This window comes from Balaenoptera musculus, chromosome 3 (genome assembly GCF_009873245.2).
Source record: "Balaenoptera musculus isolate JJ_BM4_2016_0621 chromosome 3, mBalMus1.pri.v3, whole genome shotgun sequence".
Lineage (NCBI taxonomy): Eukaryota > Metazoa > Chordata > Mammalia > Artiodactyla > Balaenopteridae > Balaenoptera > Balaenoptera musculus.
This window is the reverse complement of record NC_045787.1, coordinates 112,370,343-112,441,735: the sequence shown is the minus strand read 5'-3', so window position 1 is coordinate 112,441,735 and position 71,393 is coordinate 112,370,343. Positions and strand designations below refer to the sequence as shown.

Below are 71,393 nucleotides of genomic sequence, written 5' to 3'. Positions count from 1 at the left end.
GGATACAAAAACAAGACCCATATATATGCTGTCTACAAGAGACCCACTTCAGACCTAGGGACACATACAGACTGGAAGTGAAGGGATGGAAAAAGATATTCCATGCAAATGGAAATCAAAAGAAAGCTGGAGTAGCAATTCTCATATCAGACAAAATAGACTTTAAAATAAAGACTATTACAAGAGACAAAGAAGGGCATTACATAATGATCAAGGGATCAATCCAAGAAGAAGATATAACAATTGTAAATATTTATGCGCCCAACATAAGAGCACTTCAATACATAAGGCAAATGCTAACAGCCATAAAAGGGGAAATTGACAGTAACACAATCATAGCAGGGGACTTTAACACCCCACTTTCAGCAATGGACAGATCTTCCAAAATGAAAATAAAGAAGGAACTACAAGCTTTAAATGACACAATAAACAAGATGGACTTAATTGATATTTATAGGACATTCCAACCAAAAACAACCAAATATACTTTCTTCTCAAGTGTTCATGGAACATTCTCCAGGATAGATCATGTCTTGGGTCACAAATCAAGTCTTGGTAAATTGAAGAAAATTGAAATTGTATCAAGTATCTTTTCTGACCACAACGCTATGAGACTAGATATCAATTACTGGAAAAAATCTGTAAAACATAAAAACACATGGAGGCTAAACAATACGTTACTAAATAACCAAGAGGACACTGAAGAAATCAAAGAGGAAATCAAACAATACCTAGAAACAAATGACAATGAAAACACGATGACCCAAAACCTATGGGATGCAGCAAAAGCAGTTCTAAGATGGAAGTTTATAGCAATACATTCTTACCTCAAGAAACAAGAAACATCTCAAATAAACAACCTAACCTTACATCTAAAGCAATTAGAGAAAGAAGAACAACAAAAAAAAAACCCCAAAGTTAGCAGAAGGAAAGAAATCATAAAGATCAGATAAGAAATGAAGGAAATGATAGTAAAGATCAATAAAACTAAAGGCTGGTTTTTTGAGAAGATAAACAAAATTGATAAACCCTTAGCCAGACTCACCAAGAAAAAAAGGGAAAAGACTCAAATCAATAGATTTAGAAATGAAAAAGGAGAAGTAACAACTGACACGGCAGAAATACAAAGGAACATGAGAGATTCCTACAAGCAACTATATGCCAATAAAATGGACAACCTGGAAGAAATGGACAAAATCTTAGAAAAGCATGACATTCCAAGACTCAACCAGGAAGAAATAGAAAATATAAACAGACCAATCACAAGCACTGAAATTGAAACTGTGATTAAAAATCTTCCAACAAACAAAAGCCCAGGACCAGATGGTTTCACAGGTGAATTCTATCAAACATTTTGAGAAGAGCTAACACCTATCCTTCTCAAACTCTTCCAAAATATAGCAGAGGGAGGAACACTCCCAAACTCATTCTACGAGGCCACCATCACCCTGATACCAAAACCAGACAAACATGTCACAAAGAAAGAAAACTACAGGCCAATATCACTGATGAACATAGATGCAAAGATCCTCAACAAAATCCTAGCAAACAGAATCCAACAGCACATTAAAAGGATCATACACCATGATCAAGTGGGGTTTATCCCAGGAATGCAAGGATTCTTCAATATACGCAAATCAATCAATGTGATACACCATATTAACAAATTGAAGGATAAAAACCATATGATAATCTCAATAGATGTAGAAAAAGCTTTTGACAAAATTCAACACCCATTTATGATAAAAACTCTCCAGAAAGTAGGCATAGAGGGAACTTACCTCAACATAATAAAGGTCATATGTGACAAACCCACAGCCAACATCATTCTCAATGGTGAAAAACTGAAACCATTTCCTCTACGATCAGGAACAAGACAAGGTTGCCCACTCTCACCACTATTATTCAACATAGTTTTGGAAGTGTTAGCCACAGCAATCAGAGAAGAAAAAGAAATAAAAGGAATCAAAATTGGAAAAGAATTAAAACTGTCACTGTTTGCACATGACATGACACTATACATAGAGAATCCTAAAGATGCCACCAGGAAACTACTAGAGATAATCAGTGAATTTGGTAAAGTTGCAGGATACAAAATTAATGCACAGAAGTCTCTTGCATTCCTATACACTAATGATGAAAAATCTGAAAGACAAATTAAGGAAACACTCCCATTTACCATTGCAACAAAAAGACTAAAATACCTAGGAATAAACCTACCTAAGGAGACAAAAGACCTGTATGCAGAAAACTATAAGACACTGATGAAAGAAATTAAAGATGATAAAGATGGAGAGATATACCATGTTCTTGGATTGGAAGAATCAACATTGTGAAAATGACTATACCACCCAAAGCAATCTACAGATTCAATGCAACCCCTATCAAACTACCAATGGCATTTTTCACAGAACTAGAACAAAAAATTTCACAATTTGTATGGAAACACAAAAGACCCCGAATAGCCAAAGCAATCTTGAGAAACAAAAACGGAGCTGGAGGAATCAGGCTCCCGGACTTCAGACTATATTACAAAGCTACAGTGATCAAGACAGTATGCTACTGGCACAAAAACAGAAATATAGATCAATGGAACAGGATAGAAAGCCCAGAGACAAATCCACGTACATATGGTCACCTTACCTTTGATAAAGGAGGCAAGAATATACAATGGAGAAAAGACAGCCTCTTTAGCAAGTGGTGCTGGGAAAACTGGACAGCCACATGTAAAATAATGAAATTAGAACACTCCCTAACACAATACACAAAAATAAACTCAAAATTAAAGATTAGGATTAATGACCTAAATGTAAGGCCAGACACTATAAAACTCTTAGAGGAAAACATTGGTAGAACGCTCTATGACATAAATCACAGCAAAATCCTTTTTGACCCACCTCCTAGAGAAAGGGAAATAAAAACAAAAATAAACAAATGGGACCTAATGAAACTTAAAAGGTTTTGCACAGCAAAGGAAACCATAAAAAAGACGAAAAGACAACCCTCAGAATGGGAAAAAATATTTGCAAATGAAGCAAATGACAAAGGATTAATCTCCAAAATACACAAGCAGCTCATGCAGCTCAATATCAAAAAAACAAACAACCCAATCCAAAAATGGGCAGAAGACCTAAATAGACATTTCTCCAAAGAAGATATACAGATTGCCAACAAACACATGAAAGGATGCTCAACATCACTAATCATCAGAGAAATGCAAATCAAAACTACAATGAGGTATCACCTCACACCAGTCAGAATGGCCATCATCAAAAAGTCTACAAACAATAAATGCTGGAGAGGGTGTGGAGAAAGGGAACTCTCCTGCACTGTTGGTGGGAATGTAAATTGATACAGCCACTATGGAGAACAGTATGGAGGTTCCTTAAAAAACTAAAAATAGAACTACCATACGACCCAGCAGTCCCACTACTGGGCATATACACTGAGAAAACCATAATTCAAAAAGAGTCATGTACCCCAATGTTCATTGCAACACTGTTTACAATAGCCAGGACATGGAAGCAACCTAAGTGCCCATCGACAGATGAATGGATAAAGAAGATGTGGCACATATATACAATGGAATATTACTCAGCCATAAAAAAGAAATGAAACTGAGTTATTTGTAGTGAGGTGGATGGACCTAGAGTCTGTCATACAGAGTGAAGTAAGTCAGAAAGAGAAAAACAAATACCATATGCTAACACATATATATGGAATCTAAAAAAAAAAAAGGTTCTGAAGAACCTAGGGGCAGGACAGGAATAAAGATGCAGACGTAGAGACTGGACTTGAGGACATGGGGAGGGGGAAGGGTAAGCTGGGAGAAAGTGAGAGAGTGGCATGGACTTACATATACTACAAAATATAAAATAGATAGCTAGTGGGAAGCAGCTGCATAGTACAGGGAGATCAGCTCGGTGCTTTGTGACCACCTGGAGGGGTGGGATAGGGAGGGTGGGAGGGAGATGCAAGAGGGAGGGGATATGGGGGTATATGTATACGTATAGCTGATTCACTCTGTTATTCAGCAGAAACTAACACACCATTGTAAAGCAATTATACTCCAATAAATATGTTAAAGAAAAAGAAAGTAATTTTGAAGTTCTACTTGAAATAAAAACAAAAAAAACCCTCTGCATCATAAGGTTATTGGGGTGATTAAATGAGATAAAACATGTAAAAAGCACTTAAATACTGCCTAGTACACAGCAAATTCTCAATATAAACTTTATTATTATAGTCTCCGTGAGGTGCCAGATGTTGAATAAATACATCTCACAAATTGTCACGGTATGGTTGAGATAAATGCCACAAAGTGTAAAGTGTAATGAGAAATTATAATAGGATAACATAACCAACCCTGCCTGGGTGGTCATATAAAACTTGCTGGAGGAAGTGAATGTAAAACTGAAACCTAAAGGGTAAGAAGAATCCTTCAAATAGGAGAAGGTCAGCACTAATCAAATACACTCTTCAAAAACCAACTACATTAGCATTTCCTTGAGTATTTAAGTATTACCGCTTTAAATAAAAACTACAAATGTAAAAAGCAAACAATTATATGTCGTTACTGTCTTGTATTTGTGTATCTTTAATAAATAAGTTAAATATGTCTTCAAATATTTATCAGATATTTGCGTCTTTCTTTAATGATTTTATTTATGTTCTTTGCCCAAGTTTCTTTGGCGGGGGCATCTGTATTTTTATTTACTTTTGAAAGCTCTTTATATATTAAATATATTAACCCTCTATCATAGTTATCATAGACAGCTTTCAAAATTTGTAATTCACCTCAATTTTGTGATGCTCTTTAAACTTAAAAAAATTTATAAATCCAAACTCACTGATAGCTTGATAAATATATTTGTTATTGTTGATGTTGTTCATCCATTTAGAGAGCTCTTGCCCCTCCTAACTTCAGATGAACATTCACCTATATTTTCTTCTTTTATGGTTTTGTTTTTGATTCACATCCTTATAGTTAAAAAAAAAAATCTGCAATGTTTCAATTATGTTTTATTGGTTCTACACCCACTTATTTTGATTCTTACTTAGGATAGCCTACTCTTCTTGGAATTAGTCTCTATTATTTATCCTCCAAGTAGATCATTTCCTTTCTCTTAATCTTTATTGCTTTTCCCCATTTCCTCTGCATTTTGCAGACTGCTAGAGTTTATCCTTCATGTCAGAGATTCAATTTTCTGGTCATTTAGTTTTTTATTGCCTCCAATTCAGATGATTTTAATCTTACCATTAATATAGTACTTTCCTTGCCCTCCTTCTAGCCCTTTCATCTTGTTTTCTTCTTATGGTTTTCTACTCCTGTTTCATAGAAGCTTTGTTTATTGAAGGTGCCAAACAGTTTTCTAAAATTTTCTTCTGGGATTTGCTGAAAGTCATTTTTATTGTTACATTCTTCCACTGAATTTTTAAGATGTTATTTCTGTTCCTGTGACTCTTCATGAGGGTTTTAGCTGTCCCTTGTCAGGCTTCCCCTTCCCCACTTGGTTCTGCACAAAGAGAGAACTAACTACAGGGGCAGATGAGTGGGTGGATTGCCCAGCTCCACTTTTCATCAGTAGATGAAAAGCAGTAGAGTAGGTGGCTGTAATAGCTCATGATCCAATTTCCAGTGTCCAGTAGGAATACCTGTCATGATTTTCAGCAGAACTTTTTCTTCATGTAAGATCTTACTTGGAACTCTGACATAAAAAAATCTATAAAATCATAAAAGCTTGATTTAAGTGAGGGATAAGGGCTCTGAATATCACTTGTCATATGCTTCTTGTCCTAAGGGAGATTTTCTCTTACTTCTCAGTTCCTGGCTCTCTGATGGGTTCAACTGATGGAATAAATGAGAATTGCAAACCCTCATCAGGTGCCGCTGTGAAGATTTCTTTGCTCTTCCTTTTTGTCAAAGCATTGACCTTGGGACCTCAGTCCTCTAAAATTCCCCATACCATCTCTCTCTCTCTTGCCCACCCCCAAACTCCCTGCCCTCCTTTCTGCGATTTGCAGTCTTTGGATGGATGTAGAACGTACGGTGTTGAGGGGTGTGGGAAATCGTAGTCCTCAGTCTCCTCAAAATACGGCCCCCCAGGGTTCTGAAATGTCTATCTGATAGCATGGGTGTTGCAGAACTCCTAAAGGGTAGAAAACGGAGGTTGCTGAAGATTCTTTCTGCCTTCGTTTTAGGAAACAGGGATACTCTATTTCATGGATGAAGCAAGATTTGTCACCATTTTTTTCCCTCTGTCTTACTCTATTAGTCCTAAATTTGGTGAAAATTCTTCCCAAATTCAGTTTAAGGTTATCCTTCAGGCAATGTAAGCTGTGGAAATTTTCTGTACCTTCACAAATACTTTGGTGGAATATTGGGGGTAGGGGTTGGTATGAGGTTGCTTGCTTGTATTTAAAGCTGCAAGTTCCAGGGATCATTTCATGATTCATCTGGGGACCGTAGGATTGACTGCTCCTGACCTATCTATCGAGTGGTCTTGTATTTACACTTAAATTTTTCTTTATTTTAAAATTTCATCCTTTAAAATGTTGACTTCTTTTCGTTTATAAGATATTCAATAGTGTATCGTTATGATTTATATTGGGAGTATATGTTCAGACATTTTTACCAATAGAGGTAGTTGCGATCAAAACATCATGGGGAAAAAAAAACACGGAGACCACCAGTCTCTAAGATACTCTGGCACACCTGGCCCTGGAAGTTTAAATGTCCCCCTCTGTCCCTTCTTCATCACTCCGTAGGGGCTCAGGTCCAGGAGAAGGCGAAGAGGCCTCCTGGGCAGCAAGTCTCCCCCACTAGACTCCCAGCCCGGCTCCTTCCCCACGCAGGACTCAGACGCAGGCGTGAGGGTCCCCTTTCTTTCCAGTTTGCTACACCCATGACCTTGCTTTAGGATATTTTGTTCTGTTCCAGAGCCCAACAAAGTCAGCATTTAGCTAATGAGCACCATATTATTGAGAATGTAAACGACCCCATTGTTTCTCCCACTTTATGGAGGAAGGTGGCTTCCTGAGGTACATTAATTTGCGGAAGGAGTCATAATAACCAATTGCTTTACAATAAGCAACGCTTTATGCCAGTCATGCATAGGATGGGGTGCGGGGAAAATATTACACAGTATATTTTTCTTCAACTTAAGTCTTTTATGGAAAAAAAAAGTGTCTTAAAGCTTTAAAGTATTCAAGCTATGAACTCTAAACAGTTCTAAAATGCTCCCCTGCATTCTTCCTCATCTTCTTTGAATATCTTTGGAAGAGATGCAAGTGTGAGGGAACTGGAAAAAGGAAAACAGTCCCATCAGGATGGTTAAATATGGCTCTTTGCCCTGCTAGGGTAGATAGTTCAGAGGAGATCACAGAAGAATCTGGCAGTGAAAAAAGGGCAAGGATTCCAAAGAGTCGGCAGCCACTAACTAGGAAGGGAGACTTAGAAAACCCTGGCAGCGTGAGGGTAAAAATTCAAACAGCACAGAAGGGAAGAAGTGATCTATGTTCCATAACTGTCAAACTCAGATATATGTACAAATATTCATATGTAATGTTTATCTTCAAATCAGGTCTTTCATAAAAAAATGGCGGAAAATGCTTCTATATAAGGTGTTCAAACTATCAACTCTAAACAGTTTTCAAAAGGTACCCTGAATCCTCCTTTTCTTATCTTCTTTGAATACTTTTAGAAAAGAAGCCATTTTTTAAGTAAAACACAACTAGGTAAGGCAACTGATGAAATTTTTAAAAACTAGGACAATGAAAGCCTGTCACATAGACATTTCATAAATATTTATTTAGATACCGATTTGCAAAATAAAACTACAGTGCTCTTTTTGCAGTTTGATTTTTTTCTCTCAACAGTATACTTTGGGCATCTTTCCATATTAGTTCCTGGAAATTGATAGCATTACTGTTAATTGCTACATTGTGTTAGATTGTAGGGATGCACTGTAATTTGTTTGACCCAACCAATGGATGTTTTAGTGTTTCCATTTGGTTTTCTATCACAGTCAAAGCTGCAACAAACGTCATTTTGTGTCTTTGCACACAAGTGGGAGTACTTCTGTAAGATAAACTTGTAGGAGTGAAAACACTGGGTCAAAAGGCATACAGAGGGTGGGATTTCAGGATAAAGTCTTAATACTTCTCCAGCAGCTCTAAGAGAAAAGCTGGAAAAGGATCAGGACTCCTCAGCCCTGTCCCTTCATTCCAGATACTCTTGAACCCATTCCAAACAGGGCTTCACCAACGGTCTGGGTTTGTGTAACCCCGAGAGCAGACCCTAAGACAAGTATTTAAGTGCAAGTAGTTTATTTGAGAGGTGATCTCAGGAAATACAAGCAGGGGAATGGGTAAGGGAGACAGGAAATAAAGGCTGTGTTATCAAACCATTTCCCACTATGGGCAGCTGGGGTTCAATCTTGCTGGGAAACACTAGGAAAGAGTATGGAATACATCCCAGAGATACCCCAACCATGGAACATGGAAGCTGGTGTACTTATGCATTATGGCCATGCCCTGTCTTTGGTTGAGAAGTGAATCAAGGGGCATTAAGTATCTGGATCTTCCAACCTGTCCTGGGTAGAGGTCAAGTGCATCCCTGTAGCTGGCAGAGAGCTGCAGATGTTTGGAGTAATCAGGTGCTGTGTAGAGATGAGTGCCAAGAGGGTGCAGGCAAGGCAATGACAGCATCTGCTTCATCATTTCTGAGAAAGTGTCACGATTCCCAAACAGAACTAAAAACTCCTACTTAGTGGAAGAAATCAGAAACCCACTGATGTTTGCTAAGATGGACACATGCCCTATTTGGCTTGGCAGCATCTAAAACCCCTTTCTTTTGGGAGAGACTCCTTTATGCTACAGTTCCCGGAGGGAGGCTGAGCCCCCTTTCCACCATAAAAGCCCAAATGGGGAATGTTTATACCCTGCCTGCTGTGTTTGCAACAAATGAGTGGTGCAAAGATTCAGGGACAGTCAGGAACGATTCACAGTGGCAGTAGCTAGGTTAAGAATCCAGCAGCATGATGAGTCTTCAGGAGAGCAGAGCTGGCAAAGTGTAGTAACCAGACTTTTCCCAGTTTCATTCCCAGCCATCCTACCTCCATTGGTTTCTCCCAATTTTCCAAGCCTACTTCTCTAATGCATCCATCAATTCTTGGAGCTCCCCAATTGCTTTTGAATAACACAACAGAAACAGAGTTTATGTTGTTAGCAATAAAGAAGCTTAACAACTGTCTGTAATCATTTCTCCCCCGCTCCCACCATCTTCTCACAGAACTATCCATGCAAACAGACAAATAACTATTTTGAATATTGCACACCAGACTACTGGGCTATGGTCATAGACATCAGGAGGACTCTCCATAAATGGTAAATTGGCTAAAGCCCAATAGCTGATTGCTGGAGTCACGGGTAGGGGAAAAAAAAAAAAAAAAGATAATGGGGGATATCTAACTGCTCTTAGGGTGGTCCACTGCTTGTTAGATGTCACCTTCCCTAACTAAAGACAGAAGCCACCCCGTCACCAGCCTCAGCATAGGTGCAGCTTTCTAGGCACTCAGGTGAAATAAAACTGGTGTCCTACAAAGGAATGAAAATCAGGCTTGTATCAGAATTTTCCTCAACAATACAATACAGCAGAAGACAGTGGAGTGAAACTGTCGATGTTCTGAGGAAAGAAAGCTCACAGCCATTTAAAGGAGAGAAGCCAAGTCCCCAGCAGGTACTGATGTACCTATGGAAGAAGTTCCAATGGAAAAAGGACAAGAAATCTCTAACACTGAAAACTGTAAAGAAGATATAACCTGAAGACTGCAAAAATTTTTTTTTAATTAACCAAGAAACTGGAAAAGACACCAGTTACTGCTGAGAATGGAATTGGTGTTCTGGAAAATCAAATGAGGGAAGCAGCACACATACCCAGAGACCAAAAACAAAACAAAACAAAAAAACCCCACATAAATGCAAATCATGGGTACAAGATAAAGGGTAGCTCTGGGAGATCTGGTGTGCATACCACAGGAGATCCTTAAGGCAAAAGGCATAGAAGGAGAAAAATAATAATTAAGGAAATAATGAAAGAAAACACTCAGCTATAGAAAAACTTGCAATTTTAGAACTAAAGGGCTCATCAACTTTCAGCTTGCACAAAGAACTCCAAACTCATCATACCCTGGTGAAGTTTCTCAGATTTGAAGTTAAAGAGAAAATCCAACATGTTTCCAGGCACATAGAAATCTTACCTACAAAGGAAAATGACCAGACTGGTATTAAACTTCTCATCTGCAACAGTGGAAACTAGAAGACAGTAAAACAGTGATCCTAGATTTTGAAAGAAAAGGACTACATTCCAAGAATCCTACAACTTGTCATTTATGTGTAAAGACTATTTTTTCTGGATATGCGAGGACTCAGAAATACACTCGTGTTTTCTGGGAGAAAGGACTAAGGAAAGTACTCTAGGTTAAATTTAAATCAGAAATAAAGATTGTAAGCTGTGGTAAGATGAAAAGTACAAAAACATTTGGGAACAAGAGCACTGTAACCTTTATGGCTGAATCTAAAATCAAATGATGAGAATGTGACTGGGGCTTTTGGTATCAGTGTTAAATGTTAAGAAAGATGGGAAGGAGTGAAAGCTTTGGATTGAGGTTTACATAGAGGAGTGTCAACAAGAGTTTCATTTGGGATATCTCTGATTAGAGGAATAGAGGTTTAAGTTTCTTTGGAAAAAAATTAAACGTTAATGCCATTGGAGTTAAATTCTCCTACCAAATGACTACAAAAAAAAAAAAAAAAAGAGGAAAACGAGGCCAATAAAATGTGTGTATCTCTATGTGCATAAGTGTGTATATGATTGATGGGATAAACAGCAAAATATTAACAATTGATGGTAGGTTTATGGGTAACATTTCTTTTTTAATTTATAAAAATAATGGAACAATTAAACTCTATGTGTGGAGGCAGGACAAGTTTTGCACCCCTTAAGTACTAGGGATCTGTTTTCATTTGCCAGGACACTTTTGAGGACTACACCTCTCCAGTTCCATACTCCTACGCCCTGAGCCACATGGTTGGGTGCAACTGATCCTGGGCAATCAGATGGCTCTGTCCTCCTGGCAGTTGGTTCAGGGATAGGTGTAAGATCCATAAGGATGTGACTTTATGACTCAGAATGCACATAACAATCTAGCTCTTTTATCTGAAGTAGCATGATGTCATCGTTGCCTATTTTAGAATGAAGCCACATCAGAGTAAATCAGTGAGGAGAGAGAAGGAAAGAGAGAACAGAGGGAGCTAAGAAGACCAAAAGGGACAGACAATGACAAGCTTGAATCTCTCTACCCTGCCAGTTTACTCCTTAGACTTCCCAGTTGTTTAAATCCATACCTTTTCTTTTTTTTAACTTAAGCTAATTAGTGTTGGTTTCTGTCACTGTTAACTAAAAGAATCCTGACTAAGGCAATGTCCCAGCCCCAAAAAGTTCAGGATATGTTACTAACTTGACCTGTCTGGGTTTATTTTAATCAAGAATGCTTTTCCTTGCCAGCATGATATGATTTTAGCCCAAGATAATTTTTTTTTTAATGAAAGCAAAGGCCATCCTCATTCTCCTTATGTATAAAAAATCTGAGGGGGCTCCTCCTCTTATCATTATCTTTGTTCTGCCAAAGGGTGTTGTTTTGGGACGGTTCCACTGCCCTCCTCAGGCCCTAAATCCTCATCTGCATTTCCTAAATAGAGACTCTTGTTCATAGAAAATCTGCCCCCACTCTCACTGTTCCACCTCATAATCCCCTCTCACTTTCTCCCCTGCTCACTAAACTCCAGATACGATGTGGGTTTTTTTGGGGTTTTTTGGGGTTTTTTTCTATCATGATCTCAAAAGTGCCAAACTTTTACCCGACCCCAGAGCCTTCGTCCTTGCTGTTCCCCCTGCCTGGAACTTTCTCTCTTCTGAGATCCTCTCCTTCCTGCACTTGGCTGCCTCTTCATGTGTCAGCTTGAATATTACTCGTGATATTCCTTCTTCCTACTTCCAGGACAATCTAATCTAAGATCTGACATCAACTTTCATTTTACTTTTTACTTTTCTTTCACATCATTGATCACAAAGCATAATTACATGGTTAGCTGTATTTCTGCTATCATGTGTCTAATATCTCTTCCTTTCCCTAGACAACAAGTCCCATGATGGCAGTGGCAGGGTCTGTTTCATTCAGGGCTCTATCCCCAGTATCTAGAACAGTGCTTGACCCATGGTTGGCGCTCCCTAGATGGTTGGTGAATGGATGAGTGCAGGCTAATGACCAGCCATTAATACACTGGATAGTTCCTGGAACACAGTCACAAGGAGGCCTGCTTTCAGGAACAGGGCATCTCTTATAAGGCTTGCCAATGAGACGCTGCATAGATTAATGGCCTTTACACTGACTTCAGTCGAACAATAAAAAAAGAATCAGGGGCTTCCCTGGTGGCGCAGTGGTTGAGAATCTGCCTGCCAATGCAGGGGACACGGGTTCGAGCCCTGGTCTGGGAAGATCCCACATGCCGCGGAGCAACTAGGCCCGTGAGCCACAATTACTGAGCCTGCGCGTCTGGAGCCTGTGCTCCTCAACAAGAGAGGCCGCGATAGTGAGAGGCCCGCGCACCGCGATGAAGAGGGGCCCCCACTTGCCACAACTAGAGAAAGCCCTCGCACGGAAACGAAGACCCAACACAGCCATAAATAAATAAATAAATAAATAAAATTAAAAATCTTTAAAAAAAAAAGAATCAGGAAGGAGGGTTTCCAGGAACAGCCTAGAGTCTGGAGAGCAAATAGATGGCATGGACCTGGGGAAGGCTCCGTCTTCCCATTTGTCTCTTGTAGACTTTGGCCAGGACTCACTTGCATCCTCTGTACAGCGTGTTTCAGGGCCACTGTTCAACCAGATTAACTGGGAAATTCCTGGCACAAACTTGTTTTCATACCAGGAGAGGGTAGCCAACAAATTCTGAGGAGGTATTAGAAACATCTAAGCAGCAAAGTTGGAGAAACTTCCTAACGAAGGTGTTAGACCCTCAGATCAGAAGGGAAGGGAGTGCTTTTAATATTAGAACCAAGGTTTTCCATTTTATGAGCATTTACAAATTATTTCTCAAATATAGACTAATGCCAGAGCAAGGGATTTAAAGTCAGCAAGGTCTGGGTTTGAATCGAGACCTGCCAATTACTAACTATGTGACCCAAAGCAAGTTACTTAACCTCTCTGGGCCTTGGGGTTTTTGTCTTTTTCCTTCCAAAATGGAGGAAGGAATAATATAATATCAGGAATAATATCAGAACCTACCACGTAGGGTTAAAGTTCATGAGTGGGCATTAAAACGTCATAATCAAAGCAAAGCACCTAGCATAATCCTGGCACCTAACGATCACCCAATACTGGTTAGCTATTGTTATCTCATTGTTATTGCTGTTCTTGTAAAAGTAGGTAAAGCATCTAGAATGGTGGTTATCTGGCACATAGCAAATAGCAGTTGACTACTGTGATTCTCTGGGGTTCATCACAGGTGGTATTCAAATAGTTAACTACTCTGGCACCAGCCAATCAGAGGGAGGCTAAGCATTTACCTTTTGGTGGCTGGATTTGTGGGAGGCGAGGCGTACCATGGGTCAGGGGAGGGCAGGGATGGCTGTGGTGGTGGGGGTCATTTTAGAGGATCTGGGCAGTGGCTATTTACCAAACAGTTCAGAAATATTTCTGCATTTAACCCCCAGGGTGGCAAATCAGCTCACAGTCAGCCCTGGAGCTGGGACTGAGTTAGATCTCGCGGAGGATCTCAACCCAAAGGCACTGCTGACTCTCGCCCAGTTAGAAAATGACCTCTGAATACTCACTCCCACCTCTAGGGTCATCATCCGTCCAGCCTCTGGACCCTTCTTTGTTCACTACCCACATAGGAAACATCATCTCCCTCCACACCCAGCGACTTGCAGCCTCAGCAACACCACCACCATCGCACTTTGGCAGGGACTGGCCTCTCCCTGGAAACGCTTCCCAGTCCTCAAGGTTCCCTGCATGTTCCCCTCTCTCCCCGCCCCCCATACCAGGCCGAGGTGAACCAGCCCCTCCCCCATCTTCAACACAGCAGCCTTCTCACTGCCCTTGTCTGCCATCCCCTAAACCCAGCCTGAGGCCCTCAGGGGCCCTGAATGTTCGCCCCATTTCCCACTCTCCAGCAGGGCTGCCAGACCCTCCAATGGTCAGAGGCCTTAGGGCTGCCAGCTGACTCTCATTTGGGAAATGGCTGGTCTCTATTTTGAGCAGAGGGACGTGTCACACCTCGGGGCCAGGACATCTCCCCCCTTTTGCCAGAACACCACACTCCTAGAGTGCTTAGCCAAAGACCTTTCAGTTCCGGTCTGCAAAGGCTGTCAGGACCTTTCAAGTTGCTTAAAACCTCTGAGCCTCCAAAAAGTAAATCTTATTTTCTCTTTCTTCCCCACCGTTGGCTATATATAGCTCCACGTACAATAGCTAACCTTGGACGGCTGAACACTTGGACAGGCTTGGTCTATTGTCTTAACACCCGCCCACATGCAGCCACAAGCCACAGCCACCCAACTGGGACCTGCCTGCAGGGAGGGGTCCACAAAGAGAGCGAGGGAACCAGTCCAGCCATTTCAGGCCCCACAGGTCCTGGTCCTGCTGCTTCTTTGCTGGGTAATTTTGGAGAGCTGACTTGAGATCTCTGAGCCTCAGTTTTCTTTACCGTCAAAATATTGTAAATTTGCTGGGAGGGTCAAAAGGATTACTGTATATATTTGTCAAGAATCAAACTCAAGCCTGGCATTATGGCGGTTGCTAAATAAATACTTGCTGTTAGACTTGTGGATGCCAAGTGGTGGGGTGTGGAGGGATGGAGTGGGAGTTTGGGGTTAGCAGATGCAAACTATTATATATAGGATGGATAAACAATGAGGACCTACTGTATAGCACAGGGAACAATATTCAATATCCTGTGATAAACCATAATGGAAAAGAATATGAAAAAGAATATATATATATATGTATAACTGACTCACTTTGCTGTGCAGCAGAAATTAATATAACACTGTAAATCAACTATGCTTCAATAAAAAAAATACTTGCTCTAAGTTATGTTTATCTGGTAACTATTTGAAACCTCTGGCTGTTTGGGCAATTGAGAAAAATGTCTTTTTCTGTCACTCACAAACACAGCACACTCACAGATACATGGTTAGAACAGGCTATGTGCTCCTCATCTTTCTAAATGTTTCACTCTTATCTTTTGATGGCCTATCATTAAGCTCGTTCCTAACATTCGTGGGCCAAAAGGCAGAGTATTAAGGGAGGTCCGTATACCATGGGCCTATATACTAAACAGCTTTATTGAGGTATAATTGACACAATAAACTCCACAGGATAGGTTCTGACATATGCATACACCCATGGAACCACCATCACATAGTGAAAGCATCTAATACTCCCCAAAGATTTCCGCCCTTTATAGTTCCACCCTCCTATACCTCCCACTCCACCCCCCACCATTCTCAGGCAACCACTGTTCTGCTTTCTCTCAAAATGGATTAATTTGCCTTTTTTTTAAAGAGTTTTATATAAATGGAACTATATAGTATGTACCCCTTTTGTTTGGCTTCTCCAGCCAAACATAATTATTTTGAAGTTCATCCATGTTGATGCAGGTACCAATAATATTTCGTTCCCTTTTATGGCTGAGTAGTATTCTACTGTACGGATATAACAGATTGTTTATCCATTAAACTGTTTGTGAATATTTGAGTCGTTTCCTGTTTTGGGCTATTTCAAATGAAAGTTCCAGGAATATTCATGTATAAGATTTTGTTTCTATATATGCTTTCTTTTCTCTTGAGTAAATACCTAGTAGTGGAATGCCTGGATCATATGATTTGTATATGTTTAGCTTTTTTAAGAAACTGCCTAACTCTTTTCCTGCCAGAGTGGTCATACCATTTCACATCCCCATCAGCAGTGCATGAGTGTTCCATTTCCTTCCCATCCTTGCCAACACTTGGAATGGTCAGGCTTTTTCATTCTAGCCATTCTAACAAATGTGTAGTGATATCTTACTGTGGTTTTAATTGCATTTCCCTAAAGATTAATGATGTTGAGAATATTTTACCATGTGTTTGTTTGTCATCCACGTATCTTCTTTGGTGAGCTGTCCAAATCTTTGGCCTATTTAAAATAAAATGACCTTGTTTTCTTATTACTGAGTTTTAAGTGTTCTTTTATATTCTGTATACAAGCCCTTTATCGGGTACATGATTTGCAAAGATTTTACTTTCAGTCCATGGTGTGTTTTCTTATTCTCTTAACAGCATCTTTCAAAGAGAAGAGTTTTAAATCTTCATGAAGTTCAATTGATGATTTTTTTCTTTTATGAAGTATGCTTTTTGCTCTCTTATCTAAGAAACCTTTGCCGAATTCAAGGTCAAAAATATTTCCTCTTAAAAGTTTTATGGTTTTTAGATTTTACTATGATCCATCATTAGTTAGCTTTTAAAAATAATTCCATTTTGTATATGGTGAGAGGAGTGGCTCAAACTTTTTTTTTTTGGGGGGGTGCATATGGATAACCAGTTATTTCAGCCTCATTCATTGAGAAGACTACCACCTTCTCCACTGAACTTTGCAACTTCGTGGAGAATCAGTTGTCTTTATATGCATGGGTCTATTTTTGGAGTCTCTGTTCTGTTCCATTGACCTATTTGTCCATCTTGATGCCAATATCACGCTGTTTTAAATATTGCCGTCTTAAAGTCAGGTAGTGTTAGTGCTCTAGTTTTATTCTTCCTTTTTAAAGTTGTTTTGGCTAACCTAGGTCCTTTAATTTTGATATGAATTAAAAAAATCAGAGTGTCAACAAAAAATCCAGCTGGGATTTTGACTGGGAGAGTATTGACTCTACAGAACAATTTGGAGGGAATTGACAGCAACATCGAATCTTTTGAGCCATGAACAAGGCATGTTTCTCCATTTAGTTAGGTTTTCTTTAATTTGTCTCAGCACTGTTTTACAGTTTTCTGTCTATGGATCTTGCACATATTATATTCATCCCGAAGTATTTCATAAATTTTGCTGCTATTGTAAATGGTATTTTTGAAAATTTCAATTTCAGTCGTTTATTGCTGTAGATGAAAATACAATTGATTTTTGTATGCTGATCTTGTATCCTGTAACCTTGCTAAAATCACTTATTAGTTCTAGTAGCTTTTTGTATATTCCATCGGATTTTCTACATAGACAATTGTGTCATTGGCCAATAAGAACAGGTTCACTTCTTTCTGAATTGGTTAACTTATTTTTCTTGACTTATTGCATTGAGTAGAACCTTCAGTGTAATATTAAATAAAAGTGATAAGAGTGGACATTCCTGTTTGGTTCTTCATCTTAGAGGGGGAAAACCATTCAGTCTTTGACATTTAGGTATGATGTTGGATGTAGGTCTTTTATAGATCCCTACTATCAGGTTGAGGAAGTTCCCTGCTGTTCCTAGGTTGCTGAGTATTTTTTAAAAATCAGGAATGGATATTGGATTTTTGAATGCCTTTTCTGTATCCACTGCTATGATTTCATGTGTGTTTATGTTTCTGTGTGTGTGCATGTGTATGTGTGTGTGTGTGTGTGTGTGTATCTTTTTAGTTTGTTAATATAGTGAACTATATGCTAGTTAACCAACTATATGAAGGTTAAACAAACCTTCCATTTCTGGGATAAACCCTATTTAGTCATGATATTTTATCCCTTTTATAGATTGTTCGATTCTGCTAAGATTTTGTTTAGAATTTTTACATCTATCTATGTTCATGGGGTATGCCGGTCTGTTGTTTTCTAATAATGAGTTTTTCTGGTGTAGTATTAGAGTGATGCTAGCAACATAAAAATAAATTGGCTTCTCCTTGGGTGGGGTCTGTTCTTGGGAGGATAGCCTGAGAAAAAGGCCCACATAGACCCTGGAAGACCATCAGGGCCCTTCTGGCAGGTGATTTTGGTATTCCAGTCACCTAGAGTATGATCTAGAAGAGTCCTGGGGATGCATTTTCCCTTGGTTCCTCAACAATTCTTTCTTGCCTCGTGGAGAGCCTTGCAGGCAAGGCTCTTTAAAGCACTAGGCATAGGGCAGGGGCCCCTTTTGCCCAGGTCTAAGGCACACCACCTCCAAGAAGACTTCTGGAATCCTGACTAGCCATCATCTGGAACCTTTGCCCACTTTGAATCTCACCCCCCTCCCACTGTCCTCTGTGAATCATGCAGGTAAAGACACTCTCTGAGGAGTGTTCAACTTCTCCTTGCTACCGCCTCCTCCCCAACAGCATTGAGACACGCACAAGGCTCTCATCTGAAAGCCCAACAATAAAACAAAGCTCTCCTCACTCCTGAAGGCCCTCACCACCCTTGCTTCCTCTCTCCTTTCACAGCCCACCTTCCAGAAAGAACTTAACACCCTCACTCTGTCCACATAGCCTATTCACCTCTCAATAAACATGACTCTGACTCTCATCCTCATCACTCCTGCCAAGGTCACCAACGAACTCCTTGTTGCCAGTCACTTGGGAGCCCTTCTCTGCTTGACTCTTCAGGGCCTTTGGCGCTGTTAGCTACCTCTCCATCGTGATTCCTCTTCTGTTGATTTCTCTAACAGCCTGGTCTTCCTCCTGCCTCTCTGGTTCTTGCTTCTTCCACAGACTCCTACATACTGGTGCTCCCCTGAGATCTAGTCTCTCTTCTCAGACTGATCACCTAGTTCCAGATGACTTACCCCATCCCCATCAGGAGCTACATACATTTGCTCAGGTTGTACACTGCTCAGCTCCAGAGAGCACCATTCACATTGTGGTCATTCTGAAAGGCAATGCCCAGATTTGCAGTATGCACAACATGGCCATGTGACTTCCCTGCTTGTCCACAGTCCAGACATACCACTTGACATCCTACAGAACAATGGTCTATTACATCTCTTGGCTGTGAGGCTTTCAAAGGCTGAATTCACCTCTTAATCATGTCTGAGGGGCCTGGCACACAGTAGATGATTTTAAGGGTGTGTCCACCACCCAATCCCAGCCAGTGTAGATCTCTCCACTGAGAAGGGCCACCATGCCATAAGTGTGGAGCTGTACTTCCTTTAGACAATATGTCCTTTTGGACTAGAGGAAAAGATCATTTGCTAACCCTCTTCTCACCAGACACTCCCATTCTTTGAGCTGATACCAGCTGTGAATCCTACCCTGCCTCTCTGAGCGTCAGTTTGCTCATCCAGAAAATATGGTCTACCTTGTAGTCTAAGGCAAGGATTATTGAGGCAAAGGTGTCAAAACCACCCCTGCCTTTTGGCCCCTTCACTCTACCGCACAGCACCCAGGATGATAGCTCTGGCTAAAACCTACCCCAGGAAAATTGTTTCTTATTGATCATAAAGGGCATCTAGAAGAGAAACGGAGCCAAAACCCTGGGAAGTGTGTTCTGCCTTAGCCCTTGTTGGCTCTCAATGTCAATTCTATTCCTGTTTGTTAGTATTATTTAGTTATTCATTCATCCATTCATTCAACAAATGTTGAGTGCTTGCTACTGCCAGGTGCTGTTGGCAGGCGTTGGGAGACGGGGATCACATGTTAGACAGATATGGTCCATGTCCTCATGACACTGCACTCTGCCACACTTGGAAATGTCTGGGTTTATTTAGGCGTGAACTTGCTAGTGCAGGAAAAACACAGGCTGATTAGGCAAAGAATAAGGGGTGGGGAACGGGGATGTGGAGAGTAGAGAGATGGTTCTTTAGACAGTGTGTATACAGAAGGGCCCTCTGAAGAGGTGGCATATGAGCTGAGTATTAGAGATGAGCTTGTAGAGGTTGGGGAGATCTCTGAGAAAGAATGAAGGAGGTAGAAAGGGCATGCTTGAGGAACTAGAGAAGGCAATGCGGTTTTGCAACAAAACAAGGGAAGGGGAGAGTGGCACGAGGTACTATGAGACAGGCACGAAGGCACCAGAGCAACCAGCAAGATGAAGTCTGGGCGGGATTCTAAGAATGAGAGGAGGTCTATCAGGGTTCTGAGCGGGAATGATATCATCTGCTTTAGGGTTTACAAAGATGGGGGATTTCTTACTGTCCAGGGACATTTGCCCACCAGGGGGAGCGCCTGGAACGCAGCCGCTGAGTCCTCCCCTTTCTGCTGGCCAGTTCTCCTTCCTCAACCTGGCTCAGATTAGGGGCTGGGAATGGATAGAAGTGAACATTGGCAATTGCTTTGGTAAATGCTTACCGAGCCTACCACGTGCCTGGCCTGAATGAAGCGCATTATTACAGTGTATCTTCCCAGGCCTCCATCCTGTAAATACTATTAGTAGGCCATTTTTGGATGGCAACACGGCAATTACAATTTTAAATGTGTATGTTAGCCCAGCAATTCCGCTTCTGGGAATTTATCCTCAAGAAATATTTGCCTCTGTTCGTGAAGAGGCTTGGGCAAACATGTTCACTGGAACAGTATTTGTAAACTGGTGAAGAAAATAGAAACAACTTCAATGTCCAGTCCTGCAAGGAGAATGGCAAAATAAATCATAGTTCATGTACTCTTGGGGAACTATTATAAATAATGAGAGATCTCCAGATGCTGTTGTGGGAACATCTCCCAGACACACAGTGAAGTTTCCCACAAAGCTGGTGCAGTACAGTCCTATCACATAAAGCAAAACAGAGCCATAACCCAAACAAAGCTATGTGTTTTTATTTACTACTATATGTAAATTTACAGAAAGAGGACTAGAAGGAGGCACCACAAACTTTTTAGAAATAGCCGTCACCTCTGGGGAGGGGTGTGGATTGGTAGCCGGGAATATGTCAAGTATGGCTTTTATTGTCTGTAATGGTTTTAATTTTTCATGTGGTTTTTGTTTCATACAGCATGAATATAAAAAACAGTGCAGGGACTTCCCTGGTGGCACAGTGGTTAAGAATCCGCCTGCCAATGCAGGGGACACGGGTTCGAGCCCTGGTCCAGGAAGATCCCACATGCCACGGAGAAACTAAGCCCGTGCGCCACAACTGCTGAGCCTGCATTCTAGAGCCCGCGAGCCACAACTACTGAGCCCACGTGCCACAACTACTGAAGCCCACGCGCCTAGACCCCGTGCTCTGCAACAAGAGAAGCCACTGCAATGAGAAGCCCGCACACCACAACAAAGACCCAATGCAGCCAAAAATAAATAAATTTATAAAAAAACTAAAACAAAAGCAAAAAAACAAAACAGTGCAAAGTGTGAGTTTGAAGTCACATAGCTAGGAAGTAGGGGGAGCTGGGGTTCAACTCAGGCTGGTGGCAGCACAGTTTCTTACATAATGGGTTTCTACTGTCCTCACTCACTCTTTCACTCACCACATGTTTACTGAGTGTCTGCTGTGGACCTGGCACTGTGCTAGGTACAGGGAAACAGTAAAGAGCAAAATGATAGATCTGTCTAGTGGAGCATACTAATTATTTGAAATATTTTAAAAGACAGATTCTACAGGTAACTCTTCCCCTTTCCTGAGAGTCCAAACTTTGGTTCTGTTCTTGAATAATTCTGTCACGTTTTGTAATTTCTAATGTTTCAGTTATTTAACTCTGAGTCTCAGTTTATTCATGTGCAAAATGGGCCATCATTAACAACCTCACCGAGTTTTTCTGGCCATTAAATGAGGAAAATGCTTAAGCCAGAGCTTGGTACCTGGTGTGTGCTCAATAAACTGAGACATTGTTATCCTTGAGGTCTCAGCCCCTATGTTAGCAATTTATGGTAAGGTCTCCATCTAGCTTCCGAATTCTCCAAAAGAAAAGAAGTGGAGACACAGGGGTGGGGTGGGGGAACGGAGGAACGAGTCACGCTACTTTATCTTAGACATGAATTTTCTCCTGAGCTATGGGTCTTTAAACTCTTGGGCCTGTGGGCCCCATCTCGGCTTTCTCCTGGACTTCAAAACCCTGATTAATTCACTCACCTTCCATGCAAAAAGCACTTGCGGACCACAAATTCTGTGTCCCCAGGGCCCAGCGCAAGGCCTGACATGGAGCTAAAACAACCTGGCCTCAGCCCTTGGCAAGCTCAGAGACTGCTCATGGGTTATTTTATGGAAGGCCTTCAGCTCCCCACATCTGCTCAGGGACACCCTGAGGGGCTTCTAGGAGGAAAGAACTTCTCGGCAGCCTGCCCTGACCCAGGCCCACGATCTGCTCACCCACCCGCTCCGTTCTCCTGCCAGGGATTCCCGTCCCTTTGCATGGTGCCAATAGCAGGGCGGGCATGGGGGGCTGAGAGGCCTCCCGACACCTGGGACAAGCTCTCAGGCACGGAGCTGGGGGCAGGGAAGGACAGGGTGCCGCCAACAACTCGGGGGCGTGGCGCAGATGCAGCCCGGCCCCTCCCGGTCACTCCTTAAGCCTTTAGAGGTTAGGATCACTACTAGCTATCCCGGTCGGCTTTAGCTGACGCGGTTACTCCGTTCCGTCAGACTTTCTGATTCCTATATTGGGGTTTGAGACCCGTGGATGCTTTCTCACCCTTTTGTCTACTGAATTAAAATACTGAATTAAAAATCCTTTGATGGCTGGATGGAGCGCATGGAACGGGTCACTCTTGGGTTCCGAGTCAGTCTGGTCCTAGATGACCGACTGACCAACATCTACTGCAAGGTCGGATAGGCGTCGGCAAAAAAAAAAAAAAAAAAAAAAAAAAATGCACATGACTAGAGATTTACAGTCAAGGTCAGAGCCCCCGGACCTTGAGGCCGTGGTGTGGATTATGGATATCCTACATATACAAGTACAAACAGAATGCCTCTGCAACTTTAATACAATCACTGCCATTTATTTTATCCTTGCCGACTTTTTTTCTGTGTGTGCTGCGGTCAGTGGACCACATAGTGAGACCTCCCGTTCCTTACACCTCAGCTGGCCCTCCCTTGCAACTAACACAGTTGTACTCCCGTGGAGCGATGCCCGTGGAACGATCGGCTGCGCATCTCCCACCCAATTAAAAGATCTCTGCCCTTATCTTTCCTCCACCTGGTTTCCGTCATGATCTCCAGACATTGTACGTGACTTGGTTTAATGTGGGGTTAAGCCACACTCAGGTAGGACCTTCGACCTTCGTAGTATCTGCCCCATCTAGCACTTTGCAGGCCAGATTGAGCGCACAAACGTGCACGAATATATTTGAGATGAAATGCCTGGAAGTGGAGTTGCTTTCTTCAGGGCTTTAGATACGTGCTGCCTTCCGGAAAGGCCGGTTGGTATGAGGAGGGGCCTTGGTTCTTGGGGAAGGAAATCCCAGCGACCCCGGGGAGGAGGAGACGGCGTGCTGGGGGAAGGGGGCCAGGGGCGCGGAGAGGGTCTCCTGGAGGCACTCTCAGGCTACACTTCCGACTCTCCTCTCGGCTCTGAAGGATGGGGACCACGCACCAGCCGACCCTGCCTTCCACCCGCCTTGGATCACGCCACCATGTACCCCGCTTTCAAGTCTTTGCAGGGGCCGCTGCCCCCACCCCCTCGCCTCGCACTGCTCAGCCCGCAGGCTAGGTTCAGGCCTGGGGCTCCGAGCACCTCCCTTCAGCCTGTGGGTGACCCAGGCAGAGAGAATCCCTGGAACCGCGTGCCCTCGGGCGATGGGTGACCAAGCCTCGTGTGGTCCCCTGATGCGCCTCAAGCTGGTGGGTACAAAGGAAGCCGAGGCTCGTGCACCCCTTCTTCTCCCCACCCGATCAGCAGCAGGATCCTGAAAGAGGGCTGGGAGCAGCTGACAGCCCGAAAGCAAACACCCCTAATCTGGGGGAAAATAGTCATGGTGCAGAAAGAGGAGCTTCCCTCCCTCCTCCCATTCACCCACCCACCAACCACAGGGCCTTGAACCTTGCAAGGGAGAGAAACTGAGTGAGAGGGGAACTGTTGCTCTAGGTCCAGCTTGGAAGCTGAGCTATTAGCAGTGACGGGGGAGGGGGGAGGGATTAAACTGGACCTTATTCAATCCTTATTTTCTAATTTTACCTGAAGAACACAAATTACTTAACTAAACCAAAACAAACCAGCAAACCCTTACTGCTGTGCTTCAGAGGACTCACCCCCAACAGTCATCACAAGAGGATCTTGTTAAAACTTCACATTCCTGTGCTGCACCTCAGACAGCTGAATCAGGATCATTCAGTGGTGCTCTGGAATCTGCATTTATAAAGAACTCTAGGAGAATTATTTCATACCTCCTCCCCAACTGATGGCCCTGTCTTATATCTCATAAAATAAGTTCAGGTACACCCAGGAGAATTTCCTCGCTTTCCTGCCACCAGAGCCATGTCTCCCTGTTTCCTAGCATAGTTCTTGGCATGCAACAGGCATCCGATATATATCTATTGAAAGAATGAATGTTCAGAGGGATAATCCCACCCCCTCCTCTCAGGGAGGTGTTAACTTTCCCTATTTCCTCAGGCCAGGGAAATCCCTTTGCTTTCCAGAAGTGGATGTTTAGGCTCCAAAAGACTGATGCATTAAATTGAGAAAACAAACAAACTCTGTATTGCCTCTCCCTGGCAGGTGTTGGTGAACCACTACATAGACATCTCGAGAGAGGGCTGAGCCAGATCTCATTAAAATCATAAAGTCAATGGCTTTCCTTTAAGAATGTTGTTTTTTGTATATTTGCATGATGATACCAACACGGCTGGAAACTGGGGGATTCATGCTGGGTTCCAGATGAGGCTGGCAGGACCTTAGTCTGCTTCCTGATCAACCTGACCTGACCCCCTGGGGAAACAAAGCTTTGCCTTTGGAGCCCAAAGCAGAGAAGACTGAGAGAACCAGACACCACTTCTCTGCCAGCCCTGAGCTGCTGTCCCAGCAGGTGTGGCCATTTCTCTAACAGTGGTTCTCAAACTCTGTCCTGCATCAAAATCACCTGGGAGGCTTGTTCAAATTGCTGGCTGCATCCCCTGAGTTTCTAATCCAATAGGTCTGAGGTGGAGCCCCCCAGATTTTCATTTCTGACCAGTTCACAGGTGTTGCTGCTGTGACTACACTTCCCAGGACTACGATTTTAGAAACTTTCGTCTATGGCAGTTCTTCCAAATCTGATGGGACATTTGCCACTCAAAGTGTAACCCCCGGTCCAGTAGCATTAGTGTCACCTGGAAACTTATTTGAAATGCAGAATCTGAGCTTCCATCTTAGAACAATTAAATCAGAGTCTTCATTTTAACAAGTCTGAGAAGAACTGACCTGGGGTGTGTGTTAAATATGCTAATTCCTGGTCTTCTCCAGGACCAGCTGAAACAGAATCTCACAGGGTAAGGCGTGGAAATCTGCATCTGTAACAAGGTTCCCTAGGGGGTTCTTAGGCAGGGCAGTGGTAGAGAACCATTGCTCTGCACATTAAATCACCAGGGGAGGTCTTGAAACTACTGAGGCCCCGATTCCCTTAAAACCAACTAAACTCAGAATCTCTGACAATGAGGTCTAGCCTTTGGGATTTTAAAAAGTCCCTCAGGATTCTAACAGGCAGCAGGATTGAGAACCACTGGTCTTGGGTCCCTGCTGGCTGTATGGGTTCCCCTTGGCTACCCAAAGTAGTCGTTAGAAGAGCTTGGAGTCAGAGTTGGGTCGGAATCCAAGGGAATGTGTCCTAGCATTCAAATTATCATGGTTGCCATGGGGGGGGGGGCGTGTTGGTGGAGCTCCAGGGCCCTTTGTGATCCAATTTCCCTCTTACCAGCCAGCTCTGCAGCCACCCTTGGCTGCTATAGGATAGAAACCTGCAGACCGTTAAGAGTGTTAAAATGCAAATGTGGGCACTTGTTCCGAGAAGCCCCCGTGAACACGCACAGGCCCAGCTGATGGGAATCATCATTTGACAGTCAAGTGTAGTTCCACTGTGTGTGGGTGCCCTTGGGGTGACAGCTAGCCCACCAGGGGGGATGCCCAAGAACATGTGAGGAGGGGGTGTGGCCAACCCAAGGTAGTTCTATACCCCCAGCTCTCAGCAGGTCTCTTGTGGGTCTGGGACAGTTTTAGAGGCAGGGGATCACCCCACTTCCAGAGGAAGGGCCGTGACCTGCCCGGTGGGGCTTCACAGAGCCTGGTTCTGAAGCCCAGCCCCAGAGACCCCCATCTTGGTCCAGGACACAAGCTTTTCACGGAGCGAGGGCAATTCAGAGGCCCCCACAGTTGCTGAGTAAAGAAAATGAAACTAAACTCAGGCTTATCACCAAACGTGATTTTTCTAATGTTGAAAATACTGTTAGAAAGTTGATCAAAGGGTTTTTCTTTTTAATCGTTCACGCGTTTAAATGCCTATGTTAGTTTCCATTGCCCTGTAACAATTTACTGCAAACTTAGTGGCTTAAAACAACACCAACTATTTCGCGGTTCTATGAGAATTGCGGGTGGACTTGCCTGGATTCTCTGCTCAGGGTCCCATGGGCTGAAATGACAGTGTCGGCGGGCTCTTACCTGGAGGCTCTGGAGAAGAACTGGGTTCTATGCTCATTTAGGTGGCGCTGCTGAAGGTCTGAGGGCCCCATTTCCCTGCTGGCTGTCAGTGGGGCTGCTCCCTGCTCCTAGGAGACGCCTGTGTGCCTTCTCACTTGGTCCCCTCCATCCTCAAAGCAGTAACTCCGCACGGAGTACCCCTCACAATGCAAACCTCCGCCTGCCTCTTCTGCCACCAGCTGGAGAAAGTCTGCTTTTAAATAAGGGGCCTGTGATTACATTGGACCCACCTGGATAATCTCCCTTTGGCCATCAAGGGAGTGAGGAGGTCACGTAGGCCGTCTTATAATTTGGCCTACCACAATGCCTGTTTTATTTTGAAACTTATTAGTAATTTATTTGGGCACAATAAAGGAGGATTACAGTATGTGATGTATGCTCACATTTTCCTCAAAGACAAAATCTGGAAGAATCTGTGCCAATAAGTTGACAAAGACTATCACTGGTTGTTAGAGTTACAGGTCATCTTCACTTTTTCTTTCTGCTTCTCTATATTTTCTGAACCTTTTGCAAGGAGAAAGTGTTAATTTTACAAAAGGGAAAAAGTTATCTTCAAAAGCAAAGAAATCTGACTCTATTAGATGTTAAAAGATACTAAATTAACACAAATTTAAGTGGTGTGATACAGATACAAGCACAGATATGTGGATCAAAGGAACAGAAAAATGTGGTCGAGACATAAGCTGATACCAATAATCAAATGTATCTCCAAGAAGGAAAACAAAATGTTGGGGAAGGAAGGAACTGTTGGCTTCCTGGGGATGAGATAAAAATTTGGAGGTGAAATTCCCATCTTAGAGTAAAGCAAATTCAAATTGGATTGAAAAGTTAACAAGAAAATGATAGACACATTAGGAAATAAAACTAAATGTACAACTAAGATCTAAAGCTAAACATAAGGTTAGAAAGATGAAAAAGGGCTTTTGTTTTTAATCATCCACTGGTGTAAATTCCATAATCTCCAAAAAAGGTTGATAAATACCTTCAAAGATCTATTTTCTGTAGGGGGTATTCCTCCTAGTTGAATGTCTCAAGTATGTAAACTATAAACCACAAATAAAGGTGTTTCCACATTACTCAGGTACCCAGGGGTTCCCACCAGTGTGGATTCTCCCATGTTGCAAACTGTTTAGGTTCTGAGTAACGGTCTTCCCACACTCCTGACACCCGCAGGGTTTCTCACCAGTGTGCGTTTGCAGGTTTGCCCAGGTGGGCTGCTCTGTGAATGCTCTCTGAAGGCCTTTCCACATCACACTGGGTTACGACCTCTCTCCTCTCTTGCTGTCAAGCTGCCACTGTCCCATTGAGGGACAGCCACGATGCCCTGTTGTAGGCTCATAAACGGGTTGCGCTTTGATGGCCTACTCATTCTATATTTATTGACGACCTACTGTGTATCTAAGCTAGATGCTTTGGGGCAGAAGACTGGCTTGCCGCACCAAGAAGCGTGCAGTGCTGTGGAATTCAGGCCCGTACGAAAGTGTTTAGAATAGGACTCAAGGGGGAGTGGTCATTAAAACTGTGTTGTAGGTCCCTGTGCATTCCTCTGAGGAAAGGGTCCCCAGTTTTTGTCAGGAGTCCCTCGTTTATGGAAGATTAGGAATCCCTGCTCTAGGCTGGAAGTTACTAGGATCTGAATGAAGGTGTTTCTTCTCCGAGTTGGGCTGGGATTGGAAGCTGCATCTTGGCACTTCGGAGACTGTTCTTCCTTCGTTCTCAGGCATGTTTGGAGGAGTTGCCCCTGCATGACTGAAGAACTGAGGTCACAGGGTGCTTACACATCGGCCCTGTGTTGACTCCCCTCCCCCACCACGGTGGGACTGACCTTCTCCTCCGCTAGGGCACTTCACTCATTCTCCCGTCTGGGAGCCCAACTGAGAGCTGTCATCAGGGAAAGGGCCCTGCGTGCAGATGGCTTCCTTGAACTTGAATTATGTATGAGCTGTTGCCAAGAAGCCACAGGGACTCACTGGTCCCCCTGACAGTGGAGAGAGTAGTTTTCCATCTGTTCATTCAAAAACTCATTTCCCCCCAAATAAGGATATTTAAAGGCTATTTAATTCTCCTCTCTCTCTCTGCTGCTCCCAAATCTGACCTTCTTCCTTGTAACAGAACAGGAGGAAGAGGATCCTGGAAAGGGGGAGTAACTATCTAAGCATGGAACTTCCTCCCCAAAGTTGTTAGAAGGTCAGGTCACCTGCTTGAGATGAAGTGACTGGTCCTGCGGTGTGATTTTTTTTTTTTTTTTTTTTTGGCTGCACCGTGCGGTGTGGGATCTCAGTTCCGTGACTAGGGATCGAACCCGTGTGCCCTGCATTGGGAGCGGGGAGTCTCCTGTGGTGGGATTAAGTAGCCATATGTCTGTTCTCTGGACCCAGATGTTCTCCCTGACCTGGGGCCTGGTGACCCGTGGGTGTGCCCTCTCAGGGAGTCTTCTCAGCCAAAGGGGACTGAAGCGGCCTCGGGGACAGGCATGCCCACAAGGCCACCGTCTGCTTTTCTGGAAGAGACCAGAGGAGGATGCTGGATGCAGGCTTCCTCCAACCTACATCCATGAGAGCCCCCCAGAGGGTACCCCAACTATCTAGGAAGCCTCCTCTTCCTTTTCAGGGAGCAACAGGGGCCTGAGCCCGCCATGTTGAATGAAGGGGCCATTTGTGCTCTGGAAACCAGGCTCTGGGGTGACACCATTTGAATACTTACTGTGTGCCAGGCCCTGTGCTAGGTGCTGGGACCTGGGGCTGGGACAGAGTCCCTCCCTCACAGCAGATCACTCGCTAGCAGGGGAAGCCGAAAAGGAAGTGAGGGAATTACTCCAAATAAGTTATTAGGGCTGTGATAATGGATTCACAGGGAATGGAGGGAGGGGTTTCTGATCCAGGCATAAAGGATGAGGTTGAACAAATAGATTTTTTCCAGTTTTTCATTTACCTACAGGCTTATCAGTCCTTGAAAATGGCACCCATTCAAGCACTCAGACCAGAAAGTGCATCCTTCTCACCCCTCTTTCCCTCTTACTCCAGATTCAAGTCCTGTTGCCGAGGTTACTGATGACATTCATGTGGCCAAATCCAATGGGCACACCAGTGATTTAACATGCTTGATGCTCCCTCCTTCTTGAAAGGCTCTCCTCTGGTGACTTCCAGGCCTCCTCACATACCTTCTCAATCCCTTCTGCTGCTTTCTCTCCCTCTGCCAAACCTCTAAATGCTGGAGCAGCCCCAGGCTCTGTCCGAGGCACTGTCCTTTCTCTGTATTCTCTCGCTAGGTGATCTCACCCAGTCAGTGTTTTTGAATAGCACCTACAGTATTTGATGACACCCCAACACCCCATCTCAGGCCTGACCTCTTCCCTGAGCTCTAAAAGCCTTCCTGACATCCCGCCTGTATGTTTAACGACTTCTCCGATGTAAAATATCCAAAGCAGAACCCTTACTTTTCTTCTACTGGCAGCTTCTCCCCCATTCATTTCTGGGTATATACCCAAAAGAATTGAAAGCAGGGCTCAGATATTTGTACACCCACATTCATAGCAGCATTATTCACAGTAGCCAGAAGGTAGAAGCAATCCAACTGTCCACTGATGAATGAATGAATAAACAAAATGTGGTATATACACAATGGAATATTATTCAGCCTTAAAAATGAAGGGAACTCTGACACACGCTACTATGAGGCTAAAGCTTGAGGACATTATGCTGAGTGAAATAAGCCGGTCACAAAAGGAAAAAAGCTGTACGATTCTATTTCTATGAAGTACCTAGGGTAGTCAAGTTCATAAAGACAAAAAGTCGAACAGTGGTTACCAGGGGCTGGGGGAAAGGGAGAATGAGGAATTAGTGTCAATGGATATAGTTTCAGTTTTGAAAGATGGAAAGAATCCTGGAGATGGGTTGCACAACAGTGTGAATGTATTTAATGCCATTGGACTGTCCACTTAAAAATGGTTAAAATGGTAAACTCCATGCTATGTATATTTTACCACAATAAAGAAAATCTGATCATGGCACAGCTCTCCCACCTCTCTCCCCCAGCTAAAGCCCACTGTGACTCCTCACTGTCAGAAAGATAGTGTCTAAAATCCTTACCACAGCCCACAAGGCCAGGCATGGTCTGATCCCAGATATCTATCTCAGCAGAGGAATTTTCTCTCCTCTCCCCACTCTGGCCGCACAAATCTCTCCAGCACGTGCCTTGGAGACTTTATGCACTTCATGTGCTTTCAGCCCAAATTCTCTTCCCCAGCCCCTCACTTTTCAGGTCTCAGTGTCAACTCTACCGCCCCTGTCACGCAAGGAGCTCTGTGATGGCAGGGACCGTGCAGCTGCCTGGGGTACAGATGGTTCTGTGGAACCCGCCCCCAGCAGCCCAGAGCTGGAAGTTTCCTGTGGGGCAACCAGACCTCAGCTGCTGTCTTCCTCCCCACCCAGAGTCCTCCCCCAACCCAGGAGTAGGTGTGAAGTGCAAAGTATCTGTGCCTGAGGCTCCGTCTTGGGCCGCTCAGGACATTGGAGGGGTGTGTGTGTGTGTGTGTGTGTGTGTGTGTGTGCGCGCGTGTGTGTAGGGGGTTGTCCCAGACTCCCACGGCCACTCTGCTTATTCTCTGAACTGGTTCAATCTGGGATTTGAACAAAGGATCCCGTGGAGCGGGTGTGTTCCTTTCCTCGCCAGGCAGGGACAGCCAGGGAGGTGGCCCCATTTGACTTTTCAGGACAGGGCACTGCGCCCAACCCTCATTCCGTGGCCTTCTTTCCTGGCTTTAGAAAGATTTCTGAGCACAATATTCCGGGCAGCTCCTCTCAGACCATGACATTGAATTACGGTTTCAAGCACAGAGGTATTTTCCTCTGCATGAGAAATCCCTCTCCTCTCCCTTCTTTGCTGACATCCATGGGTCTGGGGTGCCCATGGCTGGTGCTGACTCCGCTCCTGGCTCCCCAGCAGCACGTAAACAAGTTACGGTCCAGGCTGTGCAAGCAGAGTTCAGGCCTGCCGGGGCTTCTCAGGAGGCCACCCTGGCACCCATGTCCTGCTTGCCTGGGGCTGCCGGGGCTCCTCCTCAATGGACATTGGGGCGGGTGGGACACAAGGGGTGGTTAAGAGTGTAGGGTTTGTGTGCCAGCCTCTTCCTATTCTGAGACCTGGCAGACTACCTTACCTCTTTAACCTTCCACTTCCACAGCAGTAAAATAGAGATTCTATGAGTACTTACCCATTTCACCGGAGGACTGATGTAAGAAATAGAAAAGATAACGCATTTAGGAGCACAGCCCAATGCAGTGGCCCCAGCCCCATCTCTGAGCTGGCCTGTGTGGGAAACACACGCCCCAACCTGGAAGGCCCTGGGGCCCCAGTGCTGAGGGTCTCTGTGGTCCTGTCTAGCCCAGAGGCCTGGGAGCCCAAGAGTGACAGCAGGGCGCGAAGGGAACCAAGCAGAGCCCCTTTCCCTTCTCCTTCGCCTTCCTTTACCTGGCTGGCGCTCAGCCGGCAGTGCTCGGAGAGGCCTGGGCAACCTCCTGGCTTGGGCCCCTCTTTGGCCTTCTGATGCAACATAGGGCAGCACACACCTCCCTCCAGCGATCACCCCTCCCTGGAAACATCCAGGGGCCGACCCCTTGGCCCTGGGTGTCCATCCTCAGATGGCAGCACCTAATGTTTAGCCTGAGTCTCCAGGAAAAACAGAGGTGGGGATGTTTAGGACCCCAAAAGGGAACTCAATCCTCTTTGGCTGGGAGGGGGAGGCAGGGCCATGACTGTGCGTGGTTCTCAGTCACAAGGAGGACTCTCCAGCTGAAAGAATGGATGGAGCCCCCCGTATTGGGGAGGCTGGGGTAGGGACAGGGCTGGGGTCACAGGGACAGATGGAGGGGCTTTGGCATTTTTAAGGAAATGTGTGGTGATTTTTGTTTTCAGTGAAAGGATCTTTAGAAGTTATACTGATCACCTCTTTGGGTTCTGATGGCATCCTGTAGCGTCCAGACGTGTGCAATTTTGGGTGCTCGAAGACCAGCACCCCCAGCAGGAGCAGGGCATCACAGGCAGCCCGAGCCTGTACGAGCCCCTGAGGGCAGTGAGCCGGGCAGAGTGGCGGGAAAGTGGCGGCAGCGTGCGGAAGGCTAAGCCTCACCTCTTGGGACGTCTCCCGAGCCCCCCGCAGCCTGACCTCCACCCCTCCAGGTCAGCTCCTTCAACTCCTCTTAGCTCCTCCCACATCCAGGAGCTCCTGGGTGTCCCTTCCTCCGGCCCCCACTTGCTCAGATTCCTTCCCGTCTGTCACAGAACCACAGTGCCGTCCTTCAGAGTCCACGTGGCTGGGCAGGTGGCACTGCCGTTAGCTGACGAATGAGTCTCTTCCCCATGAGAACAGGGCCATGTGTGCTCCCCAAGGCCTAACACTCACATCTGAGGAATGGATGGATGAACGATTGTATTGGATGCCGTGTTAACGGCTGTCTTTCCCCAGACTGGAAGCCACACCAGGGAGGGGCCGTGTCTGGTGCGCCACTGCTCTATTCCCGGCAGCACCATCTTTGGATAGTTGGTCGCCTAAGTGAAATGAGTTCTCAGGCAGCCTTGGCAGTGATGTGGGGGAAGGCAGGGCGTCCCAGTCTCCAGGAAAGTGGGCTGCCTGTGGGAAAGACACTAAAAAAAGGCTCTCAGCTGCACTGATCCTGAGCAGCTCCAGACAGCGTGATAAGAAAAAGGATACTTAATGCTGTGCCCAGTGCTTTACAAGAATCATGTCCCTTCATCCTCGCGATGGACCTATGAAGCTGATGCTATGGTCATCCCCACAGACCATCCCTCAGGGCTTGTCACCTAGCTGCTCCTGGTGGAATTTCCGTGGAAGGTGCATCACAGCCCCAAGAAACAGAAACCCAACCCTGTAAACACCCAAGCCAGCACACAGTTCCCATCCACAGCGGCACACATTTCTTTGGTTTTATTATTACAGACACACCATGTCTCTACCACAACCGGGGAATCCTGAGCTCTGCGTGCCCTACCTACCCTCTCTTTTCTACCTGGACAGGTCACACAGAAGGGTCCAAGCTACATGCAGGTGCAAGAAATGTTTGACAGAGCAGTTCAACTCATAGCTTATAAGGATGCCATTTCTATTTCTCCAACTGTGAAAGAGCTTTACAAAAACAGTGCCACGACACCCCCATGATGCTGGATTGCTTGATTCATGTTTTGTGAGCTTCAGAAACTTTGGCTCCCTTTTCCAGAGTAAGTAGCATAGGCAGGAAGTTCCACATTTGGGACAGGTCCTTCCTGGAAGTGAATGTCAGGCCGTGACATCCAGGTCTCTGCATGCAATGGGCTAACAGTCACGTTTAGGGGGAAAAAAATTAAAAGTCTCTCTCTCTCCCTCCTCCCCCCACCCTCCCAAGGCTCAGATCTCATTACGGTGTACATTATGGCCCAGGTACATTGGAGTGTGATATTTGGTTTCAGAAACATTCAGTCTCTTTGGCAAACTGAGAGAAATTGGTGGGAGCTGCTGAAATGCATTCCTCCTGCGGTCCTTCGCACTAATGCTTCATCCTCTCTAATAACCGCTGATAGACAGGGGCTGAAAGAGAGATATTTGAAAGGTGAAAAAGGTGCAGGCTTCCCATGTCTGTCTAGGATACTGTCAGAATCACGAGCACGAGGGCCAAGCAGCCTTCTTCTACCATCCTCTCCTGCACAGAGCAGATGCTTTTTGGTTTGTGAAACTTCATATCTTACTCAATGATGTTCTGAACTGGGATTTTCTACGTCTGCCAGCTTGGGACCACGACCTCATCATGGGTTCCTGCCAAGCCCCTGTGCAATATTCCCAGATTCTCAAACCTAAAAACTCATATCAACCCTAAAAAGGTTGGCACTCTTATTATCTCCATCTTAGGGAGAAGGAAACTAGGTGTTCTGTGTCTGACCCCAAAGGCCATGTTTTACTGAACCATGGTGTTCTTATCTATAGACAGCAGACGGCAGATTTGGGCCTGCTTGGGGGTAAGACCCAAACAAGTCTACAAGGACTTCAAACCCAGACCAGACTTACCTAGTTTCACAGAGCTCTGGGTAGCCTGAAAGAAAACACAAGGTGTTAAGTTTTCTAGTGGATGTAATACCTACACCTGCTCATGGCAGTGGCTTTGCCCATTGCCATCCTTACTCAGAAAAAAATGGTGGGGATGAGGAAGAGGAAGGGGAATGTGGAACTGCTGGGCCCCGGGGAGCCACTCAGTCAGTCGTGGCAGCCCCAAGTGATGACGTGCTAGCCCCAACCAAGGAGACTCTGAGGCGGACATTCCTGGGATGCCCCAAAGTCAGGCTTCCCCCCAGACTATCACCTGGAGCTTGCGGAGCTGGGATCGCACAGGGGGTGGCTCAGGAATAGGAACTCTGGGCCAAGAACCCTCCTCAAGGGGCGCGAAGGAGAGCCCTATGTCCAAAAGTAAAGGGACGTATTCCAGCTCCATACCTCTGGGTTAAAGACTACCTCCTGCAGGCTCTTCTGTGGAAATGCAAACCTTCTGTAACATGACCCGTATTCCCAAGGGGCTCCACCTGACCTGAAGGGAGCCTGAGTGGGACCCCTGGGCCCTGGGCAAGCTAGGGAACAGGAGGAGAAGCACAGAAAGTCCGAGAGGTTCTGAGAGGGAGGTGGGGCTGAGGCAAGGAAGGGAGGTTCCCCACACAGAGGGCCCTGGATCCAGCACCCACACCTCTGCCCAGCAGGGCCCCAGCACTGGCCACGGCGGGCTGCGTCACGGAAAACAGAAGAGTGACTCGGAGCCCAGGCTCAGGGCAGGCCAGTCTGCTGTAAGGAAAATTCAAGATGGGCCGCCCTTCTCGGTCAGCTGGATTCCACAGCTGTGTCTGTTCTTACGGCCTCCCCACGCACTGAGGCTCAGATGCCTCGCTTGGAAGGCCTCGGCTGTCGCCCACAAAGGAAGCAGGGCCTGCCTGGGTTCTTTTATCCAAACTCCACACAGGCCGGGGCTGAGGATGCCCCCATGGGAGTGGACAGAAATTACAGGAGAGCCCTGGGAGGACAGCCAAGGAAGACAGGAGAGTCCCCTCCATGAGCCCAAGCACAAGACCCAAGGCTGTTCAGGGCAGGGGCCAGCGTAGGCAGGCGTCTTACCCTGGAGAACGCGGACGCCTGTTTGAAGATATCAAGCGCAGAGTCTGCGAGTTCGTCCCCCCGTTCCTGAGGTCTGTTGGCTGCAGATAAAAGGAAAGGCAGCTTCAGTGAGAGAGAAATGATTAGCGTGTCATTCATAACCACCAGGACTGAGGGGGCACTGTTGGGTTTTCTGGCTCACATTCTCAGATGAAGTTTTCCTTTATAACTTTCCATAACTCGTGGTGGAATTCGGCCCGTGGGGAGAGAGCTCAAAGAAAGGTGAATGCACAGGTTGAGAGAGGCTAGGCTCCAGCTTTGCTGGAGGTAAAGAGAGCTCACCCAGGGCGGGATGCTGCAGGAGGGGTGCTTTGACCCATGTTCACAGCGTTCACATGTAACAAACAACTGGGCTCTGTTCGAACAGGGCTAGGATAGCCAGGCAATGCGGCAAAGAGAAATCTGTCCTTGAGTTGCCGGGTGTAGTGCATTTGAACCAAGAGTTCCTAAGTTACTTTTCAACCAGACCCAGCAATGCCGTCCAGAGATGCTCAGTCCACACGTCCCACATCATTCTCATCTTTGCTTACAGCAGGGTTTCTATCGGGCACCAACGGCTGTGTGTCGAGAAGGGCCAGCAGCAGGATGAGCGGGGGCGTGGTTCTTTAGGGCCTTACCCGGAGGTTGCAGGACACTGGAGATGACGTGGACCACGCCATTGGTGGCCATGATGTCAACTTCAGTAACAGGCTCCTTATTGACATTCACCACGTTGTTTTTCTGGGAGAAAAAGAGACAACAATTGTTGAACACCAAGCACGTTTACCTTATCCATTCTTAAACCTAGCAAATGTTTACTGAGCACTTCTGGATGCCAGATCCTGTGCTAAGTGCTGGGGATACTCTGGTGACTGGAACAAGACCCCTGTCAGCTACAGACCTTCGGTCTGGTAGACTCAATTTAATCCTTGTGTGGACCCACCACGTTGCAATTTACAAAGTGCTCTTTTGTGTGATTCCCTTATCCTCACAGCAGTGCGTGGTGAGGAGGTCGATATCATGGCCTCCTTTAAGCTGAGCAGGTGGGACAGCTGGGAACAGAAGCCAGGTGTCTGGCTCTGGTTGAAGGGCTCTTTCCGCTTTTCCTCCATGCCTGGCTTCAGAGTTTCTCACAGGGTAAATCTGTCTCAGGCTTTCCTGAACGACCCAAGGGGGAAGGGGGAACTGGAGCCTGAGACCGACAGGACCCTGACACCCCAGACTAGGAGCTGGGAGATTCTCAGGTGACCTGCAGAAGTCAAACAAGTCATGCCGTCCCTGCCTGCCTTCCTGTGCTCCCGGGAGAAGCTGATGAGCACAGGGATGGCTGGAGGCCAGGAGAGAGGTGCAGGAAGCAGAAGCTGAGCCAGCCACATGCTGCAAGGGTGGTCCCTCCACAGGGTGTCAGTGGCCTTGGCTGGTACAGCCAGGGAGGCCACAGGCAGCTTCGCAGAGCTGGGCTGCCTATCTGTTCCCTCTCTTCAAGGTAGGGACCCTCGGAGGCAGCTCCAAAGTGGAATGTGCAGAGTAAGGGAAGGTTCACAGAACAAGCGTCAGAAGAAAAAGCCTCCTGGGCTGGTCTGGTTCATGGTACAGCTCAGTGAACCCCTGGACTTGGGGGGGATAGAGTGGGAAGGGGATTGGGAATTGATCTTTCAAGACTTGTAAGTAACTATCATTTCCTTAAGGAAAGGGAGATTTAATAGCTTCTCCCAGATGCCAATCAGATGCTTTATTCCCCTGCAGATCTGGAAGTTCTTATTCCGGTCTAACCACAATCTCCCTTGATTTCCCTGAAGACTCTTTTTCTTTTCCTTTCCTTTTTTCTTTTCTTTCCTTCTTTCTTCTCTTTTCTTTCAAAATGCACTCAGAGATTCAAGATGCTTCTTAAACACGGAGTGTGTGTCTAATGCCATCCTAGGGACGAGATGTGCCCTAAACCCCAGTGGTAGGGCACGGCCAGCCTTTTAATTGTTAAACATACTCACCGAGCTGACTTCCAACTTGTCGCCTTGGAGAGACTTCAGCCGCACCAGGGCCCCGATGCCTCCGCTAACCAGGATTTCATCGCCAACGTGGTATTTCAGGATGTTGGCAAGCTCCTTGGCGTTGCCTGCAGGTTTGTGGGAAAAGAAAGCAGAGTTAATCCTAAGGCTGGTAACTGGTGTGGTCAGGGAGGGCCCAAAGGAGAAGATGTAAGCAGTCACCCCCGAGATGGAGAACCCCCTGCCCAGGTAATAAGCACTTATTGAGCACCTACTGTGTGCTCAGCCCTCCGACCCACCATGTGCATAATGGTCAGGGGAACAAGGCATATGACCGTGGCCATGACTCTACCTGTGCACTGGATGGGCTGCTGGGTTAAGTACACGCTTCCGTGATGCTGAGAAGGGAGTTAATCTATACTCCTCTGTCAGTATGACTCATGTTTCCATGACTAAATATTTGCTTGGAAAGCCAGGGGCCTTTCCAGCACTGGCATCTGAGACATTTCATCATCAGCATGGCTCCCAATAGTTATAACACAGTAGTGAAATATTTACACATTCTGCCCTCAAATGCATACTTTGAGACGGCTGTTTCCTAAGGGAGAACTTAAAAGAGTCGACAGCTGCGGTCTGGAGGAGCTATGGAGCCGATGAGGTCAGGGCCGAAGGGGGGATCCCTCCACAGCGTCCCTCCTCGTCACGTCTCAGCATTCCTTCCGGCCCACGTCAGCTCCTCCACCCACTGGGGAAAGCAGCCAATTGCTCATCAAGGTGCACAGGCAGTCCCCAGATTAAGTGTGGGAGGCAATCTTAAGGCTGCCAGCTGCCCTCTCCTCTGCATCGAGGCTGCCCCTGGTACTCATGTTACCAGCCAAATGGCCGGGTATCCCCAGGGCTTATGGACGGCTATTTCCAGCAACTTGAAACTGAGAACAGAGGAAGCTTTAAAGTATTTTGGGGAGTTCACTTGGTTATGGACGAATCCACATGAGTGCCACGGGATGGAGCTACCAGGTATAAAGGGATTTCCAAACATCCACAACTTGGAGCTGGCAAGAGTTTCCCTTCCACCAAAGTACGGCCTGGAGGTGCTGAGCCAAGCCAGCCCCCAGGATGGGAGGGGTCTCCTTCTTCTGAGATCTCTAACACCTGGATCGACCTCTAACACAGGGACTGGGATGGGCTCCATGCCCCAGGCGTGCTGGGTTCTAATCCTGCCCACAGGCCTGAGGGAGGGCGTGTTGGGGGAGCTTTGCCCAAGCCCTCCCTCAGCTCCCGCACAGCTGAAAATGAAAGGCAAGCCAAGTAGGCTTGGGACACCTGGGGAATATTCCCTTCCTCCTGAACAGAGAGAGAATGGAAAGTTTATGTCCAGAATGAATGTCTCCCCTCTCCTCAGGAACATATGTCAGCACCACAGACAAAGGCATTCATTTAGCAATAAAGAAAATTAAACAGGACACAAATTCAGTTCACAGCTGCCCGAGCTTTTTGTTCTGTACTCCAGAGCGGGAAGGGAGGTGTAGACGATTTGGGTCCCAAGGCTTAGCCAAGATCCTTCCTCCTCCTCCTCCTCCTCGGACTCACCTTTCTGCACTGGGTGGATGTGTCGTTCACAGGCATGCAGCAGAGTAAACACCGCAGGCCCATCCTACCTCTGCACCGTCATAGCCATTACCCCATTATCGATGGGGCACATGTGCCCAGCATTGTGGGCAATGCTCATTTAATCCTTATTAACACTCTGAGCAAGGCGCTCTTACCACCCCCATTTTACTAATGGGAAAACTGAGGCCCAGAAAGGTTAAGCAACCTGCAAGAGGTCACTCAGCTGGTAAATGCCAGAGCCAGGGTTTGGTCTGCTTTCAGGTAATCTGGGAGCCCAAGCTCTTCACCACTAGATTGTCTCTCAAACATACTCAACTTAATTGCTCAGGGCCTTGATGAGCTTCTCGGTAAAGCTTTCATCCCGAGGTACATGTGACACAGGTAAATGGCTTCATGAGCAGGTTCTCACAGGTCCTCAGGGGAAGGCATGCCTTGTTGACTGGGCTGGTTGTCATCTACCCTCAATTCCCTTCTACTCTTCTCTGCCTTGTTCACTGCCTGGGGAAGCTGACCACCGTGAAGTACATCATCCGGGCTCCCTCACCCTCCTGCGATCAGCTGCCAGGAGGCCGCTGAAGGAGGCCAAAGCACCTAGTGGCCTCCTTGCCATGGTTCTGACAGCAGCTGCATGTGGCTCTAGCCAGTGTGCTACATCCCTCCTCCTAGGGTCTCCCTGGACCGGCCCTCCCCCCACCATCCCCTGCCCCCAGCACCCCCTGCCCCCAGCGCCCCCAGGCCTGGAGTGGTAAACAGTGGGTATCATCACCCTTTGCTGGTTCCTTAACCCTGCCCACACCTTTGCAAATAGTCTTGTCATTAAATTCCTTTCAGTCAAACCCTTCATAATGTGCCAACTGTTTCCTGCTGAAACCCTGACCGATACAGTTACTTTAGAGAAGTTGAAAAATGTACTTAGGTTGGTCTTTACCCAAGAGTTTGTTCAGTTCTCCCGGTGGCAAGGCTTGGAAGGCTTCATTGGTAGGGGCGAAGACCGTGTAGACCCCTTCCCGGTTGAGGGCCTCGGTCAGCCCTGCAGACTGGATGGCGGCCACCAGCATGCTGCGGATACACACACGGAAAAGGTCACCTCCCTCTGTGTGTGTGAGGGGGGGTTGTCATTTGCCCAAATACCGCACCACGGTGGGTAGGTGGAGCCCAGAGCACTGGCATTCATACCCCTTGCTGGTTTTCGTACAGACAGGGAACGATTCCGGTCTGCATCTTCTCTCCATAAATGCTAAGTTCAGTTAAAAGCCAGAAGTCAGTGGTCAGAGGCGGAAGGAGGAAGGGAGAGGTCAGTGCCATGGCTGACCCAGAGACTGGCTGAGCTCCAGGGCCCGAGGGATGTGATTCCGGGGGGTGGGAGGTGGGGGCAGAGGGTGGGTGGTCTCCTAGGCTCTGGTGCAGATGGCTGAATTCAGTGACAAGAAATGCTCGATGTCACAGCACCCAGTGGTGAGTGAGCAAATCAGAAATGGAGAGAGCAAGGCAAGAAAACAAAGTGACATCAGGAGCCTGAGAAGGAAGGAAACTTCAGGGGTAATAAGCAGACACTACACGGAGTGAGACTCATCACGCGCGCAAAGCCAGGTGTTCTCAGCTTCCCTGGGACTTTAAAAGGGGAGCAGGATGTTTCCCTTGCCCTTCAGGAATACAAGTGCAGCCCCCTCCCTGTTCCCAAGGGTGTGAGGATTACACTCCCAGAAGCCACCCTTCTTCTCAACCTAAGTTTTCAAGGTGACCCTCGTCCTTTCCGAATCCCCGGCTTGGGAGATCACACGGACACACGGCCAGTGTTCACTGGAGCCCCGAGGAAGTGGGGAGCTCGACAGACAGCTGAGGCCACCGTCCTGCCCCAGCAGGGCCACTTGCAGAAGCACCGCCCCAGGATGGAGCCGGTTACCTGAAGCGACTGTCCCCCTTCAGCACGTCCATGACGGTGCCCACTGGGGGGGTCAGCACCCGGTCCATGGTGAACAGGGTCCCGTACCTGCCCCTCTTGTCGTGGGCGGCGATGCAGCTGTTCTCAATGCACAGGCTCTGCACGCAAGAGGGGCAGAGAGAGGCCACGTTACCCCCCAGCCCAAAGCAGGGGCCTCCTGGTTTGCTCAGGGCATGTGCTGATGGCTTCACCCGCAGAGATCAGTGAGTATATACGGGGCCGCAGCATTAAGGCTAGGATTAAAGGAGGTGTTTCCCCCAGGAAAAAAAAAATATAAATGGCGTTCCTTAAGGAAAGAACAGCTATAGAGGCCCCAATAAATGTACAGAGAGGGCCCATAATGAGATTATCACGTGACACGAGAGGGCCACTGACAATGATCAAATAAGGAGATGGAGTCTCTTCATTTATTTATTTAACAAATGACAACCGTCTTTAGCCAAATGGCACTGGCTGGTCCCGAGCAAGGGCTATGATGTGTTGTACTTCCTATTTGATATCCCAGGGTAACTGTTGGGTTTGAAGAGAGAGAAGAAACAGGAGAAGAGGGAAGAGAAGCTTCTGGACCAAGGAGGGCTCAGCGTCACTTCAGGCAAGGCTTCTCTTCACGGAAGCTAAGAAGGATCCAAAACCTGCATTCCTCCTCCCTTCGTTCATCACTCTGGGTTCAGGGTGGATGGCTGCTTACCCAGCCAGGCCAGACGGGTGTTTAGTTTATTCCCAAAGGCCTCCAGAAAAGGAGGCTTGACTCTTTTGGCAAGACCCCCATTTCGATCCTTTGATATCAGATATTCTTTCTAAAATTCCTTCCTTCCTTATTAGAAACCAGTTCTCAGGCAAGCTCCTGCTTATTGAACACTTTTTCTTTTTTTTTTTAACACTAATATAGCTTGCATTTCTTGGAGCTGAGACAAAGAAAGAGCGTGATTTAGGACCCAGAACTTACATTACGGTAAACAAAAACTCTCAGTTTTTTGCCGCCCAGAGTTTCTAGGATCTGTCCGTGGTACAGATACTTGGAGGCCAGCTGATCTTTAATCATGTGGTTCAGAAGCAAATTCTTCGTCCGGGCATCAATTGGAGGGGTTCCATCTGCAAGAGAAGGCGTGGTCAGGTCCAGACAGTGCAGCAGAAAGCCCATCCCTCCTTCCATTTGGAAATAGAAATTGAGAAATCAAGCAAGGCTGCCAATATTCCTTAACATCTGGCATCTTCTGAGAATTAAAAAAAAAAAATGTCTAGATAATCAAGGGTGTTTGGAATTTTGCCCTAAGAGGGAGGGGTAGGCACGGACACAACTTGGCCCTTCTCTGCCTTCCCCATGGCCATGGCTCAGCTGTATCCTCACTCTGACCTCCTGACTATCACACTGGCAATTGACCCCGCAAATAAAAAGACAAGGGAGTGCTTTGCTCTCCCAACAGATGCACACTCTTGAATTCTGAGGACAAGACTGCCACGTGCATCCTCTGCTCTACCAAACGAAATAGCAGTGTCTCTTCGCTTTCTCGTGAAGTCACTTCTGCTTTTGGCTGAGCTGGGTGGAAGCACGAATGGTCCACGGGGAGCTGTAAATTGGGGAGGGTGCTGTGGAGGTGACAGCGGTGGGGCAGCTGCCCCCAGAGACAAACGCACAGGGATGCCTTCCCCACGATACCTTTGAAGACAGAATTCATGGGGGCCAGGAGAGTCAATCGCTCAGTTCCAGAGAGATGGGTGCCGAGGCCAGCTTGTCTGAAAAGGTCAACAGCTGTGGAAACATCGGACTCTGCAGCCAACTCAAATAGCGTCTTGGCTATAAGGAAGGAGAAAGTGGGTTCAAAAGTTAAAAGTACTGTTTTCATGTATCATTCGTCCATCCCAGAGCATGACATACATCAGCAGGAATGTCATCTCTTGAGTCAACAACCCCTCTAAACACTGCTGGGGCACAGCGGGTTTGTGTCATCAGGGGAATGGTCACCCAGAAAACCACACCAGTTGGGGAAGTAAGGTGAGGCTCAGTTGGGCAGAGGGCCTCTGTCCCAGCCCTTGGTCAGGGTCCTGTCCAATGCTGGGGAGGAAGAAAGCATTTGTCTGTGTCATGGCTTCTGAAGAGTTGATAATGCCAGTGACCACACCCACAGAAAGTTTTCTTCTGGGTTTGTTTTTTCCTGTGAAATTCCCTCACTCATTAGCAGTAGAACTCCCTGGCAATCCAGGATGGGGAAAGGATGCTGAATGGGACCCAAGCCAAAGTCCATTCAGTCATTTTTCCCTGGGTCAGTGACCCTGGGATCCTTGGGCATGATAGAGAAAGCAAATGCTCTGAAGTCAGCAAATGGCCCTCTGTGCCCAACCAGCGCAGGCAGATCTTCTGAAAGGCCTCCGTGATTGAGTCGCTCCCTCCCCAGACACCTCCAGTGGCTCTCCCCTGCCCACAGGGTAACGCCCGGACTCCCAAGCCTGCAGCTCAAGACTCTTCATAATCTGGCTGCAACCTGCCAGGTGCCCAGGCTGTCTCTCCTGGGAGGCTGTGAGCTGGGTGCAGACAGGGAAGCGGCTCCCAAGATCCCCGAGTTCCCCCAGCCGCGCCACCATGGACGGCACAGGGCACAGCAGACCTGGCAGGCCCAAGGCCCCCGAGGCCTGGATCACCTGAGTCTGGAATGAGCAGCTCGTCGATGAAGTGGATCACACCGTTGGTGGCCAGGACGTCTTTGTTGGAGATGATGGGCTTCCCGTTGATGGTGAGCATGTCCCCGCTGCAGCCCACCTCCAGAGTGGTGCCCTCCAGGGTCTCCAAGGACAGCCCCGCCACGATGGCTTCGGCACACATGGCCGACTTCAGGATGTGGTTGTTTAGCAGGTCTGGGGGCCGAACAGGACACAGGTCAAGTCAGCGCCAGCCGGGCTGACCTGAGGCGCCAGTTCGCCGCCTGCCCCGGCTAGGAGGAATCCATTCTCTCCGAGGCTAACGATCAGACGAGCCTGGGGTACCATGTGGCCTGGATCCTCCTCTTCCTCTCCTCCTCCTAGCCTCTAAAACTAGTTGGGCTCTGTGCAGTCTACCTGAGTTTGAATCCCAGCTCGGCCACTTAGCAGCTGTGGGACCCTGGGCGAGTCACTGAGCCTCTTTGAGTCTCAACTTCCTCACCGGTCAAGTGGAGATAAGCACAGCATTCATCTCCTAGGGCTGATGTAAGGATGACATGAAACTCTGAATGTAAGCACCCAACACAGCGGCTGACGACAGAGTAAACGCCCAACAAGCGCTAGTGATTAGCTTCTTAATACCTGAACTTCAGGGTGAATTCTCTTATTTGTATCTGAACTTCCCAGATAGGGGAAAAACTCAAATGAGTTTACCTTGGGATTTTTTTAATCTACTGACCTTTATGAAAATGTAAAGTGTGGTAGGAAAAGATGAAAACTGTAGCAAATGAAAGTTCTGAATTATTTCTACATTTTATTTGTTTTTGTTCACTTTACCCCAAGGGTCTCCTTAGTTGCCAGGGCCTGTTAGAGGCTGGGGACGGTGAGCAGTAAGACATGGTCTCTGCAGCCCCATTCACCCCGCCCGTAAATCATAAACACAAGTGCTGCTTTAGGGACAGGGCAGGGGCTGGGGGTGCTGAGGCTGCAGGAGCAGCGGAGGGGACGTGCTCCAGCCCCAGCCAGGCAGAGCCGTTCCAGGACTGTTGCTCACCAAGGTCCCCGGGGCCCTTTGTCTTGCGTGCTCACCACAGAGGCGAGTTCCAATGTGTCCTGAGTGTGGGAACCAAAACCGCGCTGTCACAGACAGGAGGAAGCTCTGAGGCCCCGCAGAAGTGCTGAGGGCCTTGAAGGCCAGTGCTGACCCGCTTCAGCTGGTGGGGAAGACAGAGGACGGCAAGACCGCTGTGGGAATGAGGCCTTGGGGATTTAGTTTCTCAGGGAAGGAAGCTGAAGGCCGGGGGTGGGGAGGTGGGTGAACTGCCAGGGCCCCTCGGAGGGTGAGCCAGGCCAGGGCTGGAAGCCAGTCTGTGAACGGGCACTTCTCGTCCATCTGCCGACCCGCTAGCAACCAGGAGACTGTCAGGTGGACCGTGGCCGCCCCCCACCCCAGCCTGCAGTAGCAGCCCCACACAGAGGGCCCTCGCTTTGAGCAAACAGCTTAAAGTGGGAAAAGGCAGATGTGCAAAAGGGATAAACTTGGGGTGTTTTTTTCACTTTATAATAAGGTGTTCTGAGAGCTACAAAGATAAAAATGTGCTCCGTACAAAACATGTTTTAGGGGGAAAACAGCTCTAAATAAAAAGCTAAAATGCTGCGATGCACCCAAGTCTCATCTCCTCGGAAGCCTTCAGGACCCTCAGGCTGCGGATGCCCATCCCTGCCCTCATCCCCGTGACCTTGGGAGTATCTCTGAGTACAACGCTCAGCACATCAGATCCCCAATGACCTGTTTTTAATTAAGCCTGTTACACCAACTAGGTTTAAACTTCCTTGACTGTACCATGTTCACTTTTGTGGCCTGGGTTCCTGGCACCACAATATCTGGACATAATAGATCCCCATCTGTGCTTTCAGAAATGTGCCCCTTCCCATCCCTACATAGCTTCAAGGAGAACGTTTTACATTTATGGGGTGTCTGAAATGCATTAGGCATTTCGAAGGTGGGTTTAAATAGATTCAAAAGAAATGAAGTCATCCCTGGATTATATGTGGGAGGAGTAAGTGTGATTGGAGGGTTGGAGTGCACAGGGGACCTGGGGCCTACTCCCCTTTGAAGGGGACCCAGGGACCTGCAGGCAGCATCTCAGTGGTCCTGGAGTTGGGGAGCTGGGGTGGCAGAGCCTGGCCTCCCCTCCTAATCTCCCTCACATGCCCTCACATGGTTCTTCCCTCTCCTCCAGCAATAATCAACACTCCTAACTTATCAGCTCACTGAGAAGGTGAGGAAGGACTCAGCAATGAAGAGTCAAGAGTTGTCCGTTTTGGGTTTTTCATTGTAATTTTGGATTATCCCTGAGGCCCCCGGCCAGACACAGGAAAAGTTCAAGGGTCAACATGATGATTCCATTTCGAGGATGCCAGCACCTGCCACCCCCTCCCCACACCTCCAAGCTACCGCCCACTCCGGCAGCCTCACTCTAGCTTTGATCATTTGGGCCTTTAACTCTTCCAGACTCTGGCCACAGCTTGCTTTGGACCTCCAGCTCCACCTCCCTCCTCAGCCCAGCTGTGTCCCTAGAAAAAGGCTGCTGGATTCCTCACCCGCCCCTCTGACCAGGGTTCTGCTGTGGCCTCTGCAGAGACACAGCCAGCTGGGAGCAATGGGACAGGATGGCAGGCAGCGTGTCTGTCTTGGACAAGAGCAGGCCTTGGGCTTAGTCTGGCCACTCCAATGAGGCGGCAGCAGAAGCCCAGGGGTGCTCACCTCTCAGGGCCTCTGGGTCCCCCAGGATCCGGTTCAAGGTCTCAGCGGGGATTTTCTCGAAGGCCTCATTGGTCGGGGCCAAGAGTGTGTACTGGCCGTCCCCTTCGAGCAGGGTGTTGAGCCCCGATGCAGCCACGGCAGCCTGTGGGGGAGGGGAGAAGACGGAGCGTTCCCTGAAGGCTCTGGGCACACATGGTCTCGCCAGTGCCCCTCTGGAGGGCTCCAGACTTCTGTAGAAGCCCTGGATGGAAAGATAGGCTGAACCAAGGCTCACTTCTTCCCACGGCCTCCAGGAGCCTTGCCAGCCTGAGCTCCGCCCACTCTGACCACCTCTTAGCTGCTGCCCTGCCTTCCTCCTTTCCACCCCCGGGCTGTTGTCCTGCTGTTCCCTCTGCCCTTCCCCCCTTCTTTGCTTCTCTGACTCCTATTCCTTCCTCGGGCCTTGACGAAAATGTCGTTTCTCTAGGTAGTCAACTTGGCGTTGCCCCCCACCCCGCCCCCGCCCCCAGATGAAAATGAGTCTATTAGACACACATTCTCACGTTGTGCAATTCAATCGTTACTGGTGCTAATTATCTGTGTGGGCTCCGTGAGCATGAGGATGACATAACCCCTTCTCTACAGAGCAGGAAAAGGACCTTCTAAAAGCACCCCGCTGCTCCCAGGAGGAGACACACCCCTTGCCGGGTCTGCAAGGCCCCGCAGGATCTGGCCTCACCAGCCTGGCCACGCCCACCTCACCTGCTGGCTGCCTAGCGCTCTTCACTCAGCCCTGCAGGCCTCCTTCTTGCTCATCCTGCTTCTGAGCCTTACTCTCCATCTCCCTTCTGCCAGCTTAGCTCTTGCCCCTGTGTCTTGTGTAACTGGCCATTCCCGATATTCAGGCCTCAGCTGAAAGGTCATCTCTTCCAGACAGACCCTTCCCGGACCAGCCAGTCCCCAGGGGCTCCTCTGCTCACCACTTACTGCCCGACTTCACAGCACTTAGCATGATCTGTGACTGCCTTGTCTGTTTCTTGTCTTGTGTCCCCCGGAAGAATACCAGTGCCAGCGGGGACAGAACTTTGTCTTGTTCTCCTCTATTCCTCGGGCACATAGAGCACACCTGGGAAGTAGCAGGTGCTTAACGAGTATGTGTTAGCAGAAGGACAGATGGGCGTTAGAAAGAGCCAAAGGGAAGAAGAAAGGAAGGAATATGTGCCAACCCTGAACAGTAAGAGGAGGTTACTCGGTGCGGATCAGCTGCTATTAATCAAAAGATGTGCCATCAGCTTTGTGGGAACATCGTCCCCCTGCAGACCCCTGACCTTTGAGCGACCCAGAAGGAAAGCATGGGAAGAGCTTAGAGGGCAGGTTCCCTAGGGCCCTCCAGAGCCACTTCCTGAGGCCACCTGAGTGCCAGCCCAGCCCGGGGATGTTTGTCTCTCTGTGTTGGCGATCTCCAGGGAAACAACCATCCCACGCCCACTTGGTATCCTTTGTGGTCAGGAAGTTCTCCTTGAATCAGGGCAAAAACCCTGACAGGGCAGCCTGTGCTAACTTCCTCTGAGCAGCCGGTGCCAAGAGGAAGGCCCATGTGCCACCCCAGTAGTAAGATAAATGCCGGCTGGGCAGGGGGGCAGGAACAGCATTCTGGTGCCCCAGAGCAGGCAGAAGCCAGGCCAGAAGTCAAATCCCAGACTCCGTGTCTGTGTCTATACTTGTGTCCTCTCTGGTGGTCAGGGCTCCAAGGAAACAGGGGTATGGCTACATCAGAGGTCCCATGGTGGGGACGTGTGGTCCAGAAGATCATGCAGGCTGAAAGGCCATTTATCTAGTCCCACGTGAGAGAACCAGCAACTGGGAGGAAGGGCCCTCCCACCTCTGGAACCCACAGTGCAGGCCCGGGCAGCCGTCCTGCTGCAGCCACCGCCTCTGAGCTTCCCAGGGGAGTCAAGGAAAGGACAGTACACAGGAGAAGACCAGCGGGGGGAAGTTCCCAGCAGAGAATTACGATGTCTCCTTGGGGTCAAGCTGACAGCCTGATTAGTGGACTCGCCATGTTCATGGGCATTTCAAGGAACTTGCTCCATGTCACCTAAGCGCCCACGAACATGGAGACGTCCTCCACCCCTCCCGCAGAAGAAGGCCCTCTTGGGAGGTGGTGTGTCCACAGCTGGGCCTCCCCCGGGGCAGTCCCTCACCCGAAGGGTCTCGAAGGTGTCCTCGATCTCGATGATCTGCTGGATGTTGTTGGAGATGGTGGAGATGACCTTATCAATGAGGTGCACCACACCGTTGGTCGCATGGTGGTCGGCTTTCAGCAGCCGGGCACAGTTGACGGTCACAATCTGCCCAGAGAAGGAGCGAGCATGAGCAGCTAACACCTCGGAGGCACAGCCTCGAAGGCCCAGGCGGGGAGAACACAGCACAGCATGTGGCCTCCATGAGCGGGGGAGAAGCAGGTGCAGGGGGCAGAGGACTGTGCACAGCTGACCTCACCCGCGGGACACCACCCCAGGAGCCAGCCCCACACGCGGACCGGGCGTGGGCTCAGGGTGGGCACGGGGCAGAGCTGTGGAGGCGGGATTCCCTACCCCATTGGGATAGTGGTGGATTTGGATGTTGGAATTCTGGTACATGGAGGTGAGGGCCATGCCGTGTTTCAGCTCGTCCGTCAGGACCCGTCTGTCCACCATGTGGTAGCGGAGGGCATTGAGCAGCTCGATGTTAACGTTGCTCACCAGCGAGTCCAGCACTTCCTAGGAGGGGGGTCAGTGTGGCAGTGAGGGGGCTGCAGGCCCCACGTTCGACAGAGGGGTCCCTGCCACCCTGGGAAAGGTGCCCCGGGAACCCCCCTTCTGCCGAGGACCCCTACCCGTGAGCACCAAGGTCTGTCTGGCCACTTAAATGGATGGGGCATGGGAAGCCACCTGGGGAGGCGTATTTTAGCTCAAGTGCCATGGCTTTATCGGAGGGCTTAAGGGAGACATTTCCTGAGACGGTGGGAAATCACTACGGAGTCTCAGTAAGAGCGTCCCCAGTACGGGTCCCTGGGCAGAAGGAGGTCATCTCACAGCTGGCAAGGAAGCCCAGGCCTCGTTGCTGGGGGCGAAGATGGTGAAGCTGCCGGGCCCTTCCATCTCGGGCCTCAGCTTCTCTGTGCGGTCCGTGTACAGCTGAGTGGTGGTAGCACCAACGACTCCCAGGGTCTCGTACAAGTTGGAGAGCGGCAGGGCTGCAGGGGCAGAGGACAGAGAGGGGATGGCCTGTGGGATGCCCCCCCCAACCAGACCACACCCTTGTCTGAGATGGGATGGCACACCCGCTGGAGAAGGCCAGAGACAGCCTGCTGTCGGGGAGCCCAAAAGGCTGGTCACGTGCTTCTTAGAACAACTCCACAGGCCAAGTGCCTCCTTACTTGAACTCAACTGATTGGTCATTCTTAATCATTTTTAACTAAAGCAGAGCAAAGCTTTTGTTCATAGACATTTAGATAACACAGGTGGGAACATACACTGGAAACAGATATCCCAGTTACAAGCTAGCCTTACGGATTTATCTAGCTGTTTTTGAAACTGGTTCCTTAATGGCCTCCACCAGAATGAAACAGATCTTGGAAGTACTTTAGGTATTTATAAGTAATAAAATGTTATTTCCTACAAGTAGCTGGAAGCTCAGGAGGCCCTTCCCCTCACACAGGGAGCTTCGTGTTCCTTTTAAAGGGCCTGAAACTAAGGCCCAGAGGCTGGGTCCCACCTTCCAGGTCACCTCCTTCCCCATCCCACATTTCTCACCTGTCCTGCCACTTAAGTCAGGAAGGCCGCGGCTCCAGCCCATGCCAACCACACCCCCTTCGTGACCATGGCACCAACCAAATCACCCCCCCCCTTCCTTTTAAGTCTCAGTCTCACATTCTCAACTAATGAAACAGCGAAGTTTTCAAAGTTAAAACAAAAAAAAATCCTCCTCTGTACAGTCCCCAGGGGTGTGTGGGATTAAAGGAAAGGATCTAGTAAATTCACAGGTACCACGTCGTCTGTGGACCCGCATGGCCATCGTGGGACCCTTGGCTGATTCTGGGGAAGCCGGCCTGGCCTGCCGCTCCTGTGCCTACGAGCTCCATTGGGCCGGCTTCCGACAGTGAGGGGGGCGTGGCCCGGTGTTCCCAGCCCAGCCGGAGACCAGGCCCACGCCATCCACTCTCCAGCAGGGCTGATGAGAAATGCTGGATGTGTTTAGAATCACTCCCAGCCAGAGACAGCAAGGCCAGGAGCCTGTGCCTCGTGCAGAGGGCACAGGCAGGTCAGGATCGGAGTCTGTTCCCCCAGAGTGTTAAGCAGTCAGCTTGTACAGGAAGGAGCAGCGCAGGAAACCTGCTGTTTCCAGCTTCCATCCTCTGGCCCTGTCATGGAGTCTCATCCCTCGGACCCCCACTCAGACTCTGCTGCCCTTCACGTGGGTGCTCCTCTCTCCCTCCTTCCCTTCCATCCGTGCCAACAGGCAAGGCTTACTACTCACCTGCTGGACAGCCCTTCTCTCCCGGGACCTTCTCATATCCGGGACAGCACTCGTAGCTGATGACTCTGTAACGAGACACACACGTGTATTAGGCAGGACTTCCCTCCCCCTCCCGTGTCATCAGCCCTCGCTCCGGGAAGGGACACGATGGGGCATATAGCCTGCTCTCGGAGGAGACCACACACTCAGTCATCTTTGTGCCTTTCATTGGCAAGAAGCTTGTCACGCCTCTTCAGCTTTGTACAAGGTGCCCAGCAGTTGCCATCACCTATAGCAATGCAACCGGGATACAGTCAGAGGATGGCGGCAGCATATCCGCGGTGGCATTAGAAAACATCCTCACCAAGACGTTATCTCCAACATAATTCATGGGGAACCCAGTGGGCAGCGTTCCCGAGAGGCAGCAGGGAGGAGGAGAAGGAGCCCTGGACCTTTCTGGCTCTGAGTCTGCCAGTCCCGTCTCCTCTCTGGGCCTCAGTTTCCTCATCTGTAAGATGCATGCATGTATTGTGCAATGGTCATCGGATTAAACAGCCCATGGTCTTCTGGTTCTCTGACTTAATAACCAGGAAGGGTAGTGTATTGTATATATGATCAAGTTTTTCTCAATCTTCACGATCACACTTTAAAATAAAAACAGAGCTCTTTCTTATCAAGACGCTTGTTCTTCTGTTTCTTTAAATTAAAAACAAATTTTTCACCAATGAAAACATTATATAGTTTCAAAATCTACAAAGGATTCTATAGTAAAATGCTCCCCATCCACCCTCCTCCCTCAACCATCTCGTTGTCCTTCCAGGAGGCGACCGATACTGCCAGTTTGCGAGATTCTTTGTATTTGGATGAACAAGACTGGCAGTTTATGGTTTTAAACTTTGAAGTCATTTGACAGGAAAACTTAAAGCCTCCTCTTCTAACTCAGACTGGTCCACTGTGGAACACTCACCACCTTCTGGAGGTCTGAAACGCAAAGCTTCAGCTAACCCGGCATCCTGGTGAAACCCAGAAGACTGAGAATTTCCAAGAACATCACAAGGAAGGAAGTGTTCTAAGAAAGACTTGCTTCATATCAAATCCCCCTGTCCCGTCGAACGCCACCCCTGCACCAGCGGCGTGAGCACAGCCCCTCCTCGGAAGCCCTGGAACCAGAAGCCAACAGCCCTGTCCCGCCCCTTCCTTTCTTTCACATGGATGTGCCCTTCAGGACAGGAGAGAACTCAGCCTTGAACTGCAGCGGGTTTACCACAGAGCCGCTCACCGCGGCCACTCACAGGATGTTTAATGACATCACCAGGAGAGAAGCAGGCAGACCAGACAGAAGTCTGGGCTTTGGGAGGGGGGAGGGTGCTCTCAGTGAGCCCAGGACATTCTGCTCTTCCTAATTCCACTGCAGTTGTCTCAGGGAAGCCCGGGTGAGTCATGTGAAGATGAAGCCTGGTTCATCTGTTGTCCAGGCTTCATCTTCTGTTAACTAATCTTTCAGAGACAGATTAGTTAGGACGCTTAGGCTGCTAGGGAGCTATGGGTGTCACTGGGCCAGAAATGAGCCCCCAGGACATTTCTGAGGAGTGACACCATGCACATCCTTCTCTGCCCTGCTCTCTCCATCCTCCTGACTTCCTCTTCCCCTTTTCTCCCAGCCTTCCTCCCAGCCCTTTCCTTTCTAACCTTTCAGCCCTATTTAAAAGGGTTAAACAGGCTGGTGGTCTCAGGACTGATCTTGACTAACTCATGGTTTTCTCTTTGGAAACTAGTCATCTTCTGCAGCAAACGTGAGATCTGACTGACCCACAACCTTTCAAAGGCAACATGATGCAACTAAACAGTATTAGAATCAGGAGACTAGGCTTGTCATCCATCAGTAACTAGCAGGGTGGCCTTGAAAGTCCATTTCTCTCTCTGGGTCTCAGCTTCCTGATCTTTTGCAAAATAAGGTGAAGTTAAACTAGATGATCTCTAAGGTTACTTCCAATTTCACACTCACAATTCCAGCCAATGGGATTATTTCTAAGGGGTAGAGAAGCACTTTTTCAAAGTAGGATAGTGTCTGCTAGCTTCTCGTAGCTAAACCTAGGGAGAGCCGCAAGCCTTCAGCCCATAGGACCGGGAACACGCATGCGTGGAATCTCAGGCTTCCTCTGATAAATGCCAGGGCTCTGTGGCTGGGGTTGAGGAAGTGGGATTCGGTCAAGTCCCCCAAAGCTTAGCTTCTTTCTAAAAGTGCCTAGGTGACCTTCCCTGGAGTTGGAGAAGCACAGCTGGAGGAGGGGTCTTCTCCTCAAAGCCTTCATCATCTCTGGGGTCCCCCATGCACATGGTGCTGATACTCCATGCTTTGGAGCCCCCAGCCAAAGGCTTTTCTGGCCAAAGACCCTTCTCCCAGGGTGTCAGCGTCTGAGTTCCATCCTACAAAGCCACAAGAGAGCTCAAGAGCTCAGGGGACCTCACCAGGATTTCCTTGAGGACAACAGAGAGTCAGCCCCCCAGGTGTGAACTTACTGGTTCCTGTGGCCACGTGTGTGTGGAGGCGGGAAGAGATGGGGGGAATGACAGGAGAAATGGAGGCTGCCGGGCAGGGGAGCAGGGACAGACGTAAGCAGGGACGTCTCCGCATGGAGAAGGAAATGCAGGATGGAATCAGAAAGCTGAAAGGGCTCTGGGGGCAAAGGGGTTTCTTAGGATCACAGCTGGGGAGGGGCAGATCTAGGACTCTCCCCACATTTCATCAAGTCCAGACCCTTTTCCATCGCTCTTGACAGTGCACATATTTGGGGGAAAGTGGACTGATTTGGAAAGTCTGACATCAAAAGGACACAGGTGGTCTCTCCGATGTGATCAGAGCTAACCCCTGTCAGCACTCACTGCCCCTTCTCTCCAGGTGGGCTTTCTGTACCTGTGTCCCACAGAGGCTGGACGTGGGGGACACACCACCCCCTGCAGGGGCTCAGCTCCCTAGCCAAAGGCTTTTTCCTGGTTAGCTGAGTGTGGCTCCCTGCCAGGAAGCCTTCTCCTAATCCTCCCGCCCTGCTGGCCTCTCCCTCCTCTTCCCTCGTGCTACCCATATTCTGGCATCCCCGGCACTCTCTAGGTGCATGGGTGACCCACGCCTCTCACCCTCAGCCTGGTAGCCTTATGGGTTGAAACGTTTCCACGGCTGGCTGTTACCCTGCTCAGCTGTCCCAACAATACCAGGTCTTTTCAGAACCAGTCTGCCTGGCCCTGGAGAAGCCGAGGGCAGCTGTAAATTGCAGACCAAGAAGAAAGCCCATTGAGGTGATCCTGACCAAACCCTTCAGGAGTCACACGCCCTTTTCTCAGCCCCGTGTGCCACCTTCCTTGGGCTCTGGCCCTGGGGAGAACACACATGCTGTGGGGAGACGGGCCCCTGGGGCAATCACAGAGTTGTGGTTCTGATGGAGAGGTTCATCTCTCCAGGATGAACGCAGGAAAGGATGGAAACCACAGGGAGCCCCGCTCCGTGCCTCCCTGGTTCCCTGGCTTCCCTGCACAGGGAGAACCAATCTGCTGGTCTCCGAATCGAATCTTATCAGCAAAAGCTGCTCTGATGAAAGGCTCCTGGCTTCTCCTTGGCCTGACACAGTCCAATAAGCAAAAACCTCAGAAAAAGTATATCCTCTAGGGTAATGAGACACTAATTTTCTTATTCCAACTTCCCATGTCAGAAGAGCAATCTGAGGAAGAAAGTCAGAGAAGGTGCCTGACTTAGACGGGCGTTTGAAAGAGGCAGGGGGTGGGTGCAAAAGGCAGTGTCAATCCAAGGCCTAAAGAATTGAAATAGAGTCTCAAAGCTCTCCTCCATTCCCCTCCAAAGTTTTACTCACGACTGGATAAAGAGAGAAGCATTGGTTTTTCTCTCCCCAAAATAATTTTTCAAGGAGGTAATATAATAAGTTAAAGCAATCACTCTCTCCCAAGCACGCTTCACGATTTTGGCCGCTGTGACGGCTGTAAACACCTAGGGGTTAACCTGACTCTGAAGTAGTGCGGTAAGGGATGGAGCCTGAGAGCCAGCTTCCTGTGACCGAAGGTAAACCATCCAGCGTGTCATGATTTCCAAGGGAATCACTGAACAAACACAGACTGATGTTGTCTAGACATGTGCCTGCCTGGATGAGTTCATTTTCTGCACTCAGCTGAGCTCTCTTAAGCCTCCCAGGAGAAAATGAAAATCTTGAGTCCCCTGGTAAAAAAGGGCTTGTTTTAACCTACTGTCTACCACTAAAGACTCCATCACTATCCCATTCACCAGGGTCCAGCTTGGCGAGTGATGAGACGGAACCTTGGGAAAATACACTTACATTTTTTGGTGATGTCTGTTTGCACATGGTTTGTGAGGGTATTTGGGTGGTGGTGGGGGGGGTCTCCTGGATGCTGGCTGTGTCTCCTCAGTTCCCATGCTCTCCATCTGACTAGGGAGGGAGCCCCCTTGCAACAGGGGTTCTCAATGACCACCAGGCTGCGGGTAAGCAAAGGTTGGTGGCTCTGGGCCAAAGGGCCTCTGTTGACCCCGAGGAGGCCTTCTCCCTGGGACCTAGAGTCACAGGTTTTAGGGCTGAAGAAAGATCTGGGGCAGTTGACCCAGGCGCTCCAAGGCTGCTCACTTGGGCTCCCCCCCATGTCACCAAAACTAGCTGCTGGGCTTGGTTCTCCCCTGGGGGCAGCATGCAGAATAACTGGACCTCTCCCACTCACCAGTGGATGACTTTGAGCAGGTTGCTTAGGCTTTCTGAGCCTCAGTCTTCCCCTCTGTAAATGGGCTAATGATCACACTGGTCTTAAGGGATGATTGTGAGAACTGAACGAGCTAACCTATGAAAAGCACTTACCAGCTAATTGATATTTACTAAGCACTCAGTTGTGGAGCTTCTTCCTAAAAAATTCCAGGTATAAACTTTAAATTGAAGTTAGGTTAATAACTTCATTGAAAGCCATGTCCTGCAGGAGACCACTGATCAAATCACATGTAATAAATAAATTCCCCATAACACAGCTATAAAAGTTAATAGATAGGGCCCACTGTGGTTAGAACAGATCATCACAAATTTAGTGACTTAAAACCACAAAATTTATTATCTTACAATTCTGGATGTTAGAGTCAGAAGTTGGACTTACGAGGCTAAAACCAAAGGCTGTATTCCTTCCAGAGGTTCTAGGGGAGAACCTACTCCTTGTCTTCTCCAGCTTCTAGAGGCTGCCTGCATTTCTTGGCTTGTGGTCACATCACTCCAACTTCAGTTTTCATTGTCATATTTCCTTCTCTGACTCTGACCCTCCTGCTTTCCTCTTACAAGGACCCTTATGATTATATTAGACTCATCAGATAATTCAGGATAATCATTCCCCCCCCCCACCCCCGCCAAGATCCTTAACTTAATCATATCCGCAAAGTCTCTTTTCCTTTGTAAGGTAACATATTCACAGGTTCAGGGGTGAGGATGTAGACAGCTTTAGGGGGTCATTATTCTGCCTACCACAGGGCCTTACCCCAAATGGTACATGGGTTCCTATAAATACTCAACAGAACAAGATTCCCTGTCAGCTAAGCTGCCTCCTAGGAGTTTACAGAATGGGATAGAACCTTCAGGAAGCACTGCACAACAGAGGTGTTTGGCATATGTCAAATCTGAGTTATTTCAGAGCAGGTTAGCCACGCGGTCCCAGGGGGCTGCACAGGGACTATGAAACAGGGAAGGAGGTGCTGGTGTGGGTCTGAGGCTAGCTTGGCATCCCTAGATGGCTTCTCACCATCCTCTTCTTTTCCCTCTTGGGACCGAGGCTGTGGGATACAGGAGAGGGAGGAAAGGAAGGTTCTTCCTCAGCTTCACTGCAGATGTCCCTGGGTGCCCTGCCCAAATGAGATCTACAGGAAATAGCTTTGCCAAATGATGGAAAATCTCGACCATACACCAGCTGGCTTCGGTAGAAGTGAAATGTCTAAACTTGAAGGCAGTGCTGAAGAAGTATTAATATTTCAGCCCTTGGGCAAAGCAATGCTTGCTACTAGAGAAGGGGGAATGTCCTGCCAGCTCATCTTGGCTACTGTGTTTGTGAATTGCGTTGCTTGTGAAACAACGTCAAGCCTTTTGGAATGGACAGCTGCCACCCCTACCTGCTAGCTCCTGCGCTGGCCCTCCCTGTGCCTCACTGAGGATGCCTGAGCTCCTGCTGTGATTCATTACATCCCCACGATGTCAGCTCTGACTTGGCTGTTAAATGGGCCTCCCTCTTGCCAGGGCTTCTACAAAGAAGGCCTGTCCGAGGCAGCCAGGCTTCCTGAGCACAATTTCCTGCACCATTGCTTCAGCTGCTGTATGTAAAAGTGTTATGGTTACTGATCAGACCGAGGACTGAGATGACCCTCTTTGCTTGATTAGCTGTTGTATCACACTGGTGCTCTTTAGGATCTGAAATTAAATGAATTTCTAAGTAATAAAATTCACTCAAGTCACTAAATAGGGGCCCACTGGTAACTACTTCCTGTAATAAAAATCCATGCATCAGGCTTGACAAACAGCACCAAGACTCTTTTTGGAAATACAGAAAAGCTATCGTCTAAAGATGATGGATGCAGTGCCCTGATGGGAGTGCTGAGTGCTGAACGTGGCCATTCCCCTCCCTCCCTCTGTGGAGGTGGAGTCGGGGCCTCACTGCAGCAGACATTTGGCTCCAGGCTGCTGGGCCTCTGTGTGACCTGACCCGGCAAAGCCTTCATCCCTTGGTCCTGTACTTAGTGCCAATTATCTGCTTTCAAGTTCAAATTCTCCTGTGGGTCCTGGGCCCCCTGGTGACCTGTGCTACCCCCTTTCCCGTGACACTTTGCTCCCATGCACCCCAGTGCACACCTCTGCTCCAGCCTCTTCCCTGGAATCATGCTGGGAGGATCCCCACTGCCCAGGCGGACCCCACGCTGAGAAGGCCCTCTTTGCTCCAACCACAACCATGCTTGCCGTTTCCCAGTATGGTCATCTCCCAAATAAATGCACCAAGGGACCCACTGTCACCAGGATGACATCAACTCCAGCCAGCACAACCCTCTCCTCTCCCGACCAGCTATGGCACTGAATTCCTGGTGCCCAGATGGCAGCTCCTTCATGGGTCTTAATCCCGGGCACAAGCAAACTACAAGGCTGCTCCTTCTCAGCTCTCTCGGGGACAGTGGAGATGAATCCAACCACTTCCCCTTTCCCTGCCTGAGTTCTCTGGATTTCCCCCCAGTCAGCTTCACCTTCCTGACGCTGCACACAATGTTCCAGGAAGGGACCTTCTTATCCTGGATCGTGAAGTTTTTTTTTTACCAACTCATGATTTTCTGTCCCCATTTCCTCTTTTTTAAGCTGCCCAAAGCAACAGCACTTTGCAGAGTTGTAGGTGCCGGTCATCCCCTCTGGCTTTGTAAGACCAGCTCAATGGCTGGGACTGGGCCCTGGGCTCTGCTTGGCCCTGCTCTACACCTCCATTTCCCCACCCACACCTACCTGTCTATTCCTTCCCCCAGTGCCTGGGCTCCCCCTGTGCTCACTGGTGCTGCACCATCACATCTTAATGACCCCTTAACTAGAACATTTGGCCAACATACAGCTGTGCTGCCTGCACCCATCCTGGCACATCAGTGGAGAAGGGTGCAGGTACCAAGAGCCAATAAGCCAAGGCGACTCATCACCCACAGCAGCGTCAACCTGGGAACTGCTGGGGAATATTCCCAAGCTACTGTTAACTAGTCAGACAAATGCTTCAACAGGGGCCACCCTGAAATACCATGGCCAATGCCACCCTGTTGCCAGCTTGACATCATAAGTGGGTCCCATTTTTAGGGAAACCAGAAAGAACAAAAAGGTGGCATCTTGAAACCCAGGGCTCCGAGATGCTTGAAACCCAGGGCTCTGAGATGCTTGATACCTAGGGCTCTGGTCATCTTCCAAGAAGCAATTATGTGAGGCCTGGCTCTGTGTTTAATTAAGTAATTAATTGTTTATTTTAGTAGATAATATACACTCATGGGAAAAGTCAAAGAGTACTGAAGGTATTCTTTTTTTTTTTTTTTTTTTTAACTTGGGTTCCAGGTAAGGACATGTGTATATTATTTGCATAATCTCTTTTTGTCCACAGCAGCAAGAATTCTGGCTGGGGGTTTGTTTGTTCCCTAAACCTGGGAGGTGGGTCCTCTTAGCTCACTCAACTCTTGCCTTTGTGGCTGGGCTTGGTCAAGTGGGGAACCAATTGTCATGGCCCTGCCCTTGACAGGCTCCCAGGGAGCTACTGGTCTCTCCCCACCTCTGCCCTGATCTACAATTTCCCTGATCCACACTAGAGTTGATAACTGTGTTAGGACACAGTCAGGGTCACAAGTTGGGATATTTATTTCCATGTACATCTCAAGGAAAGAGCATTTTTCCCTTCCTTCAGTTAGAGGAGACATCTGCTCAAAAGCAAGTCACGAGCAATACACTTAAAAATCCCTAACGTGGGAAAGGCTTCAAGATCATGGCTTAGCATCTCTTAATCCTCTCATTACACAGATAAGAAGAAGGTCAGCCCCTCACAAGTGGCTCAAGGAGTTCTGCACGGCACATCTTCCTGTCCGTAGGAGACAGCCAGCTTTGAGATCTTTAGATGGCTGGTGCCAAAAGAGATTAGGTTTCCCCGGAATTCTGTTAGAACATGCAGGCCACACGGCAGTCGGGGTGAATGCCGCCTCCCTCCGTGCTGATCGTGTTGAGAGAGGCACCAACAAGCCCTCCTGTAACCACAGGGGTCCACGCTCCCTGGTGTCTCACTTCTGTTTGTGGGGCTGAGATTTGCAAATAACAGCAGGTGGCATTTACTGAGCACTTACTATGTGCCAGGTACCTAACTTAGCCTCTCCTGTGCATTATTTCATTCAATCCTCATAACAATCACATAAGGTAGTCCTATTGTTATTCCCACTTTACAGATGAGGCAATTGAGGATTCCAAAGGTGAAGCCACCTGCCCAGGTAAGTGGCAGAGCCAGCCCTTGAATCAGGGAGTCTGAGCCTGCGTTCTTAATATGTTACGCTGTCTTATTATATGCATATTTCTAGGCACTCTAAGTCTTTTGGGGGCATTTACCTTGGATTGCAGAGCAGGAACCGGGTATAAGTTCACTAATGGGCTTTCTTTCCCAGAGTCAGAGGCTGATGGCTTCTCCACTGAATATTTGTGTTTGTATCATTTAGTGAGGATTAGGAAGCACGCACACACACACACACCCACACCATGTTTCATGTTTCTTGTAATCCCAAGTCAGCCCTGAAAAATGTATCCAAGTATTGTCAGGAGCCTTAAAAATGAAAAACAAAATTGGCAAGCCTACAAAAAACACCACTCCCAAGCACACAGTTCCCTGACATGTTTGCACACGCATCTTCATGGCTCCAGAAGGCTGGCCCACGCCCAGGGGCACCTGCAGCCCGTGCACATCGAGGGCAGCCTCCCCAGTGGCTGGAGGGCTCAGGTGGTTCCAGATACTCACGTGGATTTGCCGCAGATCTTTCTCTGGTACCACTGCTTGCAGTTGGTGAAGTACTTCTTGTTGGTGCCAATGACCTTCTGCACAGCGCACACATTGGGGCTGAAAACAAAAGCTGCCGTGTTAGCAAGATGGTCAGCATGTCCACCCACCTCCACATCCTTCCCACCACGTGTGCCCTCCTGGGTCACCAGAACGTTCTAGATATGGAGAAGATACAGTCATTTCGGTCTTGGTTCCAGGGGCTGGCTTGGGGGTACATTCTGGCCCTCGTGACCTAGATTTCCAGCATCCCCCTGAAAATATCCCCCTCCGATTTGAAAATTGTCGAAGTATATCTCATACAGTGACGTAATTTCATTTAAGCATTCTTCTTTGACACAGACACTTGGTAAGTGTAAATACAAACATCTTAAAAATTTTAGACTCCATGTTATAGATGGAGAATATCAGCTAAGTAAAAGTGGTGTGCTTGCTAAGAACAGCAGCTTTGAGAGAGGCCCCCCAGCCTTTCTTTGCACCTCCACTCCACACTGAGCCCAAACACCCACAGGCTTTAACCTGGCCTCCCTGTGGGCATTGCTGGTCCTGTGGTCATGAGGTCCGGGCCCCAGCACCTCCCAGGCAGCTCCACACACAGACATCCTCTGCGTCCCTAGGCAGTTGCCTGGCTCCCAAACATGGCCTATCTGAAGTGCCCACCCTGGAAACTAGGGGGCACGGCCACCTGCTGTCAGGACCTTGGAAGGAGATGCTCGCTCACTGAACTCAGTCATTTATTACTTAGGCCCCGGATTGCATCCCACTCCCCGCAGAAAGCCCTCTTCCAGTGCCCCAGGTGACACTCTTCTGTCCACCTCTGACTGGTGATACAGCCCTTGTTTGATGCTGGCTACCAAACAGAACCCAAAACTGACCGGGCCATGTATGTCTTCTCTTCAACTACCCTCCAAAGAACCCTGAGGGCAGGTGTTCTGCCTTGTTCTTTCTTTCATGTTCTAGATGCGGCTGAGCACCAGGTCAGGTGCAGAGGGGCTTGGAATGACCTGCTCCCAGGACCACCCAGCTCAGAAGCCTCCTGAGCAACCCTGTGCAAACACCCAGGTTCTGCTGAGAAGTCTGCTTTCCCAGAGACGTGGGGTTTTGTTTTTGTGTATTTTACCCAGTGTACCAAGTTCTGACCCAAACCATGCTCAGGCCATGTGGTGGCAGGACATTTACTGGGAGCCCCTGGGGAAGGAGGCAGCTGTGGCTGTGCGGTGACAAGTGGGAGGCGGTCTTCCTGAGCCAGAGGCAGGCAGTTCACCTGGCTGAATCACAAGCCAGAGCAAAGCAAAGCGAAGAGACTAAGGGCTTTCACAAAACCTCTATGCCCAGAGAACCTCAGGTATCAATTCTAAATATCATTTCCTTTGATACTTTACAAATATAATCGATTGCCATCATTTGAGATGCATGGTATTTTTCGGGAAGACACTGATACTGCAGTGAGGGCAGCACCTGCCGTCCCCATCATATGGCTATGGGAACTTGGTCAATTCTCAAATACTCAGAGTCAGGTTATTGGGTGGGAGGGCACACTGACCCTTTACCTCTCTGCCCTGTCTCTTCTACCACCTGGATGTCACCTCTTGTCCAGTTTGTGGTTCAGCAGGCAAAGGTGAGAGGGCCAAGGAAGCCCAGTAAATATTAGTGAGTTACTGTTAAGAACCTGAGGGTGAGAGAAGCTGAGGCTAGAGAGGAAACCGCAGGTCAGCAGGGAGAACAGCCCTTATCCCCTTGCTCCTGGCTGGGTCTGACCAAATGCCCACAGCCTCCAGAGGATTTTTACAGAAGCCAACTTGTTTCTCAGTTTGCTGCACGTCATTCATAGGTTACAGCAGTCCCCAGATAACCCTGAGAGAGTCCCCGCTGGCCACACTCCAGCCATAGGTGCTGTTTATTGCTGTACAATTTCAGAAGTTCTTCTATCTGACCAAGCAGGAAACAATTACTGTTGATGAATTCCCTGCAACTTTCCGTAGGCGTTTGGCAAAATCTTCAGAGTCTCTTGTGGATGTGGCTCCAACATTCCTCTGTGGAGTGAGTTTCCACTGCTGCTGCCCTTTGAGACAGGAGCGGAGGCTGGGGGTCTCTGTGACGCACGCCCTCTCACATCAGGGTGGGAGGGGTGGGCTGTGTACACAGGAAATTTATGCTGAAGTTTAATCAAAATGAGCACCCCATTTCTGGGACTTCTGCCTCAATCACAACAGCTCTGCTGTTCAACTTGGATTTGAAAATCAAGTGCTTCAGAAAATTCAGTCCAGTTTTGGTTGTTGATATTTGGAAGTGTGACTGCATTTTTACTTCTCTTTCAGTACTGTTTTTTTCCTTCCTTATAGCAACACAGATAACAGCCGGGAGTCAAGAGACCATGTCATAGTCACTACTTTCCCAGCATCTTTCTGTGTTTGGACTAAGTCACTCCACCTCACTAAGCCACAGTTTCTCCATCTGTAAAATGGGAACGCACACTACAGAGCTCACTGTGTTGTCGTGCAGATGAAAGCAAAAGTGGTGACGGTGATAAAGGGTGAGCAGGGCCCGCTTATTATTTCTTCCTTCACGTCATGTGAAGCACACATACAACATTTCCTTTAAAAAAGAGCTTACCTTTCCCTTCCCACCAGATCTCACTTTAAAAGATGGCCAGAGTTTGAACAAGGTTATCCATTTTGCTCAGGGTGCCACCCCCAAGGGCAAAGTCAGGCAGCCCTGTGAGGTTTTCATAGATCAGAGTAAACGCGACTGTGTCTGCAACTGTTTGTCACAGTTCACCTGCCTGTGTGTCCACGCTTTATCGGGGGAGGGTGCACACCAGGGACTGCTTAGACCATCCTGTCCATCACAGCTCACTGTAGGCCTTTTCAACCGCACTGCAAGCGGCTAGTCAAGAGGATTAGCCTGCAGGGGTGGGGGGAGGGCGGGGAGGGAGGAAATTGATCTAATATCTGAACTTTATAATAAAGAGCATTTGCATTTAAAAAAAAAAAAAAAAGAAAACCTATTTTCCAGCTGGTCTGTGGCTTTTCTGGGCTTTGACAGGAAGGAGGCTTGCCGCAGAGGTGGCTCCTGCTGGAACCCTGTCAACACCACTGGGGAAGCTTCACTGTGGAGCGCACAGAGCCACCACTCCGGGTAACAGTGCCGCAGGGCATGCTATTGGGGCTTTTTCTTGACTTAGTGCCTAAGAAGATACAGCGGGAACAGAAACCTCCCAGGAGGACTGCAGCACCCAAACAGGACATGCTCCATTGGTAAGAAAGGCAGAGGGACAATGGTGAGCTGGGCAGAGACAATGAAAATGCCAGGTGCTCACAGTTTGACTTTATGCCTCGTCTCCCCCTCGTCTTTCTGCCCTGTCCCCTCACCCTACTGTACCCGGCCTAAGTCAAAGGTGCATCTTGCACTTCCCGAAAGACCCCGGGACATCCCCTGTGCTCTCCTCTCTCTTGCAGGGTGCTGAGGCTGCAGCATGGCCTGGATGGCTTTCACTCTGCAGAGGGGTCAGACTCACTCCCATCAGTCCCCTCCCCACAGCCCTGGGCACCTGAAAGGCCAAGTAAGGCCACAAGGCCACACACAGGTAGAGGGAACAAGGATGACTGCTCCCAAGGAGGGGGCGCTTCGAAGGGCAGGGAGCCAAGGCTTTGTAAAGCCCTATGAAGACAACTCTGATCACTTCCAACGGTGAGTTTTGATCTGAGTACAGATCTGCCCAGTCACATGGTGGTCTGGGCACCACCTGGGAGCAAATGCCAGACCCAATGGCATTTGGGCTGTGACACGACTATCCACATACAGTTTTACCTAGTTGTGAAAAAGGAGTCAGTGCACCCAGGTAGGCTGGAAGCTCCAGCAAAGCCTGGCTATGTGTGAAGCGGGAGGGCCTAGTTTGGGATGTAGAAACACTGCCCACCTCTGCCTGGGTCTGGGCCAGGGTCTTTACCAGGTCAGACCTTTTGCCTGGGTTTGCCCCCTAAAACCAACATATCTTCAGTGTCTCAAAGGAATATCTGCAATGATAACGTCCCAAATTTACAAACCCAGCCAGTGTTTTAAGAGCGATTCCAATCCCAGCTCCAGTACATACTGAAGGTCCGTGGGGAAGTGGTGTGTCCTCTCCAGACTGTTTCCCCATCTGTACAATGTGTGCGAGGCTCGGCACACTCTCCTGCTCTCCATCCGCCCGGGGAGCGGATGCCGCACTGCCCTCGCTGTGCCTGGAGGGCACTGTCTGCTGCCAGGTCGGGGGTGTAGGTCTGGACAGGTGAACAGGAGCCTGGGGGCCTTGGTTGCTGCCAGCTTGTGTGGCCCCAGCGACACGTCTTAAGGTGCTGGACAAGGACCTGGCTGGACTGGAATCTGTGCCCTGCTGGGTGGGCTCCCTCTCTGCCCTGGCCACCTTCCCACGGTGATTCGGGGCAGAGAGCTGCCAAGCGGTCTCCCCTGGGAGAAGCTCAAAGCCCGGGATCCCTCTCACGCTCTTGGCCCGAGTTGGGGTGACGGGTCAGCTATCCCATCCGCTTCCTCTACACAGTGCCTCCTGCTGACTTTCCTCCATCGTCCCCGCCTCCCTCCCTCCACCTCCTGCAGGGCTGGTCCCTCCGAGCGTCCCACACAGCCTGCTTTAGGCTCGGGCTTTGTCTCCGGCGCCCCCAGCCCGCTCCGACGGCCCCGACGCCCAGTCCCTCCGCCCCCCATGGGGGCGCCCGCTTACCCGTGCTGCCGACCCCGGAGGCGGCTGTGCTGCAGCACCAGCTGGTAGGGAGACTTGGCGGGGCTCGCCGGCGTGGCGGCGGGGCCCAGGGCCAGTGCCAGGGCGAGGGGCAGTAGCCGCCCGAGGAGCGCCATGGAGCGAGAGGCCGCGCAAGGCGAGCTGGCGAGCCGTGGAGGAGTGCGAGCGCCGTCGCCGCCGGCAGGTTAAGTAAGCGGAGAGCAGGGAGCCGCCCGAGGGGCGGGGAGCGGGCGGAGGGCGGGCTGCGGACGCCCCGCGCCCCGCCCACTCCCCCTCCGCGGCCCAAGATCGTTCACAACCAGCCCCTCTCTCCCGTGCTCCCCAGCGTCCACCAACGGGCCGACGGGGCCTCACTCCTTCACTCCCTCCTCGAGGTCTGCAGGGTCCTGAGCCCAAACATGCCTCACCGGCCTCAGGCCATGCTGATTCCCACAATATTCTACCCATCCCACTTGCCTCCGCATTCCACGCGCACCCCTCTCCTCCCCCAGCTTGCTAACTGTAAGATGGATAGGGAGTAAATCTTATGATTGACAGAAGACAATATATATATATATGTATAAATGTATATGTGTATATATATGTATATATGTCTATATATGGCAGGTTTTGTTAGACTCCAAGCTACTCTTGGAAACCGTGGAGAAGGGTGGGGTCCGCCACCTTGGTACACACTCATTGTCTCTTTTAATAAACATCTGTATAGCACTATGTGTGAGAAAGATGCTGCAAAAAGATAGCAAAGACAAGATTTTTGCCCTGGAGGAGCTCAGAGCAAGTAAACAACTAGTCACCTGGGAGGGAGATTAGTATTCACTCAAGCACCTATTAATCGCCCACCAATTACCTGGCACTGCTAGCCTGGGGAGACAAAGATGGATGAGTGAGTGAGATCCAGGCTCTTTCTGAAAAAGTTCACAGTCCAGAGACCCGCGGGCCAGAAAACAAGCTGCTATGGGGAGGGGCAGCTGGGGCCTTGGGAGCCTGGAGGAAGCACCGGCCTGACAGGAGGTGACACCTGCTCTAGGCTGGAAGGATGAGAAGGAGTTAGCCAGGCAAAGTGAGGGCATTCTGGGCCCTCAAAGTGTCCGGTTGGCTGAAGCATGGGGAGGCAGGGTCAAGGAGAGAGAGAAGGGAAGGCATGTCACAGGACCCAGACCCAAGCTAAGAGTCCTGCAGGTGATGGAGAAGCAGGCCAGGGGCAGGAGCAGGCTAGGAGAGGACAACATAAAATAAGCAAGACTGAAGGCAGGAAGGTCAGGTGACCAGGAGGGGACCAAGAGCTTGCTCCGTGGAAGTGGAGGTGGGAGTGAAGAAGGGTGGCACACCAGGGGGTGTCTAGGAGGTAAAAGACTCAGCAGAACTTGGAGGCTGTACCCAGAGAGTTGGGGGGGGGGGAGGAGGAGCCAGGGATATCTAAGGTGCTATTGGCAGGGGCATCTTGTTGCATGGTAGCACCATTCTTAGAATGAGGGATATGGAGGGAGGTGCAGATTTGCCGGGAGAGGGTCAGTGGTTTTGGACATACTGACTTTAAGTGCTTGTGACTCATCCAGCTGTCCTGTGGGCAGTTGTATGTAAAGATCCGGGGCTCCATCGAGGATTCTGGGACGGAGATCCCAACACGGGAGTCCTCCTTAGCTGTAGGCAGCTGAAGGCGTGGGAGCGGATGGATTCTCTGGTTGGGCGTATGGAGCAAGAGGTGGGTGATGACAGATGACGGAGAGGAGGCATGGCAGAGAGTGGCCAGCAAGGAGGTGAAGGAGCGCTGACAGAGAGCAGGAGGAAATGCGGAGCCCCAGAAGGAGGGGGCTGTGAGCGGCGAGTACCGCTGCACACAGATCTGAAGCTTATCTGCTTTGTGGGAAACAGACAGGCGCTGGGGACTTGGCTGTGGGAGCAGGAGGGCGAAGCCAGATGATGGTGGTTTGATGAAGTGATGGCGCAGTAGAGGGTGTGGACGATTCTTCCAAGAAGATTATCTGAGAAAGGAAGGGAGAGTCAGTGTGGAAGACAGGGGACACAGTCTACAAAGGCCTGGACATGCTAGGACATTGCTGGAAAGGAGGGAGGAAGGAGGAGCCCAGTGTAACGGGAGAGGGGGAGGGGGATCATCCGAGCGAGGGGAAGGGAAGCAAGGAGAGGCTGAAGCAGAGCAGTTGGGGGCTGGAGGAGGGGCAGAGCACAGAGGGAGTAAAAGCTATTGAGGGCCTGAGCTGGGAGAGTGGTGGAGGGAGAGGAGAGGGGGGGTCAGGTTTCAGGGAGATTTCAGTGGTAGCACTGACTAGACTGGGAAACCCGAGGGCATGGAGGGGAGGGGGGCGTGGAGTCAGGGACAACCTCAAGGTCTCTAGCTGGGATGATGAGATGCAGGACGGGCGCTGGTGAAGGTGCACATTGGGTTGCCCGTGGGGAGCGAGGTGTGACTCCAGGTGCGTTCATATCATGCCTGACAAGAACCCACATTTCCGGGTGGAGATGTGCAGGAGGGAGCTGCCTTTGAAGGTCTGAAGTTCAGGGGAGGTGTGAGCACTGAAGATGCAGACTGGAGTCATCACACTAGCAGGTGGTGGCTAAAGCCCTGGACTTGGGCAGTCTCCCTCGGGCGCACGTGTCGGAGAAGAGGAGGAGGAGATGGCAGGCCCTGGGGAGCACCCATCTGGAGAGACTGAGGGGAAACAGAGAAGGAACCCTGACAGAACCGAGGCCCAGGGACACCCTGAGAGGCCACAGGAGAGGAGGATTTCAGAGAGCCACCATCACTGCCAGGTGGGGCAGAGGATCCAAGCTGGACCCTCTCACTGAGCGGTTCCTAGGCTACGGTTGGCGCTCAGGAAACCAAAGACCACAAGACTACGGAATGTTTTCTGGAACATTCTAACCCCAGCTCGTATCTTCCTCATTGAAGACTAGGGCATGTTCTGGGGTGGTTTTGACCTTGGGGAGAGCCAGGTCCTTCCCTGATTCCCTTGCTTATTCCTCTCCTCCCATCTCCCCTGGAGGGAGGGTTGGGACAGTCCCTCCCCTGGCTACCCGTGGGGGGCTGCTCCCCGGGCTGGGACCTCTGCCACTTCAGGGGAGATGATCCCTTTGCCTGTCTCTGTTCAGATGGGGCTCATTCTGCCGGCTGGTGAGGACTGTCAAACACATACTTCAGTCTGGAATGAGTGGACTTTCCTGAAAACAACTTTCTGAGGGAGGAGGGTGCCTCTCCAGTGGCTTTAAGTTCAGCATTCAGGCGCCTGCGATTTAGCTCCACTTTATCTATGAGTCTTTTTCCTCATTGTGGGGTTTATCATTTTCTTTTTTTTCTGGAGCCTCCAGAAGAAAAGCCAGGGGATAGGAAGAACTGTTTTGATGATTTCCACATCAAAAATCCTATCTGCTGACTTTGTTCTCAGACAGTGATCGTGCAAAGAAAGAGGTGTCTTTGGCAATGACTACTCAGTGAGTCAAGGTGGACGGCTGCTAAGATCATGAGCTGGAAAGCTGGGCTGAGGTCTAAGAACACAGCAGCCTCCATGGATTGTCTAGTCTAAGCTGCTGTAAAATAACTCCTTTATAAAATCGAGGTGGTCCCGACCAGAAGGGTAGGGTAAGGAATGAAAGGAAGTTTCTGGGAAGGATACATGCTGAGAAGTGAGGAAGTAGCCTTTTGGCAACTTTGCTTGATGGTTTAGGTTTAAAGCTTGGGTGCCCAAGCCAGGATCCATCAGGTAGATTGCCAGCCTTGCCTGAGTGATGGCATTGGTAAAACAAAGCTGCTGAGTGCAGGCTCTGGAGGCAGGGGACCTGGGTTCAAATCCCAGTCCTACTACTTACAAGCTGTGTGGTCTTGGGCAAGTTGTTCAACCCCTCTGAGCCTCAGTTGCTACTTTTCCCATAGAGTTGATAACAAAACCTACCTCACAGGACTCTAGGGTAGATTACATGATATAATTCATGTAAACGGGCCAACAGATACGAGCCGCTTACCTCTCCCAGTAATTGCACTATATAATAGAGATCACTGAAAAGATATGATAGGTTAGCACCTACGGAAGTGTAATCATCTGAAAATAATCATTTAATTGATTGAAAACAAAACATTTCTCTGTTTCAACAGGACTGCTTGGCATAGGACACTGGGAAGTGCTCAAAGAGATTCAAGCTTGGGCTTGATGTCTCCCCTGGGGATGGAGCATTGGCTGCATCACAGTTTTAGGGAAGATGCCCTGTGTGTGTAAGAGCCTGGGAGCTGTGCCTTCCCCAGCCCAGCTCTCCCTCTAGCAAGATTTATAGGCTCCAGGACAAGTCAGGTAATCTCGTTGTAAACTTCCCTGATCTGTAAAACTAACATTCGATGACTTGAGTTTTTCCATGAGCTCAGGAAAGAGATTACAGTAAAACTTCATTTACTGTTTAGATGTAAAAAAAATTCCACCTCTGTGTCCCACCACTCGCCTCCCTCCAAAACCAGAAAATGCAGAACCCTGTGAATGTAAACACGTTCTTCCACCACAGATTGCTGCTTTGTGGGAGGGGTGTTTTTCCACAGGAAAAGATGTTGCTGGGGAAAGGAACAGGGGTCCTCCATCCCAGATGTCCTGCCACCAACTGGGGCTAGCCTCGCTCACTTTCATTTAGGAAAGATTTCCCTTTTCTTTCCATGTTAGACCAACTAAAGAGAAAGAGAGGCTTGTTTGGAACAATAATTACTAGACTTTTTCAGACACTTTATAAAAATGACTATTTTCTCATTTTGTGGCTCTTACGAGATCACCAAAAACAGTTTAGTTTTTGAAAATAACCCTGTTGTGCTTGACAACAGGGCTTCAACATCAAGAAGAGTGAGCAGTTCCAACAAGCTCTCCACAAAGGAAACACGGAAAGAAACTGGTTCTGGGTCTGTCGGCAGGAGAGCTGGCATTTGCCGCTTGACCAACTTCATGCCTCCCTTTTGCCATCCTCCCTGGGTGATGTTCTGGGTGATGTCAGGCATCAGTGAAGATAGATGACACGGTCAAAATAATTCCCAGAGGACACTCAGCCTTTCTAACCTGCCACCATGTAGTGAATGAGAGAGCTCTTACAATTCAGTTCCCTACTACTTGCCAGGGAGAAAGAAGGTTTTGGCATGAGATATCCAATTTTTAAGAGTACTTGAATCAAATTTGGGGGGAATTTTCCATTCCTTGTACAATACACAGCACTTAGAATGGTACTTTACACACTGCAATTATTCCATCCACCCAACAAACAAATGCAAGCAACATCCCCACTTACTAAAATTAAGGGGTGATTATAGTGCCATTTAGGGGATTCAGATTTGGTTTTTCAAGGATTTTCCATAACCTTGCCACTCAAAATGTGATCTGCAAACAGCAGCAGCAGTAGCAGCCTGGAACTTATTAGTAATGCAGAATCTTAGATACTGCCCTCTGTCCCCCCGGCCCTGAATCAGACTCTGCATTTTAAATAAGATTACCAGGTCATCTGTGTGTACCTCAAAGTTTGAGAAGCACAGGCCTACAGGTTTCTGTTAAATAGCTAAAGCTCAGATGAGTTTAAAATAGGATTCAATTTACGTAAAACTTTTCAAGAAACATAGCCATTGACAAAAAAAAAAAAAAAACACCTGAAAATTTGTACCAAGGACCACATTGGAAATCTTTGCTCTCACGGAAGCCCAGCTCACACTGTGAATGACAGTCAAGATGCCTGGGTGACTGGCAAGTGGCTTTTTCTCTAGGTCCAGCTGTTGGGTGTTTGGTGGCTTCTACTCACTGAACTGGGAAAGGAAATTGTGTTCAGTCCAGGTCATCTTCAATTCGTCTCCCCTTTCAAAGCCTGCAAAGGGGGCGTGGGTGGTCTACAGGTTTGTAACAGCAAGAACTTAAAAATAAACCTGCAGTTTCAGGCTCTACAACTGATGGAGACAGAACAGCTGTCA

General features: G+C 48.5%; 1 protein-coding gene across 1 annotated transcript; it reads right to left on the bottom strand.

Moving 5' to 3' along the window:
- Positions 1-33,482: 33,482 nt before the first annotated feature.
- On the bottom strand, positions 33,483-65,653 carry TGFBI (transforming growth factor beta induced). The gene is made up of 17 exons (XM_036848728.1): positions 65,444-65,653; positions 60,685-60,783; positions 51,172-51,236; positions 49,728-49,888; positions 49,248-49,412; positions 48,855-49,001; positions 46,672-46,813; positions 43,908-44,120; positions 42,928-43,065; positions 42,217-42,362; positions 41,232-41,368; positions 40,257-40,387; positions 37,721-37,845; positions 36,371-36,473; positions 35,715-35,794; positions 34,626-34,650; positions 33,483-34,151 (listed from the first exon to the last, which is right to left on the bottom strand). Exons 1-17 carry the CDS (start codon positions 65,575-65,577, stop codon positions 34,111-34,113), a joined length of 2,052 nt encoding a protein of 683 aa, XP_036704623.1. The 5' UTR covers positions 65,578-65,653; the 3' UTR covers positions 33,483-34,110.
- Between the last annotated feature and the right edge of the window lie 5,740 nt (positions 65,654-71,393).

Coding starts and splice junctions, on each gene's coding strand:
- TGFBI (XM_036848728.1), bottom strand. CDS start 65,577: ATGGCGCTCCTCGGGCGGCTACTGCCCCTCGCCCTGGCACTGGCCCTG. Junction 60,784..65,443: donor CTCCGGGGTCGGCAGCACGG/GTAAGCGGGCGC, acceptor TTTTGTTTTCAG/CCCCAATGTGTGCGCTGTGC. Junction 42,363..42,927: donor CATGAATTCTGTCTTCAAAG/GTATCGTGGGGA, acceptor CTTCTCTTGCAG/ATGGAACCCCTCCAATTGAT.